Raw genomic sequence first — 67746 nt, forward strand, 5'->3', positions numbered from 1 at the left:
GGCCACGAAGTCTACACCGCCACATCCTTAAAATTCAGGGAAATGAAGGACGCACTTCAGGGCTGCATTTCGAGCAGCCTTTGAATTGGGACAGCCTTCGGCGCGTCGCTGTGACGTAATCGGCCTTAAAATGCGGCCTTTAAGGCTGCAGACCCTGGATTGGGATACAGCCACAGTGTTACGTAAAACTGAGCCCACAACCTCAGCAGGATGTTTTTACACAGGTCAAAGGTCAGAAAGCTGCCTTACCAAAGCTACTGCCCCCTGGTGGCCTTCAGACAGAATGCAGGCTTTGTCCGTGCCCATGCTTCTTCCTCCAGAGTGATGAAGGTGAGCTCAGGTCTTTCCTGAACGTTCAGCAGACAGCTGATTACTTCCTGTACTCAAACACCTCGTCTGCTTTCTATTATCTTTTATTATCAAACAGATTTTTGCACTCAACTGCCGACCAATCAGAGAGCAGCTTCACACAAACAAAACAGCAGAAAAAAAAAAAAAGAGTTTTATTCACAAGTTTCGGTGTTTGACCTTCAAACCCCGAAGAGCACCTGAACGCAGCACCGCCTCTGAGGCTCAAAGTTGCTCAGAGACTGGGATCATGTGACTCCTCGGGACAAGCGGGAGACGGCCTGAGAGTGGATGATGCTGTGGTGCGTTCAGGTTTAGTCAGTTTGTTAGACTCCAGGTGTTTCTCTTGTGAGGCTGTGAACAAAAGGCTGAACATCTGGAAGAACACAGGTGACGTCACATCTGGTCCACAGTTGCTTCATGTTTCAGCTCCGGCCGGCTCACCATTGTACAGAAGGTCCCTGAAGGCACCGCGGCCGTGTAACTGGGTCAGAACCCAGACAGGAAGTTACTGTTCAACTTACTGATCTGTGGGTCCTGGTTCCTGGACGTCAGGTCCAGTTTTTCCTTCCTGCTGGTGATTGTTTTTGTGTGTTTCAAACCAAATCTTTACGCCTCACTCTCAGGGTGTCGGTGCCGCGGCCCTGCCCAGTGTTCTAAGGAGAAGGGGCGTGAGAGTTAGTAGAACGCGATCGACAACGTTTCTAATCGCGCCAATCCAAAATCCGTTTTTAAAAAAAAAAAAATTCAGTAAATGAAACTCGTCAATACACAGTTTGTCCAGCAGGGCGGCTCCACTGGCACCATCTACAGTGGGTGGAGTCGAGCGTGACATCACTCAATGAAACTGCTGACAAACTGATATCAGACCATGTAAATCAGTTGAGCTCTTAACGTTAGCACGGAGCTCATGGTACATTTTTAACTGACGCCCTCTGTGTCCCGTTTCTGTTACCATGGAAACGAAGGACATCGTGTTAGGAAAGCAGTGGCTGTAAGAAACGGCGAGGCGGCGAGCAGCTGAAACATGAGAAGCAGCTGCTTCGTCCTTTGACCCTGCACAGAAACACTGGAGCAGAGGACGCGGAGACGTTTCCCTGGAGACAAACACCGATGAAAAACAGACAAGTTAGAAAGAGCCCGCTATGCTACGCTCCCCGACGAGCGTGCTCTACGCCGACAGGTCCCCGTTGTCGAAGCGTTCCTGGTCGTAAACCTCAGCGACCACCTTCCTGCCGCCGAACCAGCGGTGGTTCAGCGCCTGGATGGCTCTGTTCATCTCGGCAGCTTCTGAGAACTCCACAAAGATCTTGACGATGACTTCGGCGTCGTCCTCCTCTCCCTGACGCTCCTGATAGATAATGACTCGCTTCACCTGGCCGAACTTCCCGCACTCCTCGGTGACCTCGCCCTCCAGGTCGTCGTCGATGTCATCGGGCCCGACCATGTTCCTCAAAACCATGACGGTGGACTGAAAGGAGATACGACAGGTCACGACCACTAGAACCAACGATTCGCCATTAGGGGTGGGCGGGACTGAAGCGTACCTCCTGCTTGCGCAGCAGCTTCCTCATCACCATGTGTCGGGCGCTGCTGCCGCTGATGCTCATGTGCTCCTGGTCGCTCAGCGGCTCCATGGCGCCGTCCTGCTGCACCTCCTGCTGACGCTCCTCCTCCTCTTTCTTCTTTGGATCAGCACCAAAGGAAACCGTCTGTGTTGGGGGCGTGGCCAGCACAGGGTTCACCAAGCCCACCTGAGGCACACCAGGTCTCACTGGGGTCACACCTGAAACAGGAAGCAGGAAGTGTTACCTGTTGGAGCACCTTTTATTGGTTAGCATCTTTGGATGAGCCTGGCTTCAAAATAAAGAGAGGTGAGACGTGTGGGCGGAGAAGACTGCCCCAAACTCAAGATGTGATGTCATGTGGGTGGAGCCTGTGTGTGTGTGTTGACAGGGCTCAGGTGTTCCTACCTGTGATGACACCTGGAGCCTGGTGGGCCATGACAGCCTGAGGGAGGCCTCCGAGCTGCTGGGACAGGAGCGCCGGTCCGGCCAGCGCTCCGAGCACCGATGCTCCCACCGCCTCCTGAACGCACCACAGAACATAATCAGTACAGCTGTCTCAAACACTACAATCCTGTACTACAGGAAACACTACATACCACTGCTTCTGTGCACATACAGGCAGAAAAACTACCGCACTGCATCTACTACACTTCTTAGAGCATGTTCCTGTGCCTTGTCTCTGGGGGGGCGGAGCTCCCTGAGTTACCTGAGCTGTGATCTTTGCGGTGGCGACGGCAGCAGCCATGGCGGCGGCAGTGGGCAGTCCACCAGACGTTGTTGGTGTGAGAAGGGGCATGGGTGGCGTCACGGCTTTGCCCACGCGCAGGTACTGACCACCCAGGTCGAACAGGTTCATGGAGGCGACGGCGTCCTGGGCCGACTGAGCCTTCTCATACTCTGCACGCAGGAAATGAGCAGACCGCCGTCAGAAGTCCCGCCTACATCACACAGAGCCCCACCCTGAACAGAGCTGTCTGTCAGCTGACAGGGAGCCCAGGTGTTCAGGTGTCACACCTGGGCTCCCCGTCAGCTGACAGGGCTAACTGAGCCTAACAAACCCTTAAAATGAAGTCGACCCGTCAGGCTGAGTTGCTATGGAAACAGATTGGTGAATCCAAACATGAGAACCGCAAGGGGGTGGGTCACTGACCCTGGGTGCACCTGAGAGGGTCCACACCCCTCTGCGTCTTCCCTGTTAAAGCTTTCACGCCGCGGCGGAGCCGATCGGCCGCTCACCGATGAAGCCGTAGCCTTTGTGCCGGCCCGTGGTCGGCTCGCGGGCCAGCATGCACGACTTGATCTTTCCAAAGGCCTCGAACACACTCTTGATGTCATCGTCGGAGAGGTCGGGGTGCACTGACGCCACGTAGATCCTGTTGAAGGCACGCGCTTCCTCCGCCAGCTGGTCGATGATTGGCTGAGCCTGGCCGATGTTGCTGGGCCTCCCGACCTGCGAGACAGCGAGAAGGGAAACTCAAAACCCGGCTCAGAGTCAGAGGAGGCGGGGCTTCATCATCAGCTGGACTCACCTTGATGTTCCGTCCTCCGAGGACAACTGAGTTCATCTGCTCCAGTGCAAGCTGCGCTGCTTCAGGCATCTCGTATTCCACGAAGGCGAAGCCCTGCAGGTGCCATGGCAACGGTTAGACCCGCCCACCTCAGAGTGTGGTGTGTGTGTTTTATATGAGTGTGTGTGTATGTGTGACCTTGTGCTTCATGGTCACAGAGTCCCAGGACATGTCGATGCTTTTGATTGGTCCAAAGGGGGCGAAGGCCTGCCTGATGGTGTCCTCTCCGAGTTCGTAGTAAATGGATCCAACGTACACGCGACACATGATGGCGAGCGCTCTCTGCCGCTGAGCCGCCACCTGAACAGACACACAGAAAGCAGAGAAGAAGAATCAGCCAGCAGCTCGCCGCTCAGCAAGGAGGCGCTGCACGCTGTTACTCACCGATTGCAGAGGAGACAGAGCGTCGCCCAAACCCATCGTCAGAGACGCCATCTGAGACACACATGAGAGAAAAGGTTCAGTGTGACGAAGCACAGGGGCGGAGCCAAGTCTGCACCCACTGCAGATGAAAAACACGAGTCAGCAGAAGTGTTCGTCAGAGCGGTGAGGCCAAGGGAGGTGAGAACCGGGGGCGGCCGTGGGCGGGGCTCAGTTTTGACCCATCGCAGCAGCCCATCGTTCTGTAACCACGTCACCAGACTTGTCGCGCTGACTTAAACGTCACAGATGACGTGACGTTTGAGCGACGCGTGAAACCAATGGAGAGAAAGCGCGTGTTTGCTGACTCAGTGCAACACAACTGTCAGATTACACGTTTAACCTCCTCGGACCTGCGTCCACATGTGACGTCACATTTTGGGTTATTTAGACCAAAATACTCAACTTTGCTCTACATGGGCCTGATTTCCACCTACGAGGACGTTATGCTGCTACTGTTCTATCGACATTTTAAATGAAGATCCTCATATGTGGCTCTGATTTTTCTTAAAAACCAAAATAAGGTTAAAAAAAAAAATCTGGTAATTTGGGCCCCAATCAGCCCGAATATCAAAGAGAAATTAAAAATGCTGCCGTGGAAGAGTTCATGTCTCAGGAGGTTAAATAAAGTTTAAATCAAGGTTTCATCACGTTCCTCGCGTGTGTTTGATCTTTGTGAGTCTTTTTTTGCCTTTCTGTGAAAGTTTTGTATCAATAAAATATTTTCTGACACCATGACGGCTCCATGATGTGGTGAATCCAAAACTAATAATCAATATCAGACTCTCCTCAGTGGCTGCCCGATTAATGCTTCAGCTCACCTGGGTGAGCGGGTCTGACTCCCACCGTGTGACTGCTGTTACCTATGCTGTTCCCTCTGACGCCCCGCCCCCTGAGCACACTTGTGAGGATACCTGCAGGTTGGTGATCTGCTGCTGCTGAGCCAGAGTCTGCTTGACAAGGACGCTCTTGATGCTCTGCTCCATTGCGTACTTCTTCGCCTGCACACAAACAGCCAATCACAGCTCGCCAGTCACAACAGCACGTGTGTGTGTGTGTGTGTGTGTTTATGTGTGTGTTTATAGACCTTCTGCAGCGCCTCCGCCTGGTTGGGGGTGAGCGGTGGCAGCCCCAGCTTGGTGGTGGTGCTCTGTCCATTCTCCATGATGAGAGCCGGCCCTCCCTGTCAGAGATCAATACTGACTGATTAGCGATCAATCGCACAGACGATCAATCACAGCTGTTCTCTTCACGCTGTCAGAGGCTGCACCCATCCTAAACTTCACCCATACCCATCAGTCTGTGACATCACCTCAGACACAGCTGATGCCCCGCCTCCACTCACAGAGCTAAACAAACCTCCACTTAACGACTCTTCTTCTGCGTGGGTTTTTATTGTTTCCTTCATGCTGAACACAAACTTTATCATCATCGGTACAAGTGCAGCCACACAGGTGAGACCTTCACCTGCGCAGGTGAGGTCAGGCTGAACAGCCACAGAGACTCACACTCAGCTCCAACCACACCAGCAACCTGATTGACTGATGATCATGTTCTATTCAGAGTGCTGTAACAGGTGACCTGGATCAGCGTAGTGTACATCAAACAGTAGCAGTGGAAACAGAGGAGGAGGTCGTCGAGGCAACGGTGTACCTGCTGCTCGGTCTGTGGCGTTCTGTCAAATTCGGGGACCGCGGTGTTGGTTCGTGTGCCGCATTTTCCTCGTTTGTGGTTTAGATTTTTTTAGGACACTCAGTTCACCTGATCTCAGGTGAGCAGGTACGAACAGGTCTGCTACTCCAGGATCATCAGCATCTTTAGAATAACACACCTGTATCTTCATGTGTTCATTTCTAATGTGGAACTTCACCTGCGTACAGGTGATGATCAGTTCCCACACTGATACACTCAGGTGAGAAGTGAACCACCTTCTCAGTACAGGTGAGCGAAACTACCACCGTGGACGGTAAGTTGGCACTTTAACCCTCCTAGGTTGTTAGCTTAGCATCAGCAGCTAGCAGAACCGTCCAGAACTTCCGTGCTAACAGTTAGCCTAGCTGAGCCGCGCGCACACCGTTGATCACAGAGAACCGATCAGCGGCTGATCGATTAATCGACCTCTGCGGTCGGTTCCGGTCAGTCTGTGGTGTCGAACCGATTGTGTTACGGAGCACGCGCCGAGGGTCCCTGCTGTTAGCATTAGCTTAGCTTCGTGTTTCCATCCAGGCACATTTCGGATCGTACCGCAGAAACGGCCGCCGCCATACAGCTGCTCCCGCGCTGCTCTCCCCGCTCTCCGCTCGCTTCGGTTCGGATGGTTCTGCGCTCGGAGTCCCCGCAGTCCGCACCGCGGCTCCGGCTGACGTCACTTCCTCTGACAGAAGAGTGTTTGAACAAACGACAACTTCAGGAGCTGAAGCCGGAAGCAGGACCAGTTTTTTCTCAGAACTTTATGGAGGAGACAAAATTATATTACAATGGAACGGCGTGTCAAATTAAACAACTAAGATACATATCAACATTAAAAGGAGAGAGAAGAAAAGGAAAGAAAAAAAGAAAAGGAAAAAAGCGAGAGATACAGTGACACTGAATAATTAAACAAGGACATTAAATATAGTACAAACATTTACAGTTTTTAAAGCTTTTTTTGTTGTGAGAGGAGCAAATTGTATTCACATAGAGTTCAATTTCTTTCCTAAAAGTGAGAAAGTGAGGTTCCTTGCTTGAAAACTTACATTTATGGATATGGCATTTGGCGAGGATTAAAATCAGATTAATAAGGTAAAAAGCATTCGAGTCTTTCCTGCTAAAGTCAGTGTAACCAAATAACACATTTTGGTAAAAAAGCACAAAATTTGATAAGATGTTCTTAGAGATGAAAACAGCAATATCTTTCCACAAAATCTGCGTAGAGGTACGAGACCAGAGTAGATGTGAGCAGGTCTCTGGGGCGATCTTACAGAAGGAGCAAAGAGTATCTATATCCCTCTTATATTTTGAAGGAAGCATTTAACAGGGTAAAATCTATGAATTAGCTTAAATAAAATTTCCTTCCCTTTGTTAGTAAGGAGGAATTTTTGTGGCAAACACCAAACTTTTTTTCCCAGTCAATGTCCTTGACAAAATTAGACCAGAAAGAAATGGAAGGAGGAATGGAGACAAGTGGCTCTTGAAAAAGAGACCTAATCTTGGCATTCACACCTTTACAAGAGGAGAAACAAATCTGACCTAAAGGAGTCTCTCAGGACAGAGCGGGACAAGAACAGGAGTGGGGAGGCAGTGGTATTTCTAAACAACATGGACAGAGCAGACGGTATGGCATCAAAACCAATACAAAACTCCCTTGGGGATACTGGGATGTTATATCCGGATAGGAACTCTGAGTAATTGTATAATAAGCCTGCGTTATTGAATAGTTGACTTAGCAGAAGAATACCATTATTAAACCAGTTTTCAAAGAACAGCGACTTGTAAAGAGTGTTAGTTGTTCCAAATATAAAACCTTTGTGGAGAAAAGTTGTGTTTATAGATTAAGGACTATGCCAAAAGAGCTTGTTGATGAACGTTTGAGAGTTTCATTGGGATTTTCTGAATATTGTAGTTACAGAGAAGAATAAAGTCCAAGCTACCCAAATGTGAAAAGATATGATGAGAAATTAAGTTCCAGATGGAGTTTGGGTTTTTGAGATGTTTTTTAATCCAATTTATTTTGAAAGTGTAATTTAGGGAGCTGAAAGACCAACATCTAACTACAGAAGAGTGTCAGAGATGGATGACGGGTGATGATGATGGCGGAATACAAGAACACAACAATAAAAATAATAAAATTAAAATATTATAAGTCCAAAATGTAATGTATTTTAATTTCCTTTGTGTTTTCAAGGTCTTTAACTGTGGCACTGTGTTTGTTGCAGAAGTGTTTAATATAGGCTTTGCAGTCTGTCCATCATTTTGTATGAATAGGAATTTTCCCCAAGAGCAGCAGAGGTCGGAGGAAGTAGGTAGTGAATTAAATCTTTCCCTTCAAAACAGACTTTAAGTTCGAGTTTTTGGTTTATTGGTCTGTCTGTAATAATAAACATCATTCTGAAAGAGTCTGGCATTTATACACATGGATACAACAGGTGACAAACAGCTTCAGTGTGGAAGTGACACAAACAACAAGAATAGTTCTCAAGCTTAAACCTCTCCAGTGTCCGTATGATGAAGTACTTTAAATGAAGCTCCACTAACTTTGTTGCTTAAGCAGAATTTCCCTCCATGAATTTGGCTCCATTTAAATTCTCCACATAAAGAAGTCCAACAGGATTGTGTAGGTTTGTTTATCTCTACACCACTCTCTCAAAGGTTTGTACATGTGAGTTGGTGCACTAAGTGTAATTCCCACATTGCCACATGGATAGACGGATCTAAAAATAGCCAGCTGGAATGTTAATGGACTGAATAATGTAATTAAGAAAAAGACCGTTTTAACATCACCCTAACCCTGGAACGGGCAAAAGTGCAGGGCTGTCGGTTCTGAGTCATAAAACTTTGTCTTAACTTCACTGAGGCAAAAGTAGATAAGGAGGGTAGATATAAACTAGTACGTGGACAATTATTAGATACACCAGTAATTTTATGTAATATTTATGCTCCCAATGCAGACACGCCTACGCTTTTCATCATTTATCACAGCTTCTTTTGGAATCGCACGGTGCACAAACAATAGTAGGCGCAGACTTCAACCAAATACTAGACTGAGACCAGGATTTCTCAAAAGTGGTAGGTGGCGTTTGAATGTGTCCTTACTGTTATTACTAAAATGATCAGGGATGACATCTAATTTTTAAGGAGACAAGAGGTTGAGAGGACACTACATTGGCTATGAAAGCATATTTGAGAGGGAGGATCAGTTCCTTTGCTTCCTTTAAGAAGAAGACAGGCAATGAAAATATCACCACACTGGAGTCTGAGCCAAAAACCCTCGGGCACAAGGATAGGGCTATGCTAAATAAAACCAGTACTGCTAAACAGAAGTTGGACACACTGTGTAATAAAAAGGCAGGATGCGCTCTGCTTCGTACAAACCAGCCATCCTTTAAATGTCGCGTTTCTTTGGAAACATTTAGCTCTACCATCAAAGCTTTGATCACATTGTTACTTTGTTAAAGACGTCCTGTCCGCACCACCTCATACTCAGCATCACCAACTCGCCGTTTGACCATGAAGGCTCTTTTCCACTCGGCGAGTAACTTTGAGCCTGAAGTGTGTAGCGTTGCTCTCAGGTCCAGGACATACCAAGCCTCGCGTTTAGAGGGGCTTGGACCCTCCTCTCAGTTAGTGAAACGGTGCGCAGCAGCACTGCTTCCAGACATCGCGCTGCATAATCCACCAGATTACCAGCCAGGCCTACATGAAGACTGTACTCTCATATTCTTACAGCACGTCCCACCAGGGGGAGAACACTGCTCCCATCCTCACCTGGTTCCTCTGTGCACACACAGTTCAGTCTCGTTTACCTCCTCTGTGTGTGTTTACAGGAAGTGTGTGTGTTATTGATCACACGGAGCGGTGATTGGTGATCGATCAGTTTCTCTGACTTTATTTAAACATGTCAAACACATTTACACATTTATTCCATTATGAAACAGCATGCTAGCAACAACTAATCAATATCTCATCTCTGAGCAGCCTCCAGCAGCACGTTACCATGGTGATGATGAGTGATTTCATGGATGGAGCAGAACGCCGTCGATAGTCTCGGATCAATAAATACGCGATGTTCTACACAGGAAACGTTCTTTAGGTCTTCAGGTTCCACCCTGGCCTTGCTGAAGTTCATCAGGAGGCCTCAGAAGGCTCTCCGGCAGGAGGACAGAACCCGGAGGAACTTCTAGAAGGGCATTCCTCCGGAGATCTGCCGGGCCACCTGCTCGTCCGGGGTCTCCTCCCGCTCCGGCCTCCTCTCCTGCTTCCAGTCCTTCAGACCCTCGGGCAGCGTCGTGTCTTCGTCCTCGCCGCCGGTTCCTTCCACGAACTCCTCATAAGTCGACTTCTCAGCGAAGGGCCGTTTGCCGAGCAGCTCCACCATGTCGTTCTTATCCAGAACCTCCTTCTCCAGTAGCCGCTGCGCCACCTGCCAACGCCACAGAGGACAGGTGAGCACAGAATGATCACGGGCAGAAGCACGCAGGACCCTGCTCCGCAGAACTGAACCAGAACCGCCCAGAGCCTCGTGACTCAGTGGCTTTCTGAGGCACGTAGAACACAGCTGAGCCTACCTTCTCCACCTCGGCCTTCTTGTCGTTGAGGAGTTGCTGTGTTCTCTGGTACGCTTCGCTGATCAGGGTTCTGACCTCGGTATCGATGAGGCGGGCCGTGGCCTCGCTGTACGGCTTCTCCAGAACCATCTCGCCCTGGCGCGGCAGGTCGAAGGACACCTGGCCCACCTTCGGGTTCATCCCAAACTGAACGATCTGCAGGAGAACACAAGGAGGAGGTCAGACCGAGCAGAACCCCCACAGGAACAACTTCATTTCCAAAACCTGCACTAACAAAAACACGACTGGAGCTCATCAAAGAGCCAAAGCTTCGAGGTTCACGTCTCCCCCCGAACTCGGCTTTAAAGGCTCTCGTTCGAACGTCATCCTGAGACTTACAGTGAAGGCTAACACCTGCAACACCTCTCAGGTATCACACCTGCCTCACACAGCCTGAGGCTGTTAAGCCTCTGGAAATAGGTTGATTCTGTTCATTTGAAGGTATCGTCTTCATCGGGTGACTCCTTCAGTCTCAGCTGACTGCAGGTTGCAGTCTTATTGGACATCTGCACAAAGACCGACACCTGACGACCAATGGGCTGTCAGGTCAGTTTATGATCATTAATATGCAAACTGTCACGACCACTCATCAACAGCCACTGATCAATGTCCATGAGTGGCGTCCACAGAGAGCCGGGGAATGGCTGCAATCACAGCATTGTAGCATGGTGACAGGTTAGGCCCCCTCACACGTCATGTAAATGCCCATTGTTCCATCAGTGGTGCTGCAGTCAGGCGTTGTGCAGATGTCCTGTTTAAGGTTGAAACCTGCATTCAGCTGAGACTGACGGAGTCACCTGATGATGATGAAACGTCCAGATGATTGAGCTTCAAGACTCTGGCTTACGGCTAAACTGTGGATCCAAATGCTGGCGACTCTTTCTCAGGTGTTTCTAAAGTTAAACCTGAGAGGCTCATTCTGATTCATGCACTCGGCCCAAACTACACAGAGCTTTAAGACTTCTGGAGGCGCCGTGGATCAGAGCTGCCGTGGATCAGAGCTCTCTGCTGCTGTGCTTTTAACATGAAAGCCCCAAACAGAGAAGCCCCTCAAAATAAACAGCTGATGAAGAAGAACGGTACTAATCACTCCGATGATGGCGTCGGCGGTGTGCAAAGAGAAAACACCCGTATTGACGGCTCACCTGGGCGTAGGCGCTTTGCGTCACCTTTCGCAGGTCGTCCTGAGCGCCCGTGGTGATCCGGCCGAAGAAGATCTCCTCCGAGACTCGGCCCCCCAGAGTCATGCACATGCGGTCCAGCAGCTGCTCCTTCGTGTACAGGTACTGCTCTTTGGGCAGGTACTGCGCGTAGCCCAGACCCTTCCCTCTGGGGATGATGGACACCTGTGCAGGTCACAACACAAACTGATGAGTCTGCACCAGCCCCCATTCAAATTTCACTCAATTGTGCAGCTACAGCACCGCGGCGATCGAGTCACCTTCAGCAGCGGATCGGCATGCTCCAGGAACCATCCGGCTACGGCGTGCCCGGCCTCATGATACGCCACCGTCTTCTTCTCCTCGGGCTGCAGGACCTGAGTCTTTTTCTCCAGGCCTTCAGACGGGAAGAGACGCTGTATGAAATCACCCTGCAGCCAACGCCACGCTCCAACATTCGAACTCTCGCACTCACCTCCGATGACCCTCTCGATGGCCTGCTCGAAGTGCTTCTGGCTGATAGCGTCTGAAAGGTGGCGAGCGGCAATCAGAGCCGCCTCGTTACAAACGTTGGCGATGTCGGCACCTGATTGGAGGAGAGCGGGGAGGACAAAGGTGTGTCTTGGACCAAGCAGGTGCACAAAGTCTGAAACGACATTCAGCAGCGCTTACCTGAAAATCCAGGTGTGAGGGCGGCCATCTTCCTGGCCAGAGAGTCTTTGTCCATGTCAGGCTCGAGCTTCAGAGGCCGCAGGTGGACTTTAAAGATGGACGCCCGACCTTTGATGTCAGGAGGGCCTTAGAGGAGAAGGATATCACCTGATTGTGACCTCACACGAGCTCATATGGAAGATGTACACGGCTCGCCTGGCGCTCTGACTCACCGATGTAGATCTGCCTGTCGAAGCGGCCGGGTCTCATCAGCGCCGGGTCCAGGATGTCGGGTCTGTTGGTTCCCGCCAGGACGACCACGTTGGTGGCGGTGTTGAAGCCTGCGGCGCAGAAAGCAGTGAGCTATCGCCATGTCTTCATCATTACAAAGCTGAGTTTAGCTCCACCCACCGTCCATCTCTACCAGCAGCTGGTTCAGCGTGTTCTCCTGCTCACTCTGACCGCCAAAGTTGCCCCGCCCCCTTTTGCGCCCCACAGCGTCGATCTCGTCAATGAAGAGGATGCAGGGGGCGTTCTTCCTCGCCATGACGAAGAGATCTCTCACCTGGGAAGGAAATGACATCAGCTCCAATGCCAGACTCCTCCCCCAACAGAGCCACGTGATTTTGAACACGTTGGCAAACAGGAAGTGAGGTAACCACAGTTAGTAAAACACACTCACCCTGGCGGGGCCGACGCCCACAAACATCTCCAGGAACTCGGAGCCGTTGACGGTGATGAAGGGCACGTTTGCCTCGCCCGCCGTTGCTTTGGCGAGAAGCGTTTTTCCAGTGCCAGGAGGACCGGTCAAGATGGCGCCCTGCTCACAGACATCAACATAAACGCCATCAGTGGTGACCCTACAGGCCCCGCCCACACCTCACAGTTTTATCTTTGGCTGAATGGTGGCACTGACCATCTGACCTGTGTCATAACCCCGCCCCCTTCGACTCTCACCTTGGGGATCTTGGCGCCGAGGTCCTGGTACTGTTTGGGGTTCTTCAGGAAGTTCACGAACTCCATGATCTCCAGCTTGGCCTCCTCGCAGCCCGCCACGTCTTTGAACTTCACGTCGATTTCGTCTTTCAGAATCTTCGCCGTTGTCTCGCTGACGCTGAACAGCCCGCCCATCCCCCGGCCAGGACGTCCCGCCCCTGCCGGTCCTCGCCGCAGCATGAAGAGTAGGAAGCCAATGATGAGCACGGTGGGGAGCATGCTCAGTAGGAACGTGCTGGAAGAGGGAGACAGGCGTGGTTAGAGGTGTAGGCCTGAGGTGGAGCTGAGGCTGGAGGTCGTGCTCGTACCCGTCGCTCTCGGTGGAGTAGACCACGGGCAGCCTGTTCTCGCCCTCGATGCCGAGCTCGTACTGCGCCGTCTCCAGGTTCCTCTCAAACGTGTCCACGCTGCCGATGTTGAACCAGACGTACTGCTGCGAGACACACACGAGAACCCGCTCAGAACCGAGCGCGGCGCCTAGAACGCTGCTCTGCAGACAGAAACACACTCACCCCGTCCGCCGGCGTCTTCCCCGCAGAGAAAACCACCTTCACGTAGCGCTTGTTCACCACCTCCAACCGATCCACCTGCCGAAGATGCACAGCAGCGGTCAGCTTCCTGTTTGTACATCATCAGGTCCAAACGTTTTAAACTTGGTTTGAGGAACCACTGTAACCAGCTTTGACCTGATTGGTTTTTCATGTCTGCGTGACAGAGTTCATTCAGGAAGTGGAGTTACGGGACAGTCACACCAGCGCCCCCTGGTGTTCCTGCCCCATTACTCCATGGGAACGTGCAACTATTCAAAAAATGGCTGCATTTCACCTGCCGCAGAGACACGACCACTTTACTTTCAGAGCGTCTGACGACATCATCGTGAACTAAGAGGCCCAGCGGCCGTCCTCACCACGCCTTTGGACAGGTAGTTGTTGACAAAGTCTTTCCAGGTGACCTCGCGTCCTCCGTCCCTCAGGAAGAAGTAGTAAGTGACGGTGGTCCAGAACGCCACCCCGCTCAGGAAGTACATCCGGAATTCCCTATCGTCCCAGGGCACCTCCCCCTGAAACAGACAACAGCTGAGACCAGAGCTCACTTACACCTGGACAGGTAAGAGGTGACAGGAGGAGAGAATGACCTTCTGCAGACGGCTGTACCAGTGTGACTCATCCTTACGACCTCCTCGCTTTCCCCCGCCGCTGCTGCCACCTGCTCCCCCCCCTCCTCCCGTTGACCTCCCCGATGCTCTCTGTGAGTTAGCGGGTTTGGATTCTGAGAAAAATAAAAATAAAAATCTGGGACTCAAACAGCAACAAACATCAAAACATCCACCTGACGGAGCGTCGGGTGAACAAGAACAGAGAGACATTCAGCAGGCAGACACCATCTCTACTTTTAAGATTCAAACTTTCCTTTTTGCTAAAGCATATAGTTAGGGTTACAGTAAAGGGCAGTAGAGGTCAGTCGAGGTCAGCAGAGAGCAGTAGAGGTCAGTAGATTTCAGTAGAGGTCAGTAAAGAGCAGGAGAGGTCAGTAGAGAGCAGTAGAGGTCAGAGGTCAGTAGAGAGCAGTAGAGGTCAGTAGAGAGCAGTAGAGGTCAGTAAAGAGCAGTAGAGGTCAGTAGAGAGCGGTAGAGGTCAGAGGTCAGTAGAGAGCAGTAGAGGTCAGTAGATTTCAGTAGAGGTCAGGGGTCAGTAGAGAGCAGCAGAGGTCAGTAAAGAGCAGTAGAGGTCAGTAGAGAGCAGTAGAGGTCAGTAGATTTCAGTAGAGGTCAGGGGTCAGTAGAGAGCAGCAGAGGTCAGTAAAGAGCAGGAGAGGTCAGTAAAGAGCAGTAGAGGTCAGTAGAGAGCAGTAGAGGTCAGTAGAGAGCAGTAGAGGTCAGTAGAGAGCAGTAGAGAGCAGTAGAGGTCAGTAGATTTCAGTAGAGGTCAGGGGTCAGTAGAGAGCAGTAGAGGTCAGTAGAGAGCAGTAGAGGTCAGAGGTCAGTAGAGAGCAGTAGAGGTCAGTAGAGAGCAGTAGAGAGCAGTAGAGGTCAGTAGAGAGCAGTAGAGGTCAGGGGTCAGTAGAGAGCAGCAGAGGTCAGTAAAGAGCAGGAGAGGTCAGTAAAGAGCAGTAGAGGTCAGTAGAGAGCAGGAGAGGTCAGTAGAGAGCAGGAGAGGTCAGTAGAGAGCAGTAGAGAGCAGTAGAGGTCAGTAGATTTCAGTAGAGGTCAGAGGTCAGTAGAGAGCAGTAGAGGTCAGTAGATTTCAGTAGAGGTCAGGGGTCAGTAGAGAGCAGAGGTCAGTAGAGAGCAGTAGAGGTCAGTAGAGAGCAGTAGAGGTCAGTAGATTTCAGTAGAGAGCAGAGGTCAGTAGAGAGCAGAGGTCAGTAGAGAGCAGTAGAGGTCAGTAAAGAGCAGTAGAGAGCAGTAGAGGTCAGAGGTCAGTAGAGAGCAGTAGAGGTCAGTAGAGAGCATTAAAGGTCAGTAGATTTCAGGTTTCTACCTTTGGCTGCAGCTTCAGCTTCGGAGTGTTTCTGCGTTTTCTGACTGTCTGGAAAATATTTCTCGAAACCTGAAGAAAGAAAGCAGATTGTACAGGAAGTGACATCACACACAGATGAGGGCATCACAGCTGATCTACCAGAGCCATTCCACTTCCTATTAAACTCAGCAGGGGGCGCTATAGAAACAGCTCAGTGATCACAACACCCCCGTAGAACAGGAAGGCCACACGAGGGCGGGTCTAAATTTGATTAGCCGGTACCTTTTGGAGGTTTAGAGCTCAGCCTCCTGTAGGCTCCCAGCAGGTCACTCAACAGGCTCCGCCCACTCTGCACCTGTGCTGTGGTTGAAGATGTTACCTGAGTGAACAGACAGGTCAGCAGATCAGAGTACATAGTGCTGAAGGCGCTGACATCATGGTTCGATCAGTCTGCCTGAAGTTTAACAGGAAGTTTGCAACCCCTTCTCTTCTGTATGTGGCGGCGTGGCGGTCTAACCTGCGTCACGTTTCACCAGTTTCAGGTAAAACAGCCTCAAACTGACACACCTGAGTTCACCTTTGTTTCTTTGGTGGACTCCAGGATGTTAATACATTCTGTTGGCTAACCTGACAAACATTTCCCGCTGCTTCTTTGCTGAGTGATGACCTCACAGCGAGCAGCATCTTTGACTACGCAGAGCTTTGCATGGAGGAAGAGAAGACTTCCTGTCAGCTGATTTTAATGACTGTTCAGAGAACATTACTTTGAAACACATCAAAAACACTCATCCTGCTTCAGGCTGCTGTTCCCAGGTATGACTCCATAAACAGCAGCTTCTGTAGCGACGAATCGGAGTGCCAAGCAGCTCCATTGGCTGCCTGTACACAACACAGGAAGTTAAAGCCAACACCTAATGAACGCCATCATAATCAGGTCTCCTGAGACACTACAGGTGTAGTAACCATGGTGACTGTGATGGAGCCCAAAGCTCTTTGGAGGCAGCTGATACTCCTCAGCTCAGAGTGTTCGTAGTCACCGCTTACATTGTTATGCGAATATTCACACAGTCACCTGATTGGTTAGTTGTGTGAGTCTGAGTTGCCGTAGGCGTTTTCTCAGTCTATGTCTCAGGCGGTTGTACCTGTGCAGGTGTTCTGCCTCGACTACTGTCCGCTTACAAAGATCCGAGGGATCCAGGACTATTCCCCATTGGTCAGGGGTTACTGATGTCATATCCTCTAACTTCTCCAGCATCAGTTACCATGGAGATGAAGAGATAAGAAGTGAACCGCCACTTTAACGCAGGTGTACATTGTACACCTGTCTGTAGCTGGTATCAGTGCACTTCCTGTTTGTTTATGGTAAGCTTGCAGCCAGCTGCCCCTGCGGGTCCCGCGGCCTTCGCGCAGCCTCAGCCCAGAGTTCGGCCTCCCGCTGGCTCTGGGCTCCGGACTGCGGGATTAGCCTCTTAGCATGTTAGCCCCGTCGTGCACCTACCAGCCTGGCCGGAGCTCCGGAGGGCGGCAGCAGGCGGAAAAGGCCGCGGCAGCCCGCCGACAGCCGCAGGTAGCGGTGAGCCATCCTCCGGCTCTCTCACGCTGATGCGAGCCGAGCTAAACGCGTTTCAAGTTCACCCCAGTTGCTCCGTGACAGCAACGCGCCGACATGTTTACCTGCAGCTCTTCTTCGTCTACTACCTTGTTGCTGACTCCGCCCTCTGGCGCCCCCTGCGGCCGCTAAGGAGCCGCAAACAACCTTTTAGAAGAAGCATAGAGAAGGATCTCCACAACAACTATGCAGGGTTCAATATTTTCTGCATTTTTCCGTGCGCAAATATATTTTTATGGCTTAAAAACAAACAAAAAGATCATGAAACAGCTCCCAGTTAAACAAACTGTAACACAACATTTTTTTTTCAGCTATTTATTAATACGTAACTTTTATGTATATATATATGCCTTTATATATTGTGCTATTCGTAGTTAGTGTATTGTCTGTCTCTGTTAATGTTTGTTTATAATGGAGCATTGTAACGAAAAATAATTTCCCCTAGGGATCAATAAGTATTCTGATTCTGAACACACCCAGACACTCACACACGAGTCAAACCCTGTTAAACATGCTGATGAGTTAGTGTCAGATTCCTAATCAGAAACTCTTTTATTTCAAGCTTTCCAGTGTGACTGAACATTAATCATAAACTGCTGCTCCCTTCATGCTCACATTTCTGCTCAGGGCTGCAGATCAAAAGACACCGAACTGAAACTCAAACACATGAATCCAGGCAGGAGCGCTGACCTCTGACCTCTAAGTGATCCGGCTACACAAGGGGGATCACTTTTAAAGGTCGCTTATTACTGGGCACACGGACTACGCCCTACAGAAATAGATTATTAACATGCAATAAACGTCTTCAGCTGATGCGGTTACAACATGAATATATTTAAAAACAATAAAATCACACAGAGCCGCTCCCGGCTACAGCCGCCTGGGGGCGCTGTCGGCCTCTCCTCCAGGTGCATGCCGGGTAGAGCAGGATGGCGTCCCCGTCTGTGAGGAGGATCGGAGCGGCTGACCGCGGACTGTCTCCCCGCTGATCCCGCACTCTCTGTGGCCTCAGGACCTTCAGGAGCGTAGCTGCGGCCTTTCTGAGCCATGAGGTAAACTCTCCCGCTCTGTCACGCGCTCATCGGTTGGGGAGCGCGCGCCGTGACCTGCGTACAACCCGGCGAGTCCCCCGCTTCCCGGCGGGCTAACAGCGGCTAGTAGAAGGTAGCATGCTAACAGCCCTGCAGACGGAAGCCACAGTATCTTAGCTTAGCTTAGCTTAACTTAGTTTATACCTAGCCTGCTCTCCCCGGATTGGTAAGCAGCAGCTGCAGGTTTGATGAACTGATGCTATCCGCCGCTAGCTCCGGCTTTCAGCGGGGTCAGCCGGCTAGCTTTGCCAGCTGTCCGGCAGCCTGCTGGCGCACAGCCCGAGGAGCCTACTTTCCATCCCTGAAGGCTATTTAAAGCATGACATCATATTTTTATGACGTAGCGAGTGACGTTGTTGTGACCCCACGGGCACTTTAGCAGATTTGGGGTTAAAGGACAATGCTGGATGTTAAATGCTAATGTTAGCAAGTGGGCCTGACTTCAGGTGACAGGAGGACAGCTAGGGGGCGTGGTCTGCGAGCAGCTCATTGACTGTCAGGTGATCGGGGGAGGGTTCACTAGGTGCCCCTGCTGGGCAGGTTCAGGGTCTCTCATGCTCAGTTCATTTTTGGTGTTTGTTCTGCAGGTGTGGGTGTGATGAGAGCACCTAGTGGTAATCAGTTAGCGTGTTCACTCAGACGTTACCTGGACAGGTGAGTGTTACTGTAGGACAGTAACACGATTTTCACATCAGGTCTGCATGCCAACAAATACACAATATACTAAATGGTTGTGTGGTCCTGTGTGTGTGAGAGAGAGAGGGAGTGAAAAGATGCCACCTGGTGGTGACAGTCAGCAGCTACAAGCTCACCATTTCCTCAGCTTAGATCTGAAAGACGCCAAATGTGGTTTCAAACCGGCGGTTTGTGCACGTTCACACACACGTGACAGGTGTGCCCCGTCATGCTCACACACACACCGGTAACCCTGGGTCTCCTGACAAGAGCTGGGTGGTTTATTGGCTTTAACACGCTGGAAATGGATAGCATGTACGACTGCTGAACGTTCGGGTGACAAGTGAGCTGGAAGAGAGCAGGGAACGATGGCATGGAGCGGGAGATCAAAAATAAAAGTTATTGTTTTTAACACTCGGGTTCACTTCAGCTCTTTGGGTGTTAGAACTCACGGACTAACAACAGCATGAGCAGAGCGGCTGTAGCTGAGACTTCGAACACTGCCCCCATCTGACTGCAGAACTCTCTGCAGGCAGGCAGTGAATGCCTCGCTTTGCTCAGCCTGAAATCCTGCTTCTCGCATCTGATGAGATGTGCTTGTCAGATGTTGATGTAACCAGGATTAGGGGTATACATGGTGCAGTGGGGCGGGGCATAGAGCAGTTGTCAGACAGGAAGAGACTCTCTTTGTTCATGCAGCTTCACCTATGATGCAACTTTAGGGTTGGACCTGCCTGATGCGGGGAGGGGCCTTGTTAGGACAGAATGTGCATTTTTAGGATCTGTCAGAATTTGCTCCGCCCATCAGGCGCGACCTGCTGCTTATTTGTACCTGTGTGTCTCTGCAGGTGCGCTGCACCGATGTCTGCAGGCGGTCTGGCTGTTGGACTATGCTGCGTTTGTCCACTGGGTGGCGCCTCCTGAGCCGAGCTCGCCACCTCCCTCCCTGCCTCCCCCGCCCTGCTGCTCAGTCTGTCGCCATGTATGCCGCCCGCCTGTATGGCACTGCGGGGGGAGGAGGAGGGGGTGGTGGAGGGGGCGGGGTAAAACAGGGGCGGAGGCCAGGACTATCTGTGCTCGAGGTGCCTCACCCCCATGCAGCCCCACCTCCCCCTGCCTTCCCATTGTACCAGGGTCGCCCCGACGCCCACCGAGGAGCACAATTCCACTACCACCCGCAGCCCCATCACCTGGCTGCACCCCCGCTGCCCCCCCATTTCCAGCACCACGGCGCCTTCCACGCATACGGGGGTGGCGGGCCCGCAGGAGGCGCTGCCAATAGCAAGAAGAAGACGTGGAACTTCATCCACGAGAAGATGAGCTACGACACGTTCTTCACCATGAAGCGGCTGATCGAGCGCTCACGGCGGCCCGACGAGGTGCTGCGCTGGGTCACCCAGAACCCCGCCAAGATCTCCCACAACCACTACCCCGTCGCCCTGCAGAAGATCGGACAGCTGCTGCAGGCCACGTCCCCCGTCCGCGCCAGCAGCAGTGAGACCGACAGCGAGGCCTCCGGAGTGGAGGGCGATGCCCGACAGATCCTGGAGCATCAGGACTTCCGGACGCTCTGCAACGCCATCGTCAGCGACTGCGCCAAGTTCGACAACTTCAGCATCGTGAACTGCTTGTACGCCGTCGCCGCGCTCGGTGAGTCGCTGCGTGACGCTCAGACACACGCCCGCTATCACCCGCAGCGACGCCACTCACCTTTATCTGACCCCTCACAGGTCTGCCCAGCGACTCTGAGGTGGTGCAGGTTCTGGAGGTGGAGTCTCAGGCCCGGCTGAACCAGTTCAACCAGAAGGACGTGTCGATGGTGTTCAGCTCCAGCATGAAGCTCCACCCGGGCAGCCAGCACCCGCTCACGGAGGCCTGCCTGGCCGGCCTAGAGAAAAACCTGGAGCGAGAGCGCCACCCGCAGACGCTCTTCCTGCTGCTCTCCTACTACAGGCTCAAATGGCGGTCAATGCAACCGCAGGAAGCCGCCGGCGCTAACAACGGCACGCCTAACCCTGAACAGCTGGTCGCCAACAGGTGAGAACGCGCGTTACCTGGGTTGTTGTTTCTGGTACCCGTGCTGAGGTTTGCGATGTTGGCGCCGTGGCAGCGGTTAACTGCACGTGTGCGTCTGTCCTCAGGAAGATCCTGCGTCTGGTCAAACACACGCTGGCGAGTGTGAGCGGCGTTCGAGACCAGGAGATGGCGCTGCTGGACGAGATGCTGGCAGCGTGCGCCCGTGAGGCGAGTAACAAGAGTCTGGAGCTGATCTTCAGCTCTCACCTGTTCTACCAGAACAGACAGGAGAGGTTCATCAGCAGCCTGGCAGGTGGGTCGCTTCACCCTCATCCCTCGCCATCGAACACGTGGCCATTGCTGTCTCAGCTGTTCAGGTGACTCCGCCTCTGCTGACTCACCTTAACTAGTAACATGTTTCTCTCCAACAGAGGAGTTACCAAAGAAGGTGGACAGCATCACGCCCTACACGATGGCGCTGATCGCCAAATACATCGCCCGCCATCGGCTGAGAGAAACCCGCCTGCTCGACACCATCGCCGAATTTCTGGTGAAGAAGGCGGAATATCTGGACAGTAAGGTGAGGCTGGTCTGGTGGTCACGTGACCTTGAGAGCGGCGCACAGGACTGCAGGTGTGTTTGTGTGTGTCCTCAGGTGATCCAGAAGCTCGTGTTCCCGTTCAGCCGGATGAGCTACCGTCCTTCCAATGAGCAGCAGTTCTTCTCCCGGCTGGAAGAGGTGGTGGAGCTGAAGGCGCTCAGCTCGCCGCTCGCCACGGTCAACATCCTCATGTCTCTGTTCCAGCTCGGACATTTCCCCGGCCTGGTCCTCCACCGGGTCTTCTCCTCCGCCTTTATCAGCAACGTCACCAGTGAGTACGGCCAACATGAACCCAACTTTCCAACTGACCGGTCGGGATGGGAATATTTAAAAAGTTATTACTCAGATAACACTTTTCCTAAAAGTAATGCAGCATGTTACTTAGTTAGTTCCAGGATAACGGCGTTCGTTATCCTACTCGTTACGTTACTTTGATGTTTCTCTGTAAAATGATCTGAAACACACCATCATCATCCTTATTTAACAACGTAAACCTGAGGCTACACAAACAACACAAACTCTATCCTGCTGAGGACACCCGCACAAAAAGAGGCTTTAAAACGGTTGTCATGGTGATTCTACTGTAGAAACATGAACAGGTAAAGGCTGCAGCCTGACTGCTGAAGTTCAGGCTCTGGCTGCTGGGATGGCGTCTGCATACACTCAGCTTTAACGTCACTCTGAGTTAGCATGCTGTCCGACTAGCTTAGCGTTAGCATGCTGTCCGACTAGCTTAGCGTTAGCATGCTGTATACATGAAAACTTGATGATTTTTAAGTTTTGTTTTTTCTGTTGTTATTTCAATTATATTTGCATGTTCGAAATAAAAAATTATATCTATCTAAAATCAGCTGATTGTAGTGAGAGTGCAAGAACCAATAGGCAGGAGGACTAATGAGTCCAAGGACCTGGACTACTGGTCGATTCCCTATCGACTGGTTACACCGTCCACTGTGACTGGTTTGCGACTCATAATATTGATCCTGTTCTAGCCATTGACTGATTACCAGTACCAGGTTAGCCAGTGTGACCAGTGTGCTGCTTTCCCCGCAGACAGCCCCTATGCTCTCATCGTCAGGCGATACTTGTCTCTGTTGGACGCCGCTGTCGAGCTGGAGTACCGCGACTACACAGGGCCGCGACTGCAGGACGCACACAAGGTTCTGATGTTTGACCACGCCCTCACGGCTGACGAGGTCAACCGCAAGTACAGGTAACACCTGCACACTGACCCTCTTGGTTGGTGTAAACAGAGTCTGTTAGCGTCCACCTCACCAGGCCGAGGTCAGTTCAGCTCAAACTCATCAGGATTAGAAAGCACCGACAGGTGTGCTCAACACCAAAGCGACCAGAATACCAGACAGCAGCTGAGCTCTGATTGGTCTGTTCTCTGTCAGTTATAAAGGTCTGGTGGCTGAGGCTCTGCGGCAGCTGGTTGGAGAACATAACTACAAACAGGATGAGGTCCTCCCCCCGGGATACTACACAGGTGGGACACACCTGCGCACACAACCTCTCACCTGGATATTTGGAGCTCCAACGATTTTAAAACATATCGGGGGGGGCTGAAAAACATGGCGATCATCGTGCAGTGTTTGGCTGGTTGGTTTGGTTCGGCCTGGCTTCACTCATGCTCCACCCACATGTGTTCTGCTTGATCAGCCAATTACAGAGCTACTTCCTTTCAAAGTAACTGAGATGCTCCTCCCGTATTTCTGATGCTGTTGGCAAAAGTTAAAATGTTTCATTAGACGCCGCTGACCTTCAGCTGTGGTCTACTTCCTGTTGCTTAAACAGAAAGTTACATTTTGGACAAGCAGCCTTCACATGCGTACGTAGTTCAAAGGTCAAACGCATGTGTGTGTGTGTGTTAGAAGCTGGGTCACAGAGGGGCGGAGCCGTCAGCTGCCCCTGCATGTTACTGTTGTGTTGCTACCTGTAATGTGATTACTCTTCTCTCCAGACTTCCTGTTGTGGATGGACACTTCCGGGCGGGTTCTTCCCATCCGCACTGGAGCCGGCCTCTCTCTGACTGTTGTTCCTCCGTCCTGTGTTGTTGTGGCGTCTAAGCCTGCTGATGCAGCGGTTGCCGCAGTTACCTCTGACTTCCAGAAGTTCTCTCCGTTCGTGGCGATGGAGGAGGGCGCCGAGCACTCGTGTCAGGTTGGTGAGGGGATGGTCGGGGCAATGGAGCCGCGGGCCTTCCTGCCCCATCACATCCGCGGCACGCCGGGCACCGCGCCCCACCCGGGCCACCCACAGGCGGGGACCAATGGCAGCACGGTGAACTACGGGCCGTACTACGTCCCGGCGGGGGAGTACTACTCAAGCCTGGCCAAAGAGCACTCGCTGGAGAGTCAGGATAGCTCCACCCTCAGCAGCCCGCCCTCGGACGGCCTGGCTCCGCCCACCACCCAGCCGCCCGCGGGGGCCAGTGCCCCGGACTCTCTGTTCCAGTTTTCCATTGGGAAGATCCTGGAAGACGAGGGTGGCACGGGAGCCCCGAGGCCGGACCACGAGCTTGGGGGATTCTACAAAGGAGTGACGTACGCCGAGGGGGCTGACAGACCGCCCCTGTCGCCACCGCCGCTCCACCCCCCTGAGCAGCCAGACCCCGACGGCCTCCCCGCAGACCAGAGGCAGATCCGGAGGTAAGTCAAACTCCGAGCCTGTGCAGAATTAGTAGCGCCTGCCGCCACTAACGCCACCCTGCTGTGCTCTCTGCAGGGTCATCATGTCCGTCAATGATAAGTGGCACTACTGCCACAACTCTGAGGTCCTGGTGGGCTCCCGTGCCATGAGAGACCGCCACCTGAGGTTGCTGGGATATGTCATCCTGCAGGTGAGTCAGTTTTGCCATCAAGCAGTGATGTTAAAGAAACAATTACAGAGAGAAAAGATATAGGCTCCAACACCTGACGACGTTAATGCTATTGTCCACTGACTGTTGATTAGCCACATTTAGCACCTTTCAACTGCTGACTGAAGGAGATCAGAGCTGAAGTATCAGTGCCTGTTTTATCCGGACACACGAAGTTCTGTCACAGCAGTGTTTGGCTCCAGAATGATCGATCAAACATACCAACGCCGTCACTGAAGCCCGCCGCCGGTCTGCTGTCAGTCTGTCTGAGATTAGCCTGTCAGTCTGATATCGGTCTGCCGTGGGTCTGATTATATGGAGTCCAGTTTTTGCTGCTCTTGACCAAAAGGTTTCTCACGTGTGGGACTAATGAAGCTGTGTCTTGTCTTAGTTGGCTTCCTGCTCTGTGGGAAATAACGCGGACAAGTTTGCGCTGCAATGGTTTATAATCAGAAATGATCTGCAAACGTTCGATAAGTCTCTGAGACTGTGCACAGAGCGGCTGCCTGCCATCAGGCTGTTTGCATTTGCCCGTGACTCAGTGTGGATACGTCACCACACACAGTATCACGGTGTGCTGTGATTCTGTCCACTTTACCTGATGACAGTCCCCCATGGCTTCCCCGAACCAAAGTCCTGATAAAGAACCTGCTCACACTGAAACAACCGCGTGAGTCAACTGCTGCAATAAAGAAGAAAACATGTGGGCGGGTCTGTTGTGCCCCAGTCGTGCGTTTGGGCACCACTGTAAACGACGCACGACAGACCTGCCACGTCTTCAGTACGCTTCTTTATTGCAGCTGTCGATTTGCGCGCGGCTGCAGCGTTTCAGCTACAGCCTAAACACATCAACCACAGGACCCAGTTTATTCTGTTTTAAGCCGGCGAAGCGTGAGTGGGGATGCTGCTCAGGTGTGTCCGCCTCAGCCGCGCCGCTGACCACACCCCGCCGCAGCCAATAAGACTGAACAGTATTAAACTAAATGATATATTTTCCATCTCTGTTCACAAGTTTCTGGATTTCAAATTCACGTTTGTTTAACTTGTTGCTCGTTTGAAGACGTGCTGCAGACGAGTGAAGCAGCGCGGTGACAAACGTTACAAACAGCTGTTTAAAACAAAAATGACTGAAGGATTCATTGTGAACGACTTTATGTAAATAAAGCTGCAGCTCGGCCTTTGTGTCGTCGTTTTGTTTAGATGGGGGCGTTACCTATAGCTCTGCAGCTAACCAGCACGTAGCAGCTGGTCCAGCTTCAGTAACCACGCAAACCTCACGGCTCACTCGTGTCCAAAGAGACAGACCAGCTGACCGTTTGGACGCCATCAATCCCTCAGTCAAAGCGGGCTCATCTAGCTGGCTAACGCCATTAAACTTCAGAAACTTCATTTGGCCCTGCCCACTGCCGCCAAATAACATCAGGCCAGATAGTTTGAGCTGCTGTGATTGGTTGGTTTAAACTTCTGGTTTCCTCTGAGATAAAACGTCTGTTTTTGTAAATGTGATAGGGTTTAACGCTTGTTCCGTAAGCTCCTCCCATCACGGTCATGTGATGTGCTGTTTCCTGTCTCTTCAGCTGCCGTACCACGAGCTGGAGAAGCTGAATGGCATCGAGGAGGTGAAGCAGTACCTGCACAAGAAGCTGCTGGACGTCACGCTATGACGTCCTGACAGAGCGTGCGTCCTGTCTGATGTCAGAGGTCATGGTTACCTGGTGACGTCCCGTTGGAGCTGCACAAGAAGGAGTTCCAACCAAACTGTTCATTTTTCATAGCGTTTAAGAACTGATTCCTTATCAATAAACAGGTCAGTTAATCAATACAAACACCATCAGATCGATTATTGATCAGCTGACAGGATGCTGCTGTTTTCTGGGCAGTCTCTAACACAGGCGCGTCTCACCTGGGGGGGCATCTGTGATCATGTGACTATCAGCACTGAGGACAATGGGACTGTTGTTCTGAGACCTCATTGGTCGCCCTGCGGATGATCTCACTCGTTTTTTTCCTGGATGGGGAGGGCAGTCCCTTTTATAAGGTGTGGCAACTATGGCAACAGTGATGCATGTGTGGGACTGTTTTATAAGTGGGGGGTGGGGGTCACAGAGCAGGGGATGATGGGAACTGTAGTGTGCCAAAGGTCTGAAGGACAGTGCTTAGTGTTTGGGTCAAAGGTCAGATTATTTATTTGTGTGTGAGGTGATTGACAGATGTTTGTTTATATTCTATAAATCTATTAAAGCTGAGATGAACGCAAACTGTGTCCTCACTGACTGACGGGGTCAAAGGTCATCATGTGGTCACATGACAAAACGACACCAGAGATGAGAAAAAAGTGCATTTATTAATAATTTGAGGTGGGCGGCTGAACCCTGAACTGCTGCTCATTGCGCCCCCACCTGCCAAACTGTACAAACCCCGCCCCCTGCCCTGCCTTCACCATTTTGTGAAAAGGACACTTGAGAGCCCACCTGAGCTTTGCTCCGCCCATCTGCTAAAAACCAACACACACTCGATAAAAAACAAACACGAGTAACAAAAGGCTCCGCCCTCTTCAGAGGAAGGCGGGAGGGGCCGGTGCCGCATAACATCCTCTCATTGGTCTGCCAGGATGATTGGTCTGTGAGGAGGTGTGGCCTGCACAGCCTGTCCTCTCCAATGAGGAGGAAAGGGTGGAGCTAGTCTGTGTCGGAGTCACTGGATTCCTCAGAGGAGCTCTGGTCTTCATCGTCCTCGTCTTCCTCATCATCGTTCTGAGAAAGAACAGGAAGTGGTCACAAAACAGGAAGTTCTATATCCTGCAACACATGAAGGGACGGACGGATGAAAAGGGCCCCGCCCACAAGGTCATTTATCAATATTTATATAAAAATGTACTTTCAAATAAAACAAGATATTGTCTCTGCTGGACTGGTGATGAACACCGTGGTCAGTCAGCCTTCACTCGTGTCTCCATGAACACGTGACTGACCTCATCGTCATCGCTGTCTGTGCTTCCTGACGTCTCGTCGTCTTCGTCAGAGTCCGATGACTCGCTCTTCTCCTCTTCCTCATCCGAGTCAGACATGTCCTGCTGGGATATGGACAGACCCTGTTCACCACCACAAACGGCACATGAAATTTAGCCCGGCCCCCAGCCTTTCTGACTAAGTAGCTGTCGTTACCTTGGCTCGGTACGCCATCGCCCTCTTGCTCACCGCCACTCCGGGTGTCGCAGCTCTTGAGCTTCCCGCCTTCCCCTTCGCAGTCACGCGGACTTTAGCTGCGGGGCTGCTGCGAACTTTGGCGGTGCTGCGACGTTTCTAAACAAACAAACAAAGGTTAGCGCTGTAACGCACGGACAGGTGAGGCGGCGTGAGAGACTCACCGAAGACGAGATCTCCTTGTAGACGGCGCGGTCCTGAGGAGACAGAGACTGAGAAGGGAAACGGCACGTTAACGACCAGCAGGGGGCGACAAACCTTTTACTAATATTTCATTCATTTGTCAGCGGAGGCGGAGTCATCGTGCCTCACCTTGACCCAGGCCTCCAGCTCTGCCTTGTACTCCACCTGCTGCTCCTCTACCAGCTTCTTGTACTTGTCCTTCTGGCTCTGGCTCAGCTTCTGCCAGCGTTTCCCGATCTCCACCATCCGCTCCTTCAGGCTGAAGTGGTTCAGCTCGCCATTGGTCAGCAGCTCCTGGGAGAACATCTGGTAGCCGCTCCTATTGGACAGAGACAGCAGTGAAACAGAGCGAGGCGACCGTGACAACGCGGCTGACCGCCAATGTTTCAATAAAGGTTTTTGAATCGGGGGCACAGACTCACACTGGAGGCTTCTTCGGCTCTCCGTCAAACTTGGGCTTCCGCTGACCCCCCGCTGGAGTCCTCATCTCCAACAGCTCCCTCTGCAGGACACCCACAGTCAGTACTAGAGATGGACCGATCCGATATTACGTATCGGTATCGGTTAGATACTGACGTAAATTACTGGATCGGATATCGGAGAGAAATAAAAAATGTAATCGACCCATTAAATATCACAAAAGCACCTCACAAAACTTGCGACACGGAGTAACTCGGCTCATAACTGTAGCACGTCAGAGCAGTGTGCATCACATGATAGAGCGGCTGTGTGTATTTGTAGCCTCGCTACCAAACCAGCATTTCATCTCTGAGGAAGTGATCCCAGAGAGAAGTAAAGCAAGTGTGCAAGTTCATCTCTGAATGTTTGTAAAGCATTCCAGCGTTACGTTTAACAGCCGATATATGGAGCGACTGCCTCTTGTTTGTTTTTGGCCCACTTTGAGCCAGAAAGAGGAAACCAGCGGCTGAACAACAGCAGCAGGTTTAAGCTTGATCAGCTGTTGTTAGAATGTATTTAATATTACTTTCTACTCCAGGATCTTTTTCTACAGCTGACGTAACTGTGCAGGGGCGGATCTAGCAAAGTTTAGCCAGGGGGGCCGATAGGGCATGAACAGGGAAAAGGGGGCACAAAGACATACTTTTCTTTCTTATTCTCATTTAAAATGTCGAGCTTTTAATAAATAATTATCTGAATCTGACACCCAAAGTTTTAATCTGATGTAAAATGTATAGAAGTCCATTACTGTATATAGTAACTGTTAAGTCTAATATACCCTAGTAAGCTGTAGTACTTTTTCCATCTGTGCAGTCTGCAGCTGTAACCCTAACCCTGTAGAAGAAAGATGTTGAATCTATTTAATTACTCTTGAAAAATAATTTAATTCTGTGCATTTTTTTTTTTCACACTGCATCAAATTAAAGTTGATTACGTCGATTAAGCATCATGAGGTGGAGGGTGGGGTGGGGGTTCCCTTTTTTTATTTATTTTTTTCTGGGAGTTTGCACTGTTGCTGCAGTTGCTTACTCTTTAAAACACCAGAGTAGGGAGGATGCTGCAGGTTTAAGTTTATTAGATTGATCAGTTTTGCTGAACTATGAAATGTTTTGGCTGCAGTGCATTTTTTGCATACAAGTGTAACAGAATAGCTTCAGTGTTGTTTAGTTTGTTTGTTTTTAACTTGAGTATGAACTCATACAAAATGCAGCAAGATATTAAAAAACACTATATCGGATTCATATCGGTATCGGCCGATATCCAAATTTAAGTATATCGGTATCGGACATAAAAAAGTGGTATCGTGCCATCTCTAGTCAGTACAACAAAACACAGCAGGGGGAGGAGCTAGACACAAAGAAGGGCACTAACTAGGGGAGCAAAGAGGGTGGAGCCATAACCAAACAGGAGTCATGTGAATGTAAAAGCAGCTGTTGTTGACATGCTAGCAGCTGCACTGACTGCAACTGGAAACCAGTGACAGGGAGCTAGAAGGTACAGGAGGAGGAACAGTAGTCCCAGTGGCAACGAGAGGAGGAGGGTGTAATTACCGTGGCGAGGAACCCACGGTAATTACACCAAACATCTGATTGTTGGGTTTTGATTGTAGGGCCAACCCAATCCGAAGCGCCCTGAGGAGACTGTTGTTGTCATTTGGTGCTGTATAAATAAAACTGAATTGAATTGAAGACACCGTGAGCTAACAGCTAAAGTAGCATGAACCCCCCGCGCTCCCACCCAAAATGGCCCCCTCTCTAACGCGGTACGTTAGCAGTGCGTTACTTTGTTTCTTCTTCGGATACATTTTCCTCTAAAGAAAGGGGGAGAAAAAACTTCCCGTTTGGTGGCGGATATCAGCGCCGAACCTCGTAACGTTTCTGGTCTTCTGCCGCCTTCTTGATCCACAGAATCTTCTCCTTCTTCTCCATCGAGTTCCACGCCATGTCCATCGCTGCCTGGGCCTTCCTGCGGTCACTCTGTGGGTTGTGTCACATGACACTCAGTGACGGTACGGAGAGTTTTTACCTGCCATTTACTGCACGCGCTCCTTACTCTGTATTTAGCCAGGTAGTCGCCAATCACGCTATGCTGCCACATCTCCGCCGCCGTCTTTGGTGTCTCTGGAAGCTTTGCTGCTGCCGTCTTTTTCCCATCCCGTCTTTCTTTTGGCGGTCCAGCAGGGACCCACGGCTCAGACTCCGCCTCCCGACACCGCTCCTATTTAAAGAACACAAAAATGTGTTCAGACAGTTTCTGGTGATGTTGCAGATGGCGCCGGCTCGGCAGGTTGGTTACATCACCGTTCAGACTGAGCGCCCAATAAACAGGCAGTAAAAGAAGAGCCAGGCGCACCTTGACTGATGGAGACTTGGCTCTGTGGGGGCTTGAGGCCACGCCTGCACCCAATTTGGCCCCACCCATTTTCTCCTCAGTCATGACTCTGTCACGTTCCTCCTCTGGAAGACTCTGAGAAAGAAGCAGAGGTTACTTCCTGTTTCCTGTAGTTTAAGCAGCAGCTCTGGAGCCTCAGTGGACAGGATCAAACATGACAGCCAATCACAACGTGCCTTATTATTGTACGATCTACTGTACAAATTAAAGCGCCTCGAGGCGACTGCTGTATAAATAAAAGTGAATTGAATTGAGGACCATCTGTTGTATGAAACAAGTAGTTTTAAAAGCTAGCTAGTTAGCCAATCAGCCTGCACTGTCACAGTTAGACCCCGCCCCATCCCGTTAATTCCAACCATGAAGGTGAAAGTGTAAATACAGCCCCGCCCATCGCTGTCCTGTCTGTGGGCGTTTCCTCTCGCTCTTCAAGGCGCTCTGAGGTCTTACCTCCAGGAAGCGCTGCAGGTCGATGTCATACTGCTTCTTTTTCTGTGGAGACAAAGTTGAGGTTAGAGAGAGGTCAGAGGTCGGAGGTCAGAGCGGTGCCGTCGCTCACCTGCTCGCAGCGTTTCTGGAACATGTCCTTCTCCTTCTGCGTCATCATCTTCCACTGTTTGCTGCACAGCACCATGCGCTCCGTGCTCGGCACGTCCTTCATGTTCACCATCAGCTCAGCGCAGTACAGCGAGTACCCATTACTGCGAAACACAGGTACAACACGCAATACAGCGAGTACCCATTACTGCAAAACACAGGTACAACACGCAGTACAGCGAGTACCCATTACTGCGAAACACAGGTACAACACGCAGTACAGCGAGTACCCGTTACTGCGAAACACAGGTACAACACGCAGTACAGCGAGTACCCATTACTGCAAAACACAGGTACAACACGCAGTACAGCGAGTACCCATTACTGCGAAACACAGGTACAACACGCAGTACAGCGAGTACCCATTACTGCGAAACACAGGTACAACACGCAGTACAGCGAGTACCCATTACTGCGAAACACAGGTACAACACGCAGTACAGCGAGTACCCATTACTGCAAAACACAGGTACAACACGCAGTACAGTGAGTCTGGGATTGGTGGTTGCCAGGATGACGGAGTCAGGCTCCACCCCTTAGGTCCAGTCAAAGGAATTGTTCACGCTTCAGCACACGGACACACTTTTATGTTTCATGCACGGAGTCCTGACCTCCAGCACAGGACATCTGACCTCACGATGCTCTTCTGGAAGAACGGTCACAAATTCCCACAAACACTCCTAAACCTGTGGAAATCCTTCCAGAGGTGCAGCTGTTACAGCTGCAGCGGGCCGACATCATGTTACACTCACGCTCTGCCGTCAGGAGGTCAGGTGACGTTACCTGATGTCACCTGACCTCCTGACTTCTAAAACCGGTTTATCGGTTATACTGTAAATTGTGCTGAGTGAGATAATAAGACACAGAAGGCGTCACTCTGACCAACATGTAGCGTTTACACAGCTTTTGATGCGAGCCACAGAAAGTGAGCTGAGACTGATGCGCACTGTGACTAGATAACAGCTGAACCAATCAGAGAAGAGAGAGGACAGGACGCACCTGTGAGGACGCTGTGATGAACATTTCACTTATTCAAACAAACGCTCTTCCTTTGCTGCAGCTGTTCACTGTAACGGCAAACAGGAGCTTTCTTCTTCTACTACTGAGAGGGAAGCTGGAGGGAGCCGGAGTAGGCAAACAGCTGCCTGCATGGACCATCGACTACCTTACCAACAGACCACAGTATGTGAGGCTCCATGACTGTGTGTCCGAGGTGGTAATCACGGGGGCGCCACAGGGCACGGTTCACCTTTCCTGTTCAGCCTTCACATTTCAGACTTCGGACGATTGCCATCTACAGAAGTTCTCAGATGATACAGCCATCATTGGATGCGTATCAGACGGGAATGATCAGGAATACAGGGAGGTCATCAGTGACTTTGTTGGCTGGTGTGAGACCAACGTACTCCAAATCAACGCCGGCAAGACAAAGGAGATGATCAGAGACTTCAGGAGGAAGTCACCCCTACAACACCGGTGAACATCCAAGGGAAAGACACTGAGATAGTGGACTCTTATAAGTACCTGGGTGTTCACCTCAACAAGAAACTGGACTGGACAACAAATACAGACGTCCTGTATAAGAAGGGCCAGAGTCGACTCCACCTGCTGAGGAGACCGAGGTCCTTCGCAGTCTGCAGGACTCTGTTAAGGACATACTATGACACTGTGGTAGCATCTGCCCTTTTCTATGCAGTGGCCTGCTGGGGGAGTGGATGCACGGACAGGGACAGGAGCAGGATTGACAAACTGGTGCGGAGGTCTGGCTCCGTGCTGGGATGCCCCCTGGAGTCTGTGGAGGTGGTTGGTGAGGGGAGGATGTTAGTAAAGCTGACATCCATCATGAACAACCCACATCACCCACTGCATGAGTCTGTGAGTGGGCTGAGCAGCTCCTTTAGTCAGAGACTGAAACACAGGAAGCTGCAGGAAGGAGCGCTTTCACAGATCATTCATCCCAACAGCAGTTAGACTCTATAACTCCTCAATCACGATGTCATGAGTCACTGGACACTGTGAACATCCACGGTCACCACTTCATGCATAATGGACCCTCCATGTGTACGGACATGTGCAGGTATATATGTATGTATGTGTGTGTGTGTACATGTCTATAAACAGGAATAGTAGTGGTACAATAGTTATGTCAATCTATATAGTTTATGTCTTCCATATTTCCAACCATATCCATAATCACATACTGTGTGTGCTACCATTGTATGTAGTGTATTATCTTACTTTTTTCATTGATTGCACTTATTTGTATTGTTGTATTTCCTTCATGTATCTGTACCTGAGCTGAGGTGACGCAAAAATTTCCCCGTCGTGGGATCAATAAAGTCTTATCTTATCTTACAGTAATGAAACCTTTGATCTCAGCCTGAATCATCTGAATAAAATAATAAATGTCGTCTTTTGTCAAAGCTTTAAAAATGAGAAAGTTGGACATGTGAACTTCTGAGGGACGCGACCTCTCGGCCGTAGCTGCGGCAGGGTTAGCGTGAACATGTCAGCGCAGACTCACGGGGGAGGTTTGGTCGGCCGCCCGTCGAACTTGTCTTTCAGCTGTCTCTCGGCTTTGGTGAGGACGGAGCGCACGTGATCGTCCGAGTTCACGTCTGGATGAGCTTCCAGGTACACCCTCATGCTGTCCTAAAACAGGAAGTGCAGTCGTGAGACCCGGCGGTGAGACTTTCGGTTTCAGCCCAGATCATCATCACATCGCCCACACGTCCCAGAAGCTGTTACAAACACCGGAGCTGGTGTCGGCTCGCTTCCAGGACTCGTGTCGTGATGATGGTTCAGGTGAAACGCTGAGGCCGAAGCGCCTGCTTCCCGTCTCTCTGGTACCTCGTAATCTTTTTGGAGCTCCAGCGCCTTGCTGATCCACTTCAGTCTCCTCTTGTCGGACAGCTGGGACCACTGTCTCCTCAGAGCATCCTTCAGCTCCTTTTGACTCACCTGAAACAGAAACACAGTCGTGAGGATGCAGAGACGGGTCCTGACAACGCTCTGGGCCTCGAACCGGCAGCAGGTCTACGAGCTACCGCCGTGAAACTCTCCGCAGACGCCATGACAACACGTGAAATCAGAGCACCGAGGAGCCGAAATGAAGTTTTGTATGATCACGAGCAGGACGCCTCCTGCGGGGACAAAGGAGCTGCCTACACGGCAGGCGTGATTCTGGCCCGTCTATGAACTCTGACCTTTTCTTCTTTCCATAGTTTCAGGTGGATTCGGCTCAGCTGATTGGCTGGGCCACCTCTAGAAGACTCTCGGAGAACTCGTCTGTCTGAACCCTTGAGAGGAGCACGTGATGGTTTCAGCCGTCATGAGACGTTTCCATGGTGATGACTCACCTTCCTGTTGGGACCGAACCAGCCGATGCGCGCGGAGCGGCAGGACGCCGCACGTCTCTGCACCTGCCTGGCTTCATGCGCCCTTTTCTCATCATCACACAAAACTTCATTCATGGACGTGCGGGTTGGACGTGTTACCTAAGGTTGACTATATCGACCATCGCCGATGGGCGGAGCCTTTCACCGGTTGTTTTTACAACAGCGATGTGTTTATGTGCACCGGTCTGTGAAGCTAAGAGAAGCAGTCAACGCAAACAATCATAGCGCCGTTTGAACGGCGGCGACTCGTTTGCTCCGAGCTCAGAAAAGACTAACATGTGATTTCAAACGGCCACGCTGGTCTCAGTGGCTGCTTTGTCCACTCGGTGTTTATCTTTGCACACTCGACCCAAGGATGATCAAACAGTGTCTATATTCACACTGGAACTAAAGGAGGTCGAATATTCCCTCCAAACATAACGCGTGCACAATTCTGTCGCTCCGCCCATCTAAAAGTCTGTGCGTTTGGTCTGTTTCACATACGGCCCAACGACATCTCCTTTAGGAACACGTTTGCTTGTTTTACCTGCTGCGCGGTGGTTTGCGCGGAGCGGTCGAGCCCTCCGATTGGACCGGTGCAGAGCTGCTGCGGCTGCACCGGCGGCACAAAGACATGCATGTGTGTGCTGAGCGCGTACCTCAGGGTGCAGCTTCATGTAGGTCTTCTTCTCGTGGTTGTACCACAGCTGTTGGGGGGTTTTGGGTTTCTCCGGCAGGTCCGACTTCTTCCTCTCCTCGATCAGCTCGGGGTGCTCCTCCCTGCGATCAGCTGACATTAGCCATGTGTGCGCCAACACCGTGACCAACACTGCTACATGTAACAGGAAGTAGAACTCACTTGAATCGAGCCATGTTCTTCTCGAAGTCTTCTTTCTCACGCTGGAACTCTGTGATGTACTTTTGCTGCGGAAGGACAAACAAACATGTGTTTGGTTTTTCGGGACTCGAACACGGACACAACTGCGACCTCGGGTTGTGCTGCTGAGCGCACCTTCTTCTTGTCGGGCAGCTCCTTGTACTTCTTGGACAGGATCTTGGTGAGGTCCAGGTTGCTCATCTCTGGATGGATTTTGGCGTATTTGGCTCGTTTCTCCATAAAGAAGCGAAAGTATGGCGTCAGAGGCTTCTTTGGGAAATCTGGGTGAGTCTGCACACGAGAGAGGTCAAAGGTCACAGGTGAACCAGCACATGTCCCAGCAGGTTCTGGCTCCAGAAGGCCTCACCTTCAGTTTCTTGCCTTTATACGGGTTCTTCACGAACTCGATGGCGTCCACGATGAGCTCCGTCATTGTTCGGTACTTCCTGACCTGAAACACAGACTCAGGTCAGTTGAACCGTCAAAACCGAAAAGCTTTAAATCAACACAGCGATGGCTCAGAGGCGTGGTCTTTGGCCAGCGTACCTCAGACGAGACTTTCTGCCACTTCTGGCGACACATCTCGCCGGTGAAGCCGCCAAAACAAACTTTCTCCCAATCAAAGTGCGACTCGGTGGTTTTGTACTTCATGGCGTCTCCGTCAGGCAACACGGTGCGAATCCTCTCCAGCAGAGTCAGACAGTCCTCCTTACTCCAGTCATCTGAGCAGGGAGACAGCGGTCAGGGCAGGGCCGGCGAGGGCGCGTGCCCCACGGCCGAACGTCACAGAAAAACACGTTCGTACGTTTTCACAAAAATCGCCACAATGGTCGTCTGTGAGGACGAAGGTGCACACGGGTGTAACGCTGCAAACACGCAGCTTCAGGCAAACCGACAGTCTGCCCCCCGTCACATCTGAACGCTCACTGGAAGCACTTACACGCTCATTCCAAGTGTCATCAACTTCCTGTGTGGACGCTGCTTTAGCAGAGTTCCCGCGGGCCTACATGAACTGACAGGCGAGTACCTGAACACCTGACAGCGCTAACAGCAGGTCGGCTTACCTGGTTCAGTCTTGACCCTGGCGCTCTGAGCCGTGGAGACGCTGCTGCTGCCGTTCATCCTGCAGTGACCGACGGAGGAGGCTCCGCCCCTCCCTCTGAAACACAAAATCAAACAGGTTTACTGCGGCAGGAAGTGCTCACGTGACCATCAGTACGGCTCAGCTTGTGTACTTCCTGTTTCTGCCGGTGTGGGGCAGCGCCGAGGCCAACAACACCTGATCCAATGCCCTGTTCTGGCTCCACAGGGGACGCTCTCGAGCTCATCCTTTAGCCGAGCGAAACCAGCCCGACTGCAAGAGGCGTCGTCTGAAACGGGCGCCGTGACAGAGGACGCCCTGTCCTAAATCCTAAATCACTAAAGGACCAATGTGGGTGTTTTAAATCAGTGTCAGGTGAGAAAGGCTGCAGGAGCAAAGGGGGCTGGATTTAATGTGACCGTGTTTTTACGGCGCCCCCTGCTGACCTGCGCAGCGTTTTCACACGTTTGGCTCTCTGTAGCTCAGAGGAGGCGGGCTTTTGGGGGGGGAGTCACTCGCCTGTGACACGGCTAGAAGTAAGTGGAGCGTGAGTCACTGAGCAGAATATGTCGCCTGATCACCTGACACGTCACCTGATCCCTGCTGCCCCGCTGTAGGCTAACACGTTGAAGGTCAGTGACATCACCTGTTACTGTATAGAATGTACCAGGTGTATTTATAGAGGATGACAGCTGGCCGCCACCACACTTTCACACCTTCATCTTCTCACTGCCCAATCAGCTTGCAGCTCACACCATGGCGGCCCAACAGTATGCGAACTTCCTGAAGGCTTCTTTTCATTTACAGAAATCAATCTGAGCGTGCCCAGAAACGAGATTCTGCACACGCAGTGAGGACACTGTGTTTAAGAGTCCTCCAGGTGTGGCATGCAGAAAGGCTCCAGAGCGCCACCCTGAGTGATAAAAACGTCAATGCACACTTTAAGGTCTGTGTATGAAGCCACGCCCCCACACCTGGGCACCATCACCTGTAGTCTGATTCTTCCAAAGATGCAGCTGCTCTTCGGAGTTCACACATCTGTGGCGCCATGGCGGATTCTGATCCTTCGCCACTGGACAAAAAATGATGACTGAGGGGTCTGCAGCTGCCTGCACAGGTGTGATCAGAGTGCACACCCACTCACAGTCACAGCACCAGCTACAGGGCACAGAATAGCCAATCAGAATGTTTCACCTGCAGCAGCTTCACTGTGAGGGTGCCCACCTGTGTGCACCACAGGCATCGTTTGAATGACCTCAGACTGACGTGCACCTCAACTGTCCTCACCTGGCTGAGCATTAAACTCACGTGACATCACCACACCAGTGTAACCACAGAGGTAACCGGAAACAGTGTGTGTTTGGTGACATTGCTGATGATCGATTCTCAGACAGGAGCTGATCTCTCACACACACCGGTGCCATTCTGCAGACGGTCCCCGGGTTCTGGGTCCGGACGGCCGGGGAGCTGGGCTCGGCCCGGTAAGCTCTCCGGACCGCCAGCGTCTAGCTGCCCGGTAATGGCGTCCATCCTCCGGCAGGAGTCAGCACGTAGCTTCCGCTGCCACGAACCGCCGAACCGAGCGCGAAGGTTTCCCGGTGAAACCTGTCTGAGCGACGCGGAGACCAAACCGGAACAAACCGGATGAAACCGGATAAAAGACCCGAGCTAAAGTCTCCGGACGGCACACGTGGAGCGTTTAACGGCTTTAATCCGACAAAATGATGACACGTAAAAAGGTCGAGCTCGAGTCTACCCGCGGTGCAGGAGCACCAGAACCCCCGAACCGCCGAACCCTTTACCCGCAGAACCGGAGCTTTGTGCGGGCGGGACGGGCTGCAGCTGCCCCACAAGCCTCCGCTGCAAAGCCGCCATGAATGTTGTGGCGACTCGGGGACGAGCGAGCAGAAAAACCCAGAAATGCGTTTAAAATCGGAACCTGGCGCTTACCTGCTGGTTCGGACAGAAAGCCGGGGTGATTCTGCACGGCACCGTGCCGGTTCGGCTGCTTTCGGAACCGTGGAAGTGTGTTTTTTTCAGCCGTAAACCCCGGGGAGTCAGGTCGAAACGAATCCGACAAAAGGAGCGTCTAGTCCGGTATGAAACTCCGCCCAGCGCCGCAGGGGGAGGAACTCCGGGGGAAAACATGAGGACAAAGGCGGAGGATGAAACCAGAGACAGCGGCCACAGCGGCAGCCAGCCCCGCGGAGCCGCAGCACACGCACTCTTTAACGGACGCTATTTTACATTTACGCCGTTTTCACTCAAACCCAACTGCGACTGCGTGGTCCGAGCCCTCTCCGCCACCCTCTCCGGGTCCAGATGCTGAACCGGTGGGAGGCCCGGGGACCGCCGGCTGGCCCCGGCAGAGATGCGGCCGGGGGCCCGCGGAGCACAGCGGATGCTCCGAGAGGAAACCGTCGGTGCTGCCAGCAGCTCAGGGCTCCCTCCACAGCCCGGCGCGGTGCTGATCGCGGGTTGAGAGGCGGCAGAGGAGCCCGCTAAGAGCAGCCGAGTCCCCGTGATCAGTGAGGTCATCATCTGAATCCGCACCTGCCGCAGGTGGGGTGAGGTGGTTCTGCTGTTTGTCCTAATAAACTTTTTTTATTTAGAATAAAAACAGCCTTTATTTTGAGTTCTTGTGACTTTAATTCTGGAGTAAACTCGGAGGACCCTGCCACCTGAGGTGAGGACAGGTGCACTGGGCCTCACCTGTGGGACTCTCAGAGGTCTGAGCTGGGGTCCGGGTTCTGGTGGACTGTGGAGCCCTCACAAACACAGCCAGTGGCCCCTGAGCGCCACTGCTGGCCCGGATGTTCAGCACGTTAAAGCGACAGTGTTGGGGTAATGACGTCATCCTGACTAACAGCGCGTGCAGCAGCCTCTCTAACTTTGAAGGGTCAGGCTGTGCACGTGGACACCCCAGGATGAGCCACCAATCAGCTGATCAGGTGTCTGCAGCTGTCAGAGCCTCAACATCCTCAAGAGGAAACACTGCAGACTGATCGATCGGCTCACTGACCGATCAACTGGTTGATTGAGCGGACCCACAAAGTTGAAACTCACATATTTCACAGGACTTTGTGCAGAATTTACACTCACAGCCACTTTATTAGGTACACCTCCTCCTCACAGCTGCTTCGTCTGCTCCCTGGGGCCCGGAAACACCGGTCTCCTAAATCATCATTCTGATGCTTCATTTGAACCTCAGCGGCTCCTCTTCATCACCCTTCATAATCCTGCTACCCTGTGATTGGCTGGTGAGATATCTGAGTTGAACAGATGCACCTAATAAAGTGACTGTAAATAAAATTAGTGTATTGTATTCATGCATCTTAATATATGTTTGTATTTAGTGTGTTTGAACATCGTTAGCTTCATAGCATAAGTGCCTAAGTCATTGACTTAGTCAAATGACTTAGGCACTTATGCTATGAAGCTAACGACATGTTTCTGTGGGTGAAGTGAACCTCTTGCTGTTAAATCTGCTTGTCTTCTCTCTCACACAGACACACAGGCACTCCTAAAGCTTAATCACCAACAGCATCATGCTCTTATTTTGAAATGTGGCAGCAGGTCATGGTCAGGGTTCCTTCTTAGTACCTGAGCCTGTCACACAGCAGCGTCACGCAGGTGATGCTGATTGGATAATCTGGCTGCGAGCTCAGTTGAGCACCAGTCAGACTTCCTGTGTGTCAGCTGTCGTTCGGAAGCTTATTTTGGTCACTTTTTGTTTTGTTTCATTTATTAAAAACTTTATTCGGATCTGATCTCGAACTTGTTTCTTCTTCTTTGCTTTTTGTTCTGTACCGTTTGAAACTGTTACACTGCTTGTTTCTTTCTTCTGGTTACGTCATAAGGATAATCGCGACCAACAGAAATATGCATGCGCAGCCTCCACTGGAGGGTGATGGTTTTACAAAACCAAAGGAAAACAGGAGAGAGGAGACTGTTATATCCTGACTTAGATTTGGGCATGCTGGTTTGAACAGCACGTTGTTTTTAATGAGAAAACACTGCACAGGGGAGCGTGACTGCACCAGAGAAGAAGAAACAATAGAACATGTTTTAGTGCATTGTCAGAAATATGCTCGGTGAGATGAAATTGAAACTGGACTTGGTTGATATAAGAACTGGCGAAGTTATCAGGTCATATTTTGTTTTTTAAGGCAGACTCGTTTGTCTGGGAGGATTTGATTCATTTTTGACATTCAGTTCACACTCCACACCAGTTGGTGGCGGTAATGTACCATTTTGCTATTTGCCAACTGCCAATAAACAATATAAAGAAGAAGAAGGATCCGCTGGGTCCACCGCGGAGCACAGCAGTAGAAGAAGAAGCGGCAGCAGGAAGTGATGCGGCTGTTAGCCTGCAGGCTAACGGGGAGGACATGAAGCTCCTGGACTGAACGTGAGTGACCGTCGACTCCTCGCGTCTCTGCGGAGACTCAGACTATGGGTCAGTGGCTCCCTGGGAGCGCGAATCTTAGCGTAGCGGTTAGCTGTTAGCTCGGACTTTAGCGGAGCTGATTCAGGTGCGCCCGGGTGGCTCAAATGCCCGGATCTTCCGGTGAAACGCAACCAACAACTGGTGCCGTAACAAGGCCGCGGAGATAGGTGAGCAAATACCTGAGCAGAGAGCGTCAAAAATACACTTGATTAACAACCGGATCAATCATGGATAGATACCTGCTGACGGCACACAGGAAACCGGAAGTTAGCGTTGTGTAATGGCTTTTCATTCCACTGGTTGGACAGCCATGCAGGAAGTGACGTGCGAACCGTCAGGGGAGCTTTTCCTCTGAGTGTGTTTCCCCAAGATAAAGTCCCAGAGGTCACCCTGTGGTATGTGTAGTGGGGGGACAGGATGCTTGCTCTGATTGGACTAAACTGGGCGCAGGTGTAATGTAGAGGCGGAACTTTGACGTTTGCTGGGATTTTATCACGTTACAGGTGATCAGCTGCAGGTGTCCTGCAGATGTCCTGCAGATGTTCAGACGTTGGTTTCGCTCGTGTGTCTGAGCCGTCAGCTCGCTTTGAGTTAGGAAGTAACTCTGTCGACCTGAGAGAGGAGCTCACCTGCTCGTAGTACTCTCACAGTATTGTATGTATCACCACACAGTACTGCGATACTGTCGTGTGACATTGGAGCTGTGGGACACCTGCCCCTAAAGGTTTTTTTTTTCTTTCTTTCCCTAGTTCTTAAAAAGCTTCAGTCATGCTGGAGTGAAAGGACAAGTGAGGGGTTCTCAGGTAAACAAGAAGTGTGTGTATATACCTGAAGCTAAGCTCCGCCCTCTCCCTACAGGTGTGTGAGCTGTGCTGACCTTGGCGGCGATGGCGCTGATCGAAGGTGTCGGTGATGAGGTGACGCTGCTGTTCGCCGCTCTGCTGCTGCTAACGGTGCTGCTGCTCGCCTGGATCTCCACCCGCACATCCGAGCCCCCTGAACACCTGTTCACAGGCTCCTCCCCTTTACAGAGGCCTGGGCAAGCCCAGCAGGACACGCCCTTTTCATCCACCGCCGCCTCCTCATCCTCGTCCCCCTACCCACCATCCTCAACCTCCACGTTCTCCATGTCCTCGTCCTCACCTTCCTCCTCTGTGAACGACAGCTTCCTGACAGAGGCTCCCCCCACACTAGAGGATGGACAGGTGGGAGGGGACGGGGTGAGGCTCAGAGGAGGAGACGGGGAGGGCGCAGCGTCTCAGCGGAATATGGTGGTCAGACTCAAGTTCCTCAACGACACGGAGAGGATGGCGCAGGTCCAACCGCAGGACACCGTCGGGTACATCAAGAGGTACGAGTACTGCATGTAATACTGCATAGTAGAGGAGTTTCGGTAAACCTGAAGCTCCTCCTCCTGGCTGTGCTTTTGGACCCGTTTGCTGACCTCTGACCTCTGACCCTGCAGGACCTACTTTGCGGGGCAGGAGCATCAGGTGCGTCTCATCTATCAGGGCCAGCTGCTGCAAGACGACGCGCAGACACTCGCCTCGCTGAACCTCGCTCATAACTGCGTGCTGCATTGCCACATCTCGCAGCACGCGGCGCGGGGGGCGGCGGGGGGCCAGCGGGCGGGAGACCAGGTGCGCGTGGCGCTGAACGTGGGCAGCCTGATGGTCCCACTGCTCGTGCTCATGCTGTCCGTGCTGTGGTACTGTCAGATCCAGTACCGCCAGTTCTTCACCGCCCCCGCCACCGCCTCGCTGGTCGGGGTCACCATCCTCCTCAGCCTGGTGGCCTTTGGCGTCTACCGTCGCTAGCCTCCCATGGGCCGGCGGGGGGTATGAGACGCTACCTGCAGTTAGTGTTTGTTTCTGTTGCCATGGAGACGTCGTGAGGACAGAGACTCTTATCATTAGATCACACGTTTATCTTCATCATCAGTGTGCCTCTTTGATTTCTGTGGGAGGCACAGACACACCTGTGTGTGTGTGTGTGTGTGTGTGTGTGTGTGTGTGTGTGTGTGTGTGTGAGAAAGTTTCAGCTTTTGGAGAAAATCTATTAAACCTTTAATTTATCCCGTGGTGTCTGAGTGTGTGTGTCACACCTATACAGGTGATTCTGAGGGTGGAGCTGCTGCAGTCACATGGCTGGTTGGCATCACCTGATTGGCTGGGCGGTCAGCGTTGGGGAATACAGATTTTTCCTTAGCGACAGGTGGTTGCTAAGCAGTCTCTAACCATCCAGGATCAGCTGATAATTGAGTCCATTTCCAGGGTGAAGATTATTATATGGGCTCTTATGTTTGACCTTTGACCCTCTGTGTAGCAGGAAGTGTGTAATGTTACAAAATAAAGTTGGATACAAAATGCTCAGAATGAAAGAAGTCATGTGACGACCTCAGACCTTTTCTATAATGTGATTGGTCGGAGCTGCTGCTTTGACATGTTCACAGGTCACGGCTCTGTAAATCCAGATCCTGACGACTTGAACCAAAGTCACGAGGAGACGACGGCGAAACCTCAAAACTGTCAAAGTCGCCGACGTCACATCAGCGGCACGAACTCCTCAAATACAACATGTCGAAGAAGACGGAGAGGTGCACAGTGTGGCCCAAAGTTAGGAGCAGGAAGACTGACCATCAGGTTATCAGGTCATTATCAAACCTACAAGCAAATATTAGAAATTCAGCTCCAGTTTGAATTTACTGTCAAAAACTTCAATCAGAGATCAGTAAGTGAAGAAATAACAGAAGTGAAGACGCACGTTTCTAAAATATAAACGATTGTTGTAATAAACCCGAGCCCACTCACAATGACAGACAGTATGAAACTAGATGAGTTACAGATCTTGGGTCTGGAGTTAAGAGGAGGAGAACAATGTGGTCCTGTGCACAGGTTCAAACAGCTGATGGTTGGTGGTGTAGCAACGCCACCTGCGCAGCTCGAGATTCTCGACTGATTCCTTCGTGTTCCTACAGTAGACTTCAGAGACACGTGTGAAGATCAAATAACCACCACAGAAGCTGATGCAGCGATTGGACGTCCTTCTAACAGAGCCCAGGCTGGACGGCCTCACAGGAGATTTCTACAAACGTTTCTGGGAACACATCAACGGCCTTTTACATCGAGTATCGGTAAGAATGTTTCAGACTTCCACGCTGCTGCCCACAATGAGACCCGGACTTATCGCCTCAATTCCAAAGCCCAACGAGGAGACTAAGAAACTCCGAATGTCTTCACTGCTCGTCTTTAGATAGCTCTGTCATGTCTCGTTTCAGAAACGCAGTCAGGTCTCTTCACAGGAGGATCGGTTCACAGTGACAGAGCAGTGCTGGATACAGGAAGCTGATAAAGACGATGGATTGTTACAAAGCCTTCGACTCAGCCTTGATAAAGTCCTTGAACACTTTTGGAGTTAAATTCAGAAACGTGATTTGTGTTTGTACCACATTATTAGCAGTTGTGTCGTTGTACCCGATGGTACCAACCCTAGCTTTAAAGCTAATGTTGGAATCTCTCCATATGGATTCATATTGGTCACCAAGATGTTGGCGATTCATCTTCAAAAGTTCAATGACATAAAAACATTTAATGTTTTAGCCACAGATATTATGATAAGTCAACGGATGACACAGCAATATTTTAAAAGATAAACTCCAAGATCCACTAACTATTGAAAAATTGCTGTCTCAGGCATCTGCACTACTACTATTGTCATTAGTACTATTAACATTACTATTATATCATCTGGTTTAACATTAAACGTTAGAGAATGTGAAGTCCTTGCTGTACCTGATGGAGCAGAAACAGATGTTTGTAACATTCCTGTTAACTCCAAAATGAGATATTTGGGAATCTCACAAAGGACCAAAAACAAAATCAGTCGTTGACGTGGCGAACAAACTGAACTCATGGCTTCAAAGAGATCGATCCATGGTGGGCAGAATTTATCCAACAAATATGGAAAGTTTATCCAGATGTATCTTCCTGACATGCTGCCATTCCAGACAAACGCTTCAGCCTCATTGCATGAAAAACGGCTGCTTGATCAAAGATGGTAAAGATGGAGGTTTGAAAGCCACAGACGTCCACAGCCTGAACGGGACCTCAAAAATAAACATCAAAGATGATGATCCTGGTACTCTGGTCCAAACGAGTTATTCAGTGGCCTGAACTTTCTCCTTATCACACTCTCCTATCTGTGAAACAGCTGCGGCTGTGACCCCGACACTGGTGCCACAGCTTCAGAGGTCAGAGTTCAAATCTATGCTTGCGCTCGCTCACCTGTGCACTGCACACACAGGTGAGATCGTACCTGACCAGCGCCTGTTCAGCCCGAGCTTCAACATTTACCTTCGTCACCGACCCGCACACAGATGATCACGGGGCTTTTATTTTGATCATTTGTTTGATATTTTGACATCAAACACCTGCACAGGTAAGCAGGCAGGAGGTCTGCAGGTGGAGTTCTGGAAGGCCAAGTGTGGGCATCAACACTGAAACACACAAACACGCCATGGATACAGCTGATCACATGACCTCTACAGTTTACAGGATAACTAATCAGATATCAATAACAGTGATGTCACCCGATCAATACGAGCTGATGGAGGCTCTTTCTTCTTTTCCTGAATGACTTTCTGTAGATTGTTTACGTGATGGATACAAACAAGCTCACCTCCAGCTGTGCAGCCAGATGTTGGGCTGTAGCAGGACGGTCTCTGTGTGGGGGAGGGGCGAGGAAGACGAGGAACCTTCGCTCAGCTGCCTGCTGCAGACTGCCACCAAACACACAGACCAGGCTTTTACTTTGAAAGGTTTGACAGGCCGACTAGTCTGTTAGTGGGCGTGTTCTGCTTCAGTCACACCTGCCACAGGTGTTTGTCAGTGACATCACTGGACGCCGAGTGTGACGTGGCGCTTCATAATGAATCGGGTTCACTTCCTGTGAGCGGATGAAGGACAGCAGAGAGTCTCCAGGTGACTCACCTGTATGCTGAGTCTGTCCAGTGCCTCGACCTGAAACAGACACGCACGGCTGTACAGCTGGCCAATGAACAGGTCTGGACAGGTGAGCCTTTGCCTCTCTCTGGAAGTCCTTCAGGGTGGGCGGAGTCACAGCTGTCAGCCGTATGTAAGGAACTCCTGAAACACCAACCTTCTGTCGCTCCACCATAGCTGAGAATATGTGTTGAGCCCCACCCTCAGAAGCTCCGCCTCTTCTTTCACCTGTGTCACACGATCAACTCCTGTTCCAGCACAGAGACACACTCTGGATTTTGCCGCAGAGACACCTGCAGAGGCACGTACAGGTGAGCCGGACAGAAAGGGAGAGATGAGTGAGAGAACAGGTGTGCATGCAAGAGCGACGTAAACATCGCTGATGATGGTGCTCATGAGGTGTGACAGGCCGCCGCCCCCTGACCCTTCAAATACACTTCCTGTTTCCTGTAGCTGCAGACTGACTTCAAACAATGTAGCCCCAGTGCCACCAGGTGAGTCTACCTGTGGGTTTGTGCCGTCAGACAGGAAGCGCAGCGCTCAGTGCAGCAGCTGGAACAGCCCGTCCTGCACGCAGCCGTTGACATAGTCCAAGCACTTGGTCTGCTCTGTACAGACTCCTGTTCACCTGGGGACAGGTAACAAAGGTGCTTCAGAAGCTGGACCTAAAGCACCTCCTACAGGTGCTGTGTTACCTGAGTTAACCTGAGCAGCTCTTGTCCCTCCTCTTCGATGCGTCTGCAGGTCTCCTTTGAAGCTCTGCCCTCCAACAGTGAGTCACGTGAGCGCTACAGCAAGTGAAGCTCCGCCCACCCCTGTAAAGACACACACCTGAGTACAGGTGAAATGATGGCAGAGTCTAGGCTGAGGGTTGAAGCTTACCTGTGTGAGGTGTGCGATGGCTTCCATGTTGTCTCTGGCCTCCATCACACTAGAGTGGAGGTCCAACACCAGCTCTACCTGCAGCTGCACACCTGGACACACACACAGGTGTAATAATGGACCCGCTCCACCATGTTTTTGTGCCTATGATATCATGTGATATATGTCACCTGTGATGCTCCAGGTGTTCCTCTCCAGCTCTGACAGGGTCGGGTTCAGGCGGTTCAGCTGGTCCTGGATCAGAGGAAGCTCCGCCTGCAGAATGCCAAGCACCACCTGAAATTGGACCAAGTCACATGTCACTTGAACTTCCCCCCTACACCTGCAGCTTCAGAGCTTTGGAGCTCTGTGAGTTGAGCGGGCGGAGCTTCATGTCTCTGTCTCTGCTCTTTTATCTCAGTTACCTCAGCACCGCCTGCACATGTACACACAGGTGAGGTGAGAGGTCCCCCCGGTACACCTGACCTCAGACCCCAGCTTCAGTACCAGCCAGTCAGAGGCCAGCAGACAGGTGTGCGTGCTCTGTGTCTGACTCACCTTGAGGCTGCAGCCGAGCTCGAGCTCAGCGAGGATGAATTTGGCACCTGAATCCAGCTCACAGCTCCACTCTGACCTCACGGTGTCTCTGAAGTACAGAAGGTCCATGAGCTCCTCAGACCTCTGCTGGACCAGCCGGGACTCACCTGAGTCAGCACACCTGAACAGGACACAGCTGTTACCTGCCGAGTCCAGCGGCCAGGACAAATGCAGAGTTCATCCAAAGGTCACCAGCAGTCAGCATCATCTGACTGAACCAGATCAGACTGGACTGAACTGGATCAGACTGGAGCAGTCCTTTACCGCGGACAGCGGCTCCCCGCAGTCCTCCGGGGCCTGGCTAAGCACAGACACCAGCCACCAGTCCAGGTCAGACACCTGCAGCTGGAACTGATCCAGGTGGAGCTGAAAGCTCTGAAGGGGAGGAGTCACAGCGATGCAGGAAGCACCTCACAATAGCAGGCCGAACCCAGGTGGTCCTCGGGGTCGGTGGGGTTGCACCTGAGGTTGGACAGGTGCGTCATGTGACCCAGGAAGTCCTGGTAAGCCTCCTGAACCACATCGGTCCACTTCCTGCCTCTGACCACGCCCAGGACTGTCTCATTCAGCACGTACAGCTGCAGACTGGAGCAGAACACTTCCTGTTAGAAAGGGCAGGCATTAATCAGCAGGAAGTGATGTCACATGTCACAAGTGTTTAGTCTCAATGTCTCTCTGCATCCCAGCATGCACTGCTTTGAAGGACACAGGGCATTGGTATGAGCAGGTGTGATGATGAGTTCAGGTGATTACGGCAGCGCTAACATTATGACTTGCAGGTTTTGGACTCATCTCATTGGCTGTTTGTTGTAGGCGGATGTCAGTGCCACGACCTTCTCTGTGCTGGACCCAACGACCAGAGCTGATGTGAGGAGGTCTGGGACATGACCAATAGGGGGCGCACTCGCACAGCGCGATCTTGGAGGAGATCGCGTCAAACAGAATCGTGCGACACGTGACACGAGCAGCGGCGTGAACCTTCGACATGCTTTACTTTTGTCTGATTAGCCACATGAAAATCCAAGATGGTGGCCATTTTTCAGGGCTGCTGCTGGATGACGTGAAGGTTCCATATTTGGTGCTTCCAAAGAGACCAATCCTGATGCAGGAATCCAGACACTAGCTCCGCCCACTCCACCACCGTGCTGTCACAGTCATGGAGATTATAGTCTGACAGCTTCCTGATAGCAGCCATGACTTCCTGTCAGCAGAGGTTCGTCTGTGCACACACACACACACACACACACACACACACACACACACACACACACACCTGTGTGTGACTAGTACTGTAAAGTAAGTAAAGCGCTATACAAATACAGGCCATTTACCATTTTACTGGTCACACATCGCTGTCGGGCCGTCACCTGTGTCGAGGTCCAGGCTGATGCTGATGAGCGTGAAGCTCCTGATTGGCTCCAGCTGCCCGTCTACTTTGACCTCCATGTGTGCGTCTGTCTGTTTTGCAACCGGGTGATGATGATGATGGTGGTGGTGGAAGTTCTGCCACCAAGGACCGCTCCATACATCGTAAAGCATAAATTCATTAACAGAGTTTGATCCCATGTGTCCGAGTAAACAAACATGAACGATTACCAATCAAATCAGCCAGGAAGAACATCCACGAGGGAAAATATGACCTCGTTAACATACCACTCCAGCCTTTCAACATCATGAAAAAACATTTGACATCATTTTTCAGAAACATCGGGGTTAAAAAGATTTTTATCAGACTTACACATTTCATATTTTCACGCATTTTCAAAAGCAAGTGGTTCATGAACGCTGAATGACACGGCCGCTAATGAGCTGGCGTGAGGCTGTCCACCCTCCGGCACATAAACAGTCATGTTACCAAATCACAACAGTAAAGGTAATGCATTATAATCTGATTGAAATTTGATCTGTGACAAACAGAGGGCTTCACTGTTTCAGTAACAGCATGCACCTCCATCAGACAGCTGAGCTGTTTAAGAGAAACACTGACAGAGGCAGTAATCATGGCAGCTCTGAGCTCAAGATCCACGAAGCTGGGGTCTGTCAGACCGGGCAAGACCACAGGTGCAGGGATGGAGACGCCCCCCGGGTGGTAGTTAGCTAAGATCCTGTGGGACTTCCAGATACAGACAGACAAGCTGGTGATGGCTAACCAGCCGGACGTAGTGGTGGTGGAGAAGCAGAGGAAGACGGCTGTAGTGATACCAACATCAGGAAGAAGGAATATGAGAAGCTGCAGAAGAACCAAGTGCTCAGAGAAGAGCTGGAGGGTGAAGGTAGCAATGGTCCCAGTGTGGTGACTCCTGAGCCAGGTGAGTGGCTCCAGCAGATCGCAGGAACAACATCGGAGATCTCTGTCCAGAAGAGCGCAGTCCTAGGAACAGCTGAGATACTGCAGGACCCTCAGGCTCCCAGGCCTCTGGTAGAGGACACGAGTTTGAAGCCTGCTGGGCGAGAGCGGATCAATACTTTGTTTATACTTTATTATTACTTCAGTCTTTATGTTAATCAATTAATTGATGTTCTTTTTTTATCCTATACCCAAATTATATTCTTGTTTTTTATTTATTCCTTCTGTTATCTATTATGAGTACCTGCGTCTCCCGGGGTGCAGTATCACTTTCTTCCACCGGATGGAGCCAGATCGTCCTTTAGCTCAGGCCTACCACGAGCTGGCGGTAGTTCACTGAAGTGCGACGAGCCGAATGTGTTCAAACAGAAGTCACATTTACAGCCCTGTGTGCTCGCCGTCGCTCCACGGCAGCAATAACAGCCACACAGTGCGAATATATACCAACAGCTCAACTATGAATATGCAGAATATCACAGAGGTGCATTGTGGGTAATCCCAGTCTGTCTGAATGGGAAAATCAATTCCTCGATTGGACTTTCACACCAACACAAAGGTGACGTCACAAAACAACTATTTCCTTTTTTAATTACTCCGACTGTTAACAATTCTCTGACAGCCGCCGATCGGTCGCTCGTGACGGGATTTTTAACCAAACTGAAGCGTTAACAACACCAAATGGTTCCTGCCTTTCCATTTGGGCCGCCTTGGTTCTCTTTATCCAGTCGATGGTCTTTGTCGGCACCAGTTTGTTGGTTCTTTCATGAGAGAAGACACAATCTTCTGTTAAACCTATTAAGCTGTTAAAGGTTGGAGTGTCTGTTCCTCAGCTCAGCAGGGACGAAGAGCGCCACCCCCAGGCTGTAAGCAATCTTAATGTGATTGGTTAACTGGGTCAAACTGGGTCTCGGCTCATCTCCGCCCCCTGTGGCCATATGAAGACCACTCTTCCCACTTCACCATGGCAACCGTCTCTTGTCCTCCAGTCAGCCCTGCAGAGAGGGAGAGAGAGCACCTACACCTGGAGGTGCAGCTTTATTTTGGTGGACCCAGTGTGCTCCACCTCCGCGGTGTGCGGTAGGGCTCCGTCAGCACTGGTGTAAGAACAAGATAGAAATGTGTGATTTCAATTGTGAGGGAGAAATTAAAAATACTGAGGTGAAAGAGCAAAAACAGGTTGCAACATGAGCTCCTGCATCTCTGTCCAGTCTGTTCTTTGGTGTGCGAACTCAAGCTTCAATAATCAGTCTTTGCTGCAGCTCATCTGATAAAATGACTGAGGTGGAGGAAACAGTGGTGCTGCGATGCTTGCTGCATGGACCAGAGACACTGAGAGTCCAGGTGAGACGTGCCAGTACCCACGGCACAGTCCCTTTCAACAGCAGGCTGCATGTTTGCTCATTCAGACTTGGGACAGACTGCAAAGGGTCTGCAAATACAGTCCCCATCAGAAGTTCACGACCACCTGAAAAATCACCAAAAACCATATTTGCATGGTTGGATCTTTGCGAGGTTCCAAAAACAAGGTTCAAAGGTGTTTTGTCTCACTCCCATTTCTTCTTGTTGCAGGTTGAAGCTCGACTTGGAACTTCGTTAAGATCCAAACATGCAAAATATGATTTTTGGTGGTCTTAAACTTTTGATCGTACATTCTGGGTGAAGGCGACAGTAAGCAGACCTCCATGCTGGATCGACCAGTGGCCCATGCTGTCTCACCTGAGAAGGGTTAATGAGGCCTTGCTGTGGAGCCGCTCGTGCTTCTGTGGACATTCAGTTTGGGGAAAGTGTCCACGCTGTTGTCTTGTGGATGTGGACGGCGTCTTTGTGGATTTTAACGACAGAGGAATGTTAGTCGTAGTCTAAGGAGCTCAGAAAGAAAAGCGTCTGGACTTCTTTAAGTTTCTTAAAGACGTTTCATCCGAGAAACTTCTTCAGTTCTAAGAGCGACTGGTAGAGAGTCCCAGATTTAACCCTGTGGGAGGGTCCCCAAGAGAGTCGTGGACCCCCTGTTGATCCTCTACCTAATCACGCGAGCTGATCGCTAACATCGGACACTCGTCTCTTATCTCTGGTTCTGTTCCATCTTCTCTTAAAACTCAACAATAACTCCCGTACAGGTAAAGAATGGTTCAGACCCTCCAATCTAAATCATTTCAGGCCAGTTTCAAATCTACCTTTATGGCCAAAATTCTTTAAAAGATGGTGGCTGCACAGGTTCATGGACACCTCACTGGAAATAACTAACGAACAGTTTCACTCTGGCTCCCGTTCTTCTCACAGGAACAGCTCAGGTAAAAGTCCCCAATGATCTTCTGCTTGCAGCTGACTCTGGACTCATCTCCATGCTCATCCTTGACCTTGCAGCAGCATCTATTGGCATCAGTGTCACAGCACTCGCCTGGTTTACCTCTTATCTGAATTGTTATTATTATAAGAGAGAGACCACATCAGAGAGCGCTATGGTTTCATCTGGATCTTGTCAGTGAGGTTGGTGGAGTTGATGCAGTGTTTTCCCCACGGTGGGTGCTGGGATGGTGGGAAGGTGTTTGGAAATGTTGTAAGTGGCTGAGTTTATGCTGCTAACAGAGGCTGTGTCCCGATTCAGGGTCTGCAGCCTTAAAGGCCGCATTTTAAGGCCGATTACGTCACAGCGACGCGACGAAGGCTGTCCCAATTCAAAGCTCGAAATGCGGCCCTCAAACGCGTCCTTCGTCTCCCTGCATTTTAAGGACGTGGCGGTGTAGACTTCGTTAATATGTGTGCACGCCATATAAACACTGGAAGGTGTGATGGAAAAACAACTTTAATAAAGAAACAATATTGAACAATGAGTATAATAAAGTAGTGACTGCAAAGTAAAGTGAATCGCCTGGTGGTGAGGTGTGGAGCTTGCCATGTGTGGCAAACCTCAGAAACAAAACTACACAGCAGAAAAAGAAAGTTGTTTTACTTTGTCGATGTGCAGGGACGAAGCAGCGACAGGTGGGTTACAGGATTTCCAGTGACTGAATATTTTCACATTTTTGTCATCCATCAATTTTATCACCTATGTGCAAGTTGTCATGGAAACTGATGAGCAGCCACTGATCAATGATCTCTGATCAACGATGTTGCTTCAGTGCTGCTGCCCTAACGACAGCTCCAGGCGGCTTCGCGGCGTTCTCTCTGATTAAGTTTCAGCGTCATCGTGACGATCTCACGCCGTCATCGATCGCAGAGCCTCTTTGAACTCATCGGTCCTTCCAGCTGATGCAGCATTTACCTGCAGGACGGGTCTGACACAGCGAGCAGCGAACAGTCATCCATCAGTGCTGACGGTCTCCACTGAACACGAGCACAGTGATGCTTTTCTTCAGTGGCTCCGCCCACACACCGAAGGATGAGTTTCGAGCAGCTTTTGTGGCGATCGGCCGTGAGAGAGGCAGCGCTCCCTCCTCGGGTCCCTCACACTCTGAAACCTCAGCTGCATTTCAGCACTTTCACCTGTGCAGCCAGTCACCGCCCACTTTCAGACAGGCACCGATACAGGTGTGGTGCTCGGACACCTCGGCTGTGGTTTGGCTTTTGGAGTCTAGTAGAGACGCTTTATTAGAGACCAGTGAAAACCAGCACTCATCCTTTTAATGGTGGCAGCGCTGAGTCACACAGGTAATGTGTCACATGATCTTCTGCCATTTTTAGTAAAGGAATATGATTCAGTCAGCTACGAGGGCCTGGCTGAAACATGTAATGTGACCGGACTGTGGTGGTGTTTAACGTCAGAGACAAAACTGTGGATTTATCTCAGTGGGTGAGGTGCTGTGACGTGGATGAGAGCTTATCTGCGAGTGTGTTTGTGGGTTTCAGATGAAGAGCATCATCAGTGCGTGCCTTTGTCTTCTGGTCTGTGTTCGATGTCTACAGCAGGCGGCCGGCTCGTCTGCAGAGCGTCCAAAACTCTGCAGTCACACCGCTGACTCGCTCAAACAGAGGAGCTCAGTAACTCCTGTCATCAGCCGCTACGCTGGCTGCCGACCGTCTGTGTGGGTGTGAAGTGGTCAGACTCAGCGTCCAGGAGGGCGGTAGGGAAGCAGACATTTCAGGTTTACAGTGGACCCTATCATACGTGAAACTCAACAAAACTTCCACCCAAGGTAACAAAACTCAAAAGGATTTGGTGACACAGCTCACCTCTGCTCTCTCACCTGACTCTGGCAGAGACTGACTGTACACAGGGCCAATTAATCTCACTTCAATTAGTCCGGCAAGCTGAGGGACCTAAACCTCTACACAGATGACTGAAAATGGCAAAAACCTCCTCACACATTTACACAAACGGCTCTATTTATGAAAAAAGAGACCTTGAAACAAACAAAAGGAAGGATGTCTGTGGTAGAAGAAACCCCTCCTCTTGATGTCACGTCTGACATCAGCAGCACTTTGAAATGAGGCCTCTCCTCACACCTGACCCTCATGAAGACTGAAAGAAAGAACAAAGTATAAACAAATCTGTAACAAAGAAACAGCAGCGACAGACTGCTCACACAAACAAACCCGGGACAGTTACTGTGACGAATCACAGCAAACACAGAGACAGAGGGCTGTGCAAAAGCAAGTGGGCACACCTGGGACGAGTGGAGAGCATCCACAGGGTTTGAACACTTCTGTTTGGACTGCTTCATACCTGAATGAAGGCTGGGACCACTCGCTCACAGGAACGTTTCATTCATGCAATTCATTCTTTTTCATTTTAAGTTTCTAACTTGATGTTCGAGTAATGATCTATCATACGTATCAGCTACAGTAAAGGTTGTACTGCACGTGCAGTCAGCAATGCATTTCACATCGTTCCATAATCGTACATACGTAACCGTTTCTGCTAAGCAAGAAGAGACTTCCAGCTCTACATGCATCATGTCTGCCTGCTGCTTGTGTCTGTTCCACCCTGCTGTGATCCTGGGCTGTGTTATGGGATGTTGTCTGCAGCTGATAAAGCCTGTTTGATGTGTTATAAATCAAGTGTTTTATGATCTTGTGGGACGGACTGTGAAGTGATTTAAGGCCTGTGTGTGATTGTTGATGTTCATGCACAGGCTGCTGCACCCGAGGCCTCGCTGTTTCAGGCGCTGCTCGGTGTGGGCGTTTCTGTGGTCGATGCCAGCGTGGGCATGCTCCTGCACAGCTCCCTGCTCACAGTTTCTCTTTTTCACAAAGCGCCATCGTGCCGACAGTTACAGACGAGGCTTGTTCACATGGGCAGAGGTGGGGCTGTATGCGGCCTCTCACCGACAACACGAAGGCAAAGACAGGACAGAAATAGGTTGTCGGTGCGAGTCCGCAGCCTCGGGCTGTTGCTGTGAAACGTTCACTTTCTGTCCCACCCGGAGCCTCAGGCTGCTAGTTGTGGCACACCTGGAATACAGGTAAACTGTTTCTATCACACAATCAAAGGGCCTCAGGGAGCAGCACTGCGTGATGCATGATCAAGTGTAGATGCAGCTGCAACAGTGTACCTGTGTTCCAGGTGAGCCAGCACTGAGCAGCCTCAGCTGTGATTGGACACCACACACAGAAAAGTGACCTGCACTGAAAAACAGGGAAATATCAGATATTCAAATATGAAACTGGCTCTTGGACCGCTTTCTTGAGAATTTGGAAATGTCCCAAACAATCTTTCAAAAGCTCTTCCAGAGAACTGAATAATGAGTTTCCAAGGAAGTCATCTGGAACAAAACCTGACACGGAGAATCTGCGGGGATATAAAAGCCGACGGCGCCACGCAGGAGCTGTTTGCAGCTCTCGGCAGACTGAAGCGTTCATCGGAGGAGGACGGGACTCCCTGCTGTAAGTCTCCCTTCTGCTTTGTGTTGCTTTGTGTCGTTGACAGCTTCCAGCCGTGTCCGAGGTTTCTGAGTGATCCTCAGCTCGGACTCTGACTGCTGAGCGACGCTTCAGGAGCGTCCTATCAAATGTTAATCCTGGAAAGGTTCCTTGAAGACTCGAGGCGACGTGATTTGATAGATTTGGTATTTTCTCAGCTTTAAACTGCAGTCGTTTCTTTCCTAACATTTACCTTCATTTCTGGAAACTTTCATCTTCTTCCACTATTTCTGTGACCCAACAAAAGTCCAACCAGCAAAAAAGTTCCAGCGTCAGAGTCACAAAGCTTCCAGCCGCCGTTAGCAGCCGTCAACACCTGATGGGGTACCGCTGTGCCCCGCGGGCGGACAGGCCGGGCGCAGTCGAGAACGACAGCTTCGAGAACAGCACGGGTGTGTCAGCTAAAAGGAACCTGTGAATGCAATAGCTCGATAACATGTAGAGTTTTGAACTCATACTGAAGCCACAAAATTTAGAAATACACACAGTTGCAGAAAGTTCAGTGACCAATTACCTTTCCTAAATGACATATGCAAAAAATAAGAGTATTGTCAATAGGGACCAATTCCCAGTTTTTACATGATCAAAATTATTCACAAAAGGCTTCAATAAAGAGAAAATGTGTGCCGACAAGAGAACAGTGCACACAAATGATTTGAGCTCGACGCTTTAATGGGTTTAACATGACTTAGTCAGCACTCCGCTCCGTACAGGTAGTACAAGCACACCTGAAAACACTGACCAGCTTTAAGCATTTGGGCGCAACCTCGGTAGTTCACCGATTCACCTGTTGCAAACGTCCAAGTTTCTATCAAGTCTCATAAATCCATCGGCAACTATTACCTAACCAGTCTTTTGAGTCTCCACATTCAGAGATATTGACATTTTGTCTTTGAATGAAAATATCCTGGTAGGGTAGCTTAAAAGTCAAAACAAACAGTACTAAGAGCGCATTTCGGACTTCTCTCGAATAAGTGAAAAAAACACTTACCTTCAGACTGATTAGCTGGTTCCGATCCAACTTTAATGTGTCCCATGTCAGTCCGTTTTAGGGAAAAAGTGTTAAGTGGTTTCATTTAATTTTGACATACTCCCGCATGGACGAGCAGCAATTTGGAGTCTAGCAGAGTTACCACGAATAGCATACGATCTTCAGATATAATCCAATCAACCTTGCATTTAACCCGATTGAACATCCAGTTACCTCTGACTACTTCTAAGTTGCACATGTTAACGGTCTCATCATCACTCTGTGCTGCAGCGAACTGAATCTGTGGCACAGAATAGTTGATGGCCATGTTGTTCTCCTGCTTTGCAGCTTTGTTTGAGTCTGAATCGCGTCTTAAACGTGCAAAACTAAGAGAAGCAGATCAATATTTTCTTCTTGTTGTTATTTAATGGTGGTTGGCAACCAGCGAAAGGAGCATTAACCACCTCGAGCAATATTTTCTATCCTCATTGTTGTTTTGAAAGTGAATACCCGACGTGTGCGTCATACGTCACGTTGTACGTCAGGTGAAGGTGTGGTGTCGGCTATCGCACCTGTCGCATTACAAAGCTTTAAAAACACAACCCAACGCGCTAAACACGAACAAACATAAACACCCGTGTTACATTATCACGTATATCAGGACATCTCTCCTGAACCAAGACGAAGTGGTGCTACAAAGGAATTATTGCTTTAGGAGAGCATTTAATAGCAGTCTGGCCTGCAACAAAATGCACCGCTAAAAATACAGTTTCTGATGTCCCAGAATTTATTAATTCTGAGAGTGAAGTTGTAGGACTGATGCTGGTTAGTGGTGTAGGTTTCATGGATGTGACACCTTGTGTAAAATGACGACCAGAGCATATTATTAGGTCAGTTCACTGTAGTTAGGCAGAGGTGTCTTAAAAAGTACCACCTTATACAAAACAAATGAAGGTCAGTATAAGAAAGAATAAGAAGAGAAAAAAGCAACATCCTGCTAAATGAAGTCATTTTTAAACATTACTCTAAATGTAGCCATTAGTTTTTGTTGCTGGCCATACAAAAACAAGCATACTTCAATTATATTTCCCAACCTAGTACATATACTAATAATGCTTCTGGGGACTTTATTGGCCCCCGTTTTAGTACACAACAGTATTCTTGAAATTAACTTTGAGATGTACTTTTTGCTCACCATAAATGTACTAGCATAATGTCATAATGTCTACAAGAGTATAATTAAAATATACTCGACTATCACAATACTAACCTTACAAGTATACTATTAATTTACTTTTTAGTTTACACTGGAGTTACTTCTGATTGAAAAACAGTAATTAAAATGCAATTGAAACATATTTTTCACATGTAACAAATCTCTTCATTCCCCAGATATCAGATATCAGTTCTAACTATCAGAAGGCTTCATTTATAAAGAACTGCTCCCATAGTTCAAGCACCAGAATCATATAGTGAACAGGTGAGAAAGTGTTTTGAGAGTTGAGGTTTATTAACTATTGACCCTTTTCACTCACGGTTTGCACAATTTCATTTTTTAAATTAATGATTTGCCCCACTTACTCTGTTCAAAAGGTAAAAGATGCTGATGCTTAAATGTAATTTGGTCTAAAAAAGGAAGAAAATACATACAAAGTAAACTAAAGGTATACTTGCTTGTTTTCTAGTTTTTAAAGTATACTTGAATATTCTTTTTGGTAAGAGTGAGACTGGCTGTTTGATACAAAGTGGGCTGTAATAATGTTTCACATTGTTTGAATAAACAAATACATTTATTAATATATGAGGTTCCATTCAGTTCAAGGAATTAAATTTTACTGTGGCTGCAACTTACTCCTTAAGATAAGATAAGAGATAAGATAGAACTTTATTAATCCCTCGGGTGGGTTCCTCTGGGAAATTCGATTTCCAAAAAAGCACAGCACCGACAGAAGTTACAGAGTTATACACACACACATATATATAAATACAGAGACAATATAAATAAAATATACGAAGGGGATAAATAGAATAAATAGGAATAAAAATAAAAATACAAGTGAAGTTAAGTTAAAAATGATGCTGTATATTGTAGTTTATATGTCATACTACTCTCACAGTGAATCACATTTTATAGTAACACACTCTGAATGAGGATTTAAGTGATTACTCTACAGTGTAATCGCACACGTGCAGGCTGAAAGCGCATCAGGCTGAATGAACCTGCCGTTCAGACCCGGGAGGCGGAGCTACTTTCACCTGAGATCATCTCTGTGGCAGAACTTTCATTTACAGACAGGACTAACAAGGCTGAACCTACAACACTACAGCTGTCATTACACTAACATGTTTATTTCATAGAGAAAAAATATCCAAAGTTTGATGCAAGCAAAGAAAGCGAGCAGTGAACAAAGCCTGTAGCTCGGTGCTGATCGTGTGTACATGTGGACGTTTTTACTTCTGCCTCCTTTACACAGTAACAATAATATTATTTATAATGTGGTAATGTTGTGCACTGCATCACTGTGGCGTCTGTGATGGATGACAGCGTTGAGCAGCGTGTTGAGCAGCGTGTTGAGCAGCGCTGCTCATTCAGCAGCTGTTCATGACGGATCCACTGAGCCGATTCTGTCCTCTGATCTTCTCGCAGGGCAGCGATGGCGATGAGCACCGACAACATGACCAGAAACATCCAGGCTACAAATGTGCCCCGACGGACAAAGCGTGTCGCCCTGCTGATCAACAACATGCATTTTTACAATCCGGCATTAACCAGACACGGGGCTAACAAAGATGAGCAGGCCGTGGTCAACCTGCTCCACACTCTGGGATACGAGGTGGATAGACATCGGAACCTACCTGCACAGGTAACTTTCCTTCACTGAGGCTTGCACTGCTTTTCCACAGCGACCCAACGACTGACGTCTGACTTTTTGCTCTTACAGAAAATGGACGAAGCTCTGAAAAGGTTTAGCAGACGTCCGACACTGCCCCTCACAGACAGCGTGTTTGTTGTTGTCATGTCCCACGGAGGCATGGGAACTATCTGTGGAACGGGCAATCACAGGATGGAAATTGACCGAATTTATGAGCGCTTAAACTCTAGAAACTGTCCCGCGCTGAAGGACAAACCGAAGATCGTCATCATTCAGGCGTCCAGAGGTGAGTCTCCGCTCGCGCGCTGCTGGCGGCTGCTGTGAACATGGCGTTTCACTAAGCGTTGTCTGTTTCAGTGCTCGTACCTGGAAGACCGCCTGTGCCCACAGATAACATGAGAGCTCGATCAGTAAATGAAGCTGCTCGGCTGCACACAGAAAAGGATTTCATCACTCTTCATTGCAGCGCGCCTCGTGAGTCCTGCAGCATCCAGTACTGATCACTGTCACACACAGCTGTTCACACCTGTTTGTGTTTGCAGACATAGCTGCATACAAACACCTGGCGTACGGCTCCTTCTTCATCCAAAGTATCGCTGAGGTGTTCAGCAGTCGGTGCGTCCAGGATCCCATCGATGAACTCTTCAAAAAAGTACGTTTAAGAATATTCTGAACTCTTTGAAAACACGACGAAGGTCTGAGAACCAGACAGGTGACCACAGGTGGTGCTCAAAGCCCCGCCCATTTGGCCTTTTACTCCATAAATGGAGGAAACGTGTCGGGGAAAAAGAGCCAAAGAGCCCATCCTGTTACAGAACCTGGAGCATTGAAGCTTCTACAAATACTCGTTTTCAAACTGAAGAGTGACGCCTCCCTCAGTCTCCCTCCCTGAGCCTCCCTCCCTTGTCCTCCCTCATCCTCCCTGGGCCTCCTTGGGTCTCCCTCGGCCTCCTTGGGTCTCCCTCGTCCTCCCTCATTCTCCCTCCCTCGTCCTCCCTGGGCCTCCTTGGGTCTCCCTCGTCCTCCCTCGTCCTCCCTGGGCCTCCTTGGGTCTCCCTTGTCCTCCCTCATCCTCCCTCGTCCTCCCTGGGCCTCCTTGGGTCTCCCTCGTCCTCCCTCGTCCTCCCTGGGCCTCCTTGGGTCTCCCTTGTCCTCCCTCATCCTCCCTCGTCCTCCCTGGGCCTCCTTGGGTCTCCCTTGTCCTCCCTCGTTCTCCCTCCCTCGTCCTCCCTGGGCCTCTCTCGTCCTCCCTCCCTCGTTCTCCCTCGTTCTCCCTGGGCCTCCTTGGATCTCCCTCCCTCGTCCTCCCTTGTCCTCCCTGGGCCTCCCTCGTCCTCCCTTGTCTTCCCTGGGCCTCCTTGGGTCTCCCTCGCCCTCCCTCGTCCTCCCTCGTCCTCCCTGGGCCTCCTTGGGTCTCCCCTTGTCCTCCCTCGTTCTCCCTCGTCCTCCCTTGTCCTCCCTCGTTCTCCCTCGTCCTCCCTTGTCCTCCCTGGGCCTCCTTGGGTCTCCCTCGTCCTCCCTGGGCCTCCTTGGATCTCCCTCCCTCATCTTCCCTCGTCCTCCCTCATTCTCCCTCCCTCGTCCTCCCTCGTCCTCCCTGGGCCTCCCTCATCCTCCCTCGTCTTCCCTGGGCCTCCTTGGGTCTCCCTCGTCCTCCCTGGGCCTCCTTGGGTCTCCCTCGTCCTCCCTGGGCCTCCTTGGGTCTCCCTCGCCCTCCCTCGTCCTCCTTGGGTCTCCCTTGTCCTCCCTTGTCCTCCCTGGGCCTCCTTGGATCTCCCTCCCTCATCTTCCCTCGTCCTCCCTCGTCCTCCCTCGTCCTCCCTCGGCCTCCTTGGGTCTCCCCTTGTCCTCCCTCGTTCTCCCTCGTCCTCCCTTGTCCTCCCTGGGCCTCCTTGGGTCTCCCTCGTCCTCCCTGGGCCTCCTTGGATCTCCCTCCCTCATCTTCCCTCGTCCTCCCTCATTCTCCCTCCCTCGTCCTCCCTCGTCCTCCCTGGGCCTCCCTCATCCTCCCTCGTCTTCCCTGGGCCTCCTTGGGTCTCCCTCGCCCTCCCTCGTCCTCCCTCGTCCTCCCTGGGCCTCCTTGGGTCTCCCTCGCCCTCCCTCGTCCTCCCTCGTCCTCCTTGGGTCTCCCTCGCCCTCCCTCGTCCTCCTTGGGTCTCCCTCGCCCTCCCTCGTCCTCCTTGGGTCTCCCTCGTCCTCCCTCGTCCTCCCTCGTCCTCCCTCGTCCTCCCTGGGCCTCCTTGGGTCTCCCTCGCCCTCCCTCGTCCTCCTTGGGTCTCCCTCGTCCTCCCTCGCCCTCCCTCGTCCTCCCTGGGCCTCCTTGGGTCTCCCTCGCCCTCCCTCGTCCTCCCTGGGCCTCCTTGGGTCTCCCTCGCCCTCCCTCGTCCTCCCTGGGCCTCCTTGGGTCTCCCTCGTCCTCCCTCGTCCTCCCTTGTCCTCCCTGGGCCTCCTTGGATCTCCCTCCCTCATCTTCCCTCGTCCTCCCTCGTTCTCCCTCCCTCGTCCTCCCTCGTTCTCCCTCGTCCTCCCTGGGCCTCCTTGGATCTCCCTCCCTCATCTTCCCTCGTCCTCCCTCATTCTCCCTCCCTCGTCCTCCCTCATTCTCCCTCCCTCGTCCTCCCTCATTCTCCCTCCCTCGTCCTCCCTCATTCTCCCTCCCTCGTCCTCCCTGGGCCTCCCTCGTCCTCCCTGGGCCTCCCTCGTCCTCCCTTGTCTTCCCTGGGTCTCCCTCGCCCTCCCTCGTCCTCCCTGGGTCTCCTTGGGTCTCCCTCGCCCTCCCTCGTCCTCCCTGGGTCTCCCTCGCCCTCCCTCGTCCTCCTTGGGTCTCCCTCGTCCTCCTTGGGTCTCCCTCGTCCTCCCTCGTCCTCCCTTGTCCTCCCTGGGCCTCCTTGGATCTCCCTCCCTCATCTTCCCTCGTCCTCCCTCGTCCTCCCTTGTCCTCCCTGGGCCTCCTTGGGTCTCCCTCGCCCTCCCTCGCCCTCCCTCGTCCTCCCTGGGCCTCCTTGGGTCTCCCCTTGTCCTCCCTCGTTCTCCCTCGTCCTCCCTTGTCCTCCCTGGGCCTCCTTGGGTCTCCCTCGTCCTCCCTGGGCCTCCTTGGATCTCCCTCCCTCATCTTCCCTCGTCCTCCCTCATTCTCCCTCCCTCGTCCTCCCTCGTCCTCCCTCCCTCGTCCTCCCTCGTCCTCCCTGGGCCTCCCTCGTCTTCCCTGGGTCTCCCTCGCCCTCCCTCGTCCTCCCTGGGCCTCCTTGGGTCTCCCTCGCCCTCCCTGGGCCTCCTTGGGTCTCCCTCGTCCTCCCTCGTCCTCCCTTGTCCTCCCTGGGCCTCCTTGGATCTCCCTCCCTCATCCTCCCTCGTCCTCCCTTGTCCTCCCTGGGCCTCCTTGGGTCTCCCTCGCCCTCCCTCGGCCTGTGATGTCATGGTGCTGGCTCAGAGACACGTTCTGGTCCTCCTGTTCGTGGAGCTGATGCGTGGTCACAGTGTGATATTTCTGACCCACAGGTCATGCAGTGCTTCCGTGTGCCAGGCATGCAGCAGCTGATGCCGAGCGTGCAATTACACACCCTGACGAAGCCCTTCTACCTGCTTCCAGGTGAGTGCAGAAACACGAGGTTGTGTGTGAGACTGTGACACCTGGATTATAAACCTGTGTTCATATAAATGCAGCTTCAGCGCTCGGACTGATTTCAGTCTGTGATGTGCTGCATGAGGACAGACACAGAGTTCCTTCTCGTGTTTGTTTCTTCTCTCACCCCAACCAATCACAGCAGATGGCCCCGCCCCTCCCTGAACCTGGTTCTGCTGGAGGTTTCTTCCTGTTAAAAGGGAGTTTTTCCTTCCCTCTGTCGCCAAAGTGCTGCTCATAGGGGGTCATATGATTGTTGGGTTTTTCTCTGTATCTATGAAGCACCTTGAGGCGACTTTTGTTGTGATTTGGCGCTATATAAATAAAATTGAATTGAATTGAATTTTTTTCTGAGGTGCTGTGAAAAGTGTAAACCTATCATTTTGACCCCGGATGTACTTACAGGAAACGTGCAGGTGCCTACACGACCTGAGGATCCACTCGGGAGACCGGACGCTCTCAGGTAGGAGGAGGAGGACTGAAAGAGGAGAGCGGAAAGCCTCTCCTCTCTGCTTCTTTATTTTAAGCCTCACATTCCCCTCCATGGCTGTAGATCTCTGCATGTTGAAGGAACAGCCTGTCACTGTAGGAAACCCAAGAATCAGTCTAGCTAGCACAGAGAGCCCCGCTCCATCACGCCTGTCTATAACAGTATGACAGCCATGTGATGTCCAAGTGTGCATGCTGACCCCCTCCTGCTTTCAGGGCGGAGCCTGCTGGAGTCCGATGGGTGAGGTCAGAGCTGAAGAAGTGTAAGTGTGTTTTTAATGTGATTCAAACAGCGCACGGTCCCATCACTCATTCTGCCGAGCTTGGACAGACGGGACTTCTTTAAGTTTCTTGAAGACGCCTCATCCGAGGAGCTGCTTCAGTTCTTGGACCAAACGGTATTTAAACGCCGGTGGGAGTGTCCCTCAATGGTGACTCATCTCATGAGCTAAGGCGAAGCAATGTGACCCTGCCATACTGAGATCACCTGACCTCAGGCTGGACTGTAGGTCGTGCACAGTCTGTGTCGTAAGCCACGCCCTCTGTCCAAAGTGGACACAGATGTGATGAAATGTGAACACTGGCATCCTCAGGGAGTGGCCTTTGACCTTTTGGAGCAGTGGTCCAGGTCAGTGTAGTCCACCTTCTGGCTTTAGAACTGAAGCAGCCTCTCGGATGAAACGTCTGGACAAACTCGGAGAAGTCCAGTGGTCTTGGTTCGGCTCCTGAGACCGCCGAGGCCTGGATGACTGACTGTAGCTGGATTGTGTTTGTTCTCTCATCAGATTGCTGTCAGCTCACCATCGACATGAACACGGTGAACAGGAAACTCAAACTGTCCCACCATACCAAGAAAGTGGAGTATCTGTCGGAGCCTCAGCGGTATCCCGATCATCCCGACAGATTCGACCGGGCTCAGCTGCTGTGCAGAGATGGGCTGGTGGGTCGCGGGTACTGGGAGGTGGAGTGGACCGGCGAGGTTTACATAGCGGTGAGTTACAGAGGGATCAGAAGGAAAGGAGACAGCAACGAGACCCTGTTCGGGTGGAACAACCAGTCGTGGAGTCTGTACTGCTCCGATACATACGCCGTCTGGCACGACGGCAAAGAAACGGCACTCTCCTCGCGCTCCTACTCCTCATCCTCCCTGTCCGACTCTAGTAGGGCAGCAGTGTACGTGGACTGTCACGCTGGCACTCTGTCCTTCCTCAAGGTCTCCTCTGACACTCTGACCCACCTCCACACCTTCAAGACCAAATTCACTGAGCCCGTGTATGCCGGGTTCAGAGTCTTCACTGAGTCCTCATTGCGTCTGTGCTGAGTGGCATGGAGAGCGTCCACTCGTGGGGTGGGCTAGAGTGGATGTGTTTTCAGAGTAATGGTAGAGGGAGCTTTCTCTCGCTTCTCTTCGAGTTGTGACATTTCTTTCCTTTATCCTGCATGTGCTGCACTCGGGGTCAAAGGTTTGGCTGTAGTTCTGACCCAGGCATCAGTGATGTTCCCGCTGTGCTCCTCCCTGCCTGAGGGTGGTGCTGTTCACTGGTTAAAGACTTTAACTGGAACCTGACCGGGCTGGTTTGGCTCCGCCTTCTTCCAAAAGTCACATGCCTGCAGCGTGAACGTGTTTTTAAACTTTGTGCATGTTGTAAATGTTATAAACACAAATGTCTGACTGTGCGACACACTTCCTGTTGTGTGTGTAACTGTGGAGGCGGGTCGTTGCTCTGGCTGTGACGCTCTGATGACCGTGGTTGCACGCTCTGACAGATGCTTTTATGATGACTGTGATGTTTTTGTGTAATTGTGTATAAAGTTTGATTTGAATGTGCAGCTGTAGTTCCTCAGTGTGGCCACCTGATGGCAGCAAACCCTCCGACTCTTTCAGCGTGATTCACTGCTTCCTTTTTCCAGACAGTGTCTGATTGGAGGACACAGAAAGTCCAAACAAATGTGTACTTATGTGATGTTTCAAAGATCAATAAACAGAAAAGTGAACGGCTCGTTTCTGTCAGTCTTCTCTGAAGTCTGTAGATGCTGAGGAGCGTTGCAGGAAACCACGTCCATCTTTAAAGTGGGCCGACGTTCCCACGTTAGCCGACGTTCCCTCTGTTCCCTCTCTGTTCCCTCAGAATCGGGACAAGCTGATGTATCCTGTTGTGACTGTGGCTGTCAAGCTTTCCTTTTCTGCCCCACCCCATGTCTCAGGCTGTTGTTGTGCCACACCTGGAATACAGACAAACTGTTTTGTTTACACGAGACGTCTAAATTTAGACGTCCCACAGTAAGACGTGTTACATAAACAGACAAATATCTCATGTTCAGTTATGAAACTGGTTCTTTGACGTCTTCTTTGGAATTTGGAAACGATCCCAAACAGTCTCATAAAATCTGTTCCAGAGAACTCCACAACCAGATTCTCAGGAAGTCGTCTGAACAAACACGAGTGATCAGGCTGCATTAGTCCACTCGCACAGAAGGACACACACAGGGTTACGTGATCAGCTCGGGTAACCAGTGCAGGTTTTTTACCCCGATCAAAGAAGAGGATTCGGGTTTCCCTGATTCCAGCACACAGCTCAGACATGATCGCAGAGGATCGCCCAAACGGACGCCACCTGAGCACTGCCTCGCTTACACAATAATAATAATAATAATAATGGATTGGATTTATATAGCGCTTTTCAAGGCACCCAAAGCGCTTTACAATACCACTATTCATTCACTCTCACATCCACACACTGGTGGAGGCAGCTACGGTTGTAGCCACAGCTGCCCTGGGGCAGACTGACAGAAGCCAGGCTGCCATATCGCGCCATCGGCCCCTCTGGCCAACACCAGTAGGCAAGTAGGGTAAAGTGTCTTGCCCAGGGACACAACGACCAGGACAGAGAGCCCAGGGATCGAACCGGCGACCTTCCGGTTACAGATGCGATTCCCAACCCCCTGAGCCACGGTCGCCCTGTCACACAAGCACGTTCTACTGTGCTGAAGTGGCGACACCTGGGAGGTGGGAGTGCGCTGTCTGGGCAGCGATGTTTGGAAACAGTCTGAACCCCAGCGTGATACCTGCTTGTGACGCTGACGCACACAAACCTGCACAGGTCCGAACAAAGCTGCTCATTACACATGTCAGGAGCTGTGATCAGACATCAAACAAGGAAGCAGAGCGCGTTGAAGACGGCGAGCTGAACCTGCTGCTCCAGCACAAACCTCCCTCTGTGAACCTCCGTGTTGCTCACAATGATCAGTAAAGTCAGACTGCTGTTTGTTTCCAGCAGGTTTGTTCTACACAGTAAAGGTCGGCATAGTTAGGTTGGATTTTAGCAACTGCTCCTGCAGGTTATTCTTTTTGATGTTTGGATTAGAATAATCCTCCAACCCATATTTAATCTGTATTTTAATCTTCCATTCACCGGCAAACACCACAAAAAACTACAGTGAAATAACAACTGGAAACAAATATTCTGTCAGCAAAATAAAATTACAACCCAAATAAAACGTAACACAAAGTAAAACACACAAACATGTGCACCTTTCTGCCAAACGTTCATAAGCAGTTGCAGTCCATATCGTCCAAGCCTGTTTTCCTGGCACGAGTCCTCAGGCTGGCAGCACAAGCACAACTCTGAAGTCCACCACTAGGTGGCAGCAACACGACATGGAACCAGATTAAACAGACAACTTTAACTTTGTAATCACAGAATAATTACATTTTAATTCATTTACAAATATGTATTAACATGGAAAAAGATTAAATGTGTTTTCCTTCTTTATTCAAAGGTCATATTTGTCACATTGATCACACGGGTTTCAGACTCTCTCATCATTGCTCTTGGTGACTTTAACAAAGCCAATCTGAGCCATGAGCTTCCCAAAATACAAGCAGTATATTAAATGCCCGACCAGAGAGGAGAGGACATTAGACCACTGCTACAGCACGATCAGTGGGGCCTATCGTGCGGTGCCCCGCGCTTCACTCGGACTTTCTGACCACGTCATGATCCACCTGATCCCCGCGTACAGACAGAGGCTGAAGCTCTCCAAACCTGTCGTGAGGACTAAAAAACTGTGGAGCAACGAGGCTGTGGAGGAGCTTCGCACGTGTTTGGAGTCTACAGACTGGGACACAATGAAGGCTGCTTCTAACAGCTTGGACGAGTTTACGGACACTGTCACCTCCTATATCCAC

General features: G+C 50.9%; 6 protein-coding genes and 1 pseudogene across 8 annotated transcripts; 3 read left to right on the plus strand and 4 right to left on the minus strand.

Annotated features, from left to right (window-relative positions):
- Positions 1-268: 268 nt before the first annotated feature.
- On the minus strand, positions 269-6263 carry puf60a (poly-U binding splicing factor a). Its single transcript, XM_085377489.1, has 11 exons — positions 6149-6263; positions 4992-5087; positions 4819-4905; positions 3869-3919; positions 3623-3784; positions 3446-3538; positions 3153-3366; positions 2623-2813; positions 2322-2436; positions 1896-2134; positions 269-1819 (listed from the first exon to the last, which is right to left on the minus strand). Exons 1-11 carry the CDS (start codon positions 6167-6169, stop codon positions 1520-1522), a joined length of 1569 nt encoding a protein of 522 aa, XP_085233615.1. The 5' UTR covers positions 6170-6263; the 3' UTR covers positions 269-1519.
- Positions 6264-9468: 3205 nt separating this feature from the next.
- afg3l2 (AFG3-like AAA ATPase 2) lies at positions 9469-17149 on the minus strand. 2 transcript variants are annotated; one of them, XM_085377391.1, is made up of 17 exons: positions 16971-17149; positions 15755-15851; positions 15494-15562; positions 14149-14282; positions 13921-14073; positions 13526-13600; positions 13322-13443; positions 12975-13248; positions 12700-12837; positions 12429-12582; positions 12251-12358; positions 12039-12164; positions 11842-11952; positions 11648-11763; positions 11352-11552; positions 10168-10362; positions 9469-10022 (listed from the first exon to the last, which is right to left on the minus strand). In XM_085377391.1, exons 1-17 carry the CDS (start codon positions 17052-17054, stop codon positions 9780-9782), a joined length of 2400 nt encoding a protein of 799 aa, XP_085233517.1. In that variant the 5' UTR covers positions 17055-17149; the 3' UTR covers positions 9469-9779. The 2 variants fall into 2 exon arrangements, with proteins under 2 accessions (XP_085233517.1, XP_085233516.1); XM_085377390.1 differs by having other exon boundaries at positions 13322-13446.
- An 861-nt stretch (positions 17150-18010) lies between these two features.
- Positions 18011-26414, plus strand: fastk (Fas-activated serine/threonine kinase). Its single transcript, XM_085377389.1, has 11 exons — positions 18011-18133; positions 19696-20497; positions 20578-20884; positions 20989-21176; positions 21295-21443; positions 21519-21735; positions 22518-22677; positions 22862-22953; positions 23428-24115; positions 24192-24306; positions 25902-26414. Exons 2-11 carry the CDS (start codon positions 19738-19740, stop codon positions 25986-25988), a joined length of 2763 nt encoding a protein of 920 aa, XP_085233515.1. The 5' UTR covers positions 18011-18133; positions 19696-19737; the 3' UTR covers positions 25989-26414.
- Positions 26415-26666: 252 nt separating this feature from the next.
- On the minus strand, positions 26667-39703 carry ubtfl (upstream binding transcription factor, like). 2 transcript variants are annotated; one of them, XM_085377394.1, is made up of 20 exons: positions 39592-39703; positions 36473-36567; positions 35955-36130; positions 35776-35859; positions 35544-35699; positions 35391-35455; positions 35191-35311; positions 34005-34115; positions 33679-33806; positions 31117-31258; positions 31008-31049; positions 30522-30635; positions 30222-30386; positions 30035-30145; positions 28133-28212; positions 27840-28029; positions 27692-27739; positions 27489-27626; positions 27296-27397; positions 26667-27077 (listed from the first exon to the last, which is right to left on the minus strand). In XM_085377394.1, the coding sequence occupies exons 1-20, from the start codon at positions 39687-39689 to the stop codon at positions 27003-27005; spliced, it is 2241 nt and encodes a 746-aa protein (XP_085233520.1). In that variant the 5' UTR covers positions 39690-39703; the 3' UTR covers positions 26667-27002. The 2 variants fall into 2 exon arrangements, with proteins under 2 accessions (XP_085233520.1, XP_085233519.1); XM_085377393.1 differs by lacking the exon at positions 39592-39703 and adding an exon at positions 38440-38868.
- A 1106-nt stretch (positions 39704-40809) lies between these two features.
- tmub1 (transmembrane and ubiquitin-like domain containing 1) lies at positions 40810-43293 on the plus strand. Its single transcript, XM_085377504.1, has 3 exons — positions 40810-40900; positions 41798-42290; positions 42405-43293. The coding sequence occupies exons 2-3, from the start codon at positions 41827-41829 to the stop codon at positions 42754-42756; spliced, it is 816 nt and encodes a 271-aa protein (XP_085233630.1). The 5' UTR covers positions 40810-40900; positions 41798-41826; the 3' UTR covers positions 42757-43293.
- A 2769-nt stretch (positions 43294-46062) lies between these two features.
- On the minus strand, positions 46063-48592 carry LOC146612695 (dynein beta chain, ciliary-like; annotated as a pseudogene).
- A 10635-nt stretch (positions 48593-59227) lies between these two features.
- Positions 59228-64878, plus strand: LOC146612696 (caspase-1-like). Its single transcript, XM_085377440.1, has 8 exons — positions 59228-59437; positions 59516-59732; positions 59804-59920; positions 59989-60098; positions 62945-63035; positions 63474-63531; positions 63774-63820; positions 64343-64878. The coding sequence occupies exons 1-8, from the start codon at positions 59228-59230 to the stop codon at positions 64876-64878; spliced, it is 1386 nt and encodes a 461-aa protein (XP_085233566.1).
- Positions 64879-67746: the final 2868 nt, after the last annotated feature.

The sequence above is a fragment of the Diplotaxodon limnothrissa genome, linkage group LG18 (assembly GCF_057381915.1).
Source record: "Diplotaxodon limnothrissa isolate DT_005_m linkage group LG18, D_limnothrissa_male_GT1.1, whole genome shotgun sequence".
NCBI lineage: Eukaryota > Metazoa > Chordata > Actinopteri > Cichliformes > Cichlidae > Diplotaxodon > Diplotaxodon limnothrissa.

Excerpts from the sequence above, each read along its gene's own strand:
- puf60a (XM_085377489.1), bottom strand. The coding sequence starts at position 6,169 with ATGGCGGCGGCCGTTTCTGCG. Across the intron at positions 5,088-6,148 it reads TGGCGGCGGCCGTTTCTGCG|GGAGGGCCGGCTCTCATCAT; the intron begins GTACGATCCGAA and ends GATCTCTGACAG. Across the intron at positions 2,437-2,622 it reads CCGCAAAGATCACAGCTCAG|GAGGCGGTGGGAGCATCGGT; the intron begins GTAACTCAGGGA and ends TGGTGCGTTCAG.
- afg3l2 (XM_085377390.1), bottom strand. The coding sequence starts at position 17,054 with ATGGCTCACCGCTACCTGCGGCTGTCGGCGGGCTGCCGCGGCCTTTTC. Across the intron at positions 14,283-15,493 it reads AGCTGAAGCTGCAGCCAAAG|AATCCAAACCCGCTAACTCA; the intron begins GTAGAAACCTGA and ends TATTTTTCTCAG. Across the intron at positions 12,165-12,250 it reads CGACAGGCAGATCTACATCG|GCCCTCCTGACATCAAAGGT; the intron begins GTGAGTCAGAGC and ends TTCTCCTCTAAG.
- ubtfl (XM_085377394.1), bottom strand. The coding sequence starts at position 39,689 with ATGAAGCATCAGAATGATGATTTAGGAGACCGGTGTTTCCGGGCCCCA. Across the intron at positions 36,568-39,591 it reads GTGTACCTAATAAAGTGGCT|AGGGAGGGGCGGAGCCTCCT; the intron begins GTGAGTGTAAAT and ends TTTGTGTTTCAG. Across the intron at positions 35,312-35,390 it reads AAGAACATGGCTCGATTCAA|GGAGGAGCACCCCGAGCTGA; the intron begins GTGAGTTCTACT and ends AGCTGATCGCAG.
- LOC146612696 (XM_085377440.1), top strand. The coding sequence starts at position 59,228 with ATGGCGATGAGCACCGACAACATGACCAGAAACATCCAGGCTACAAAT. Across the intron at positions 59,438-59,515 it reads ATCGGAACCTACCTGCACAG|AAAATGGACGAAGCTCTGAA; the intron begins GTAACTTTCCTT and ends TTGCTCTTACAG. Across the intron at positions 63,532-63,773 it reads GGGAGACCGGACGCTCTCAG|GGCGGAGCCTGCTGGAGTCC; the intron begins GTAGGAGGAGGA and ends TCCTGCTTTCAG.
- tmub1 (XM_085377504.1), top strand. The coding sequence starts at position 41,827 with ATGGCGCTGATCGAAGGTGTCGGTGATGAGGTGACGCTGCTGTTCGCC. Across the intron at positions 42,291-42,404 it reads ACCGTCGGGTACATCAAGAG|GACCTACTTTGCGGGGCAGG; the intron begins GTACGAGTACTG and ends CTGACCCTGCAG.
- fastk (XM_085377389.1), top strand. The coding sequence starts at position 19,738 with ATGCTGCGTTTGTCCACTGGGTGGCGCCTCCTGAGCCGAGCTCGCCAC. Across the intron at positions 21,177-21,294 it reads GTTCATCAGCAGCCTGGCAG|AGGAGTTACCAAAGAAGGTG; the intron begins GTGGGTCGCTTC and ends TCTCTCCAACAG. Across the intron at positions 24,116-24,191 it reads GACCAGAGGCAGATCCGGAG|GGTCATCATGTCCGTCAATG; the intron begins GTAAGTCAAACT and ends TGCTCTCTGCAG.